This window comes from Sesamum indicum, linkage group LG12 (assembly GCF_026168435.1).
Source record: "Sesamum indicum cultivar Baizhima isolate 11 linkage group LG12, ASM2616843v1, whole genome shotgun sequence".
NCBI classification, from domain to species: domain Eukaryota; kingdom Viridiplantae; phylum Streptophyta; class Magnoliopsida; order Lamiales; family Pedaliaceae; genus Sesamum; species Sesamum indicum.
The window spans coordinates 8,622,205-8,683,152 of NC_142668.1; the positions used below are offsets into that span (position 1 = coordinate 8,622,205).

The 60,948-nt window shown below is 35.1% G+C and overlaps 5 protein-coding genes across 8 annotated transcripts; 3 read left to right on the forward strand and 2 right to left on the reverse strand.

Moving 5' to 3' along the window:
• The first annotated feature begins 19 nt into the window (after positions 1 to 19).
• On the forward strand, positions 20 to 809 carry LOC105178524 (cysteine proteinase inhibitor 1-like). The gene has a single exon (XM_011102014.3). The coding sequence runs from the start codon at positions 315 to 317 to the stop codon at positions 693 to 695; it is 381 nt and encodes a 126-aa protein (XP_011100316.1). The 5' UTR covers positions 20 to 314; the 3' UTR covers positions 696 to 809.
• Positions 810 to 6,652: 5,843 nt separating this feature from the next.
• On the forward strand, positions 6,653 to 7,264 carry LOC105178523 (cysteine proteinase inhibitor 1-like). Its single transcript, XM_011102013.3, has one exon. It carries the CDS (start codon positions 6,780 to 6,782, stop codon positions 7,158 to 7,160), a length of 381 nt encoding a protein of 126 aa, XP_011100315.1. The 5' UTR covers positions 6,653 to 6,779; the 3' UTR covers positions 7,161 to 7,264.
• A 5,269-nt stretch (positions 7,265 to 12,533) lies between these two features.
• Positions 12,534 to 16,252, reverse strand: LOC105178521 (BTB/POZ domain-containing protein At3g22104). Of its 2 annotated transcripts, none has more exons than XM_011102012.3 (3): positions 15,619 to 16,252; positions 13,193 to 14,308; positions 12,534 to 13,077 (listed from the first exon to the last, which is right to left on the reverse strand). In XM_011102012.3, the coding sequence occupies exons 1-3, from the start codon at positions 15,682 to 15,684 to the stop codon at positions 12,667 to 12,669; spliced, it is 1,593 nt and encodes a 530-aa protein (XP_011100314.2). In that variant the 5' UTR covers positions 15,685 to 16,252; the 3' UTR covers positions 12,534 to 12,666. The 2 variants fall into 2 exon arrangements, with proteins under 2 accessions (XP_011100314.2, XP_088732102.1); XM_088875976.1 differs by lacking the exon at positions 15,619 to 16,252 and adding an exon at positions 14,472 to 15,531.
• Positions 16,253 to 22,515: 6,263 nt separating this feature from the next.
• On the reverse strand, positions 22,516 to 29,205 carry LOC148784831 (uncharacterized). The gene is made up of 2 exons (XM_088876529.1): positions 26,029 to 29,205; positions 22,516 to 22,572 (listed from the first exon to the last, which is right to left on the reverse strand). Exons 1-2 carry the CDS (start codon positions 29,203 to 29,205, stop codon positions 22,516 to 22,518), a joined length of 3,234 nt encoding a protein of 1,077 aa, XP_088732655.1.
• A 6,254-nt stretch (positions 29,206 to 35,459) lies between these two features.
• LOC105178519 (histone-lysine N-methyltransferase ATXR3) lies at positions 35,460 to 58,428 on the forward strand. Of its 3 annotated transcripts, none has more exons than XM_020699389.2 (20): positions 35,460 to 35,944; positions 43,722 to 46,105; positions 46,486 to 46,542; positions 47,625 to 48,779; positions 49,727 to 50,091; positions 50,248 to 50,760; positions 50,878 to 50,978; positions 51,482 to 52,535; positions 52,661 to 52,732; positions 53,689 to 53,799; positions 54,553 to 54,653; positions 55,482 to 55,581; positions 55,731 to 55,826; positions 55,994 to 56,161; positions 56,242 to 56,367; positions 56,490 to 56,543; positions 56,698 to 56,945; positions 57,026 to 57,134; positions 57,228 to 57,527; positions 57,985 to 58,428. In XM_020699389.2, the coding sequence occupies exons 2-20, from the start codon at positions 43,858 to 43,860 to the stop codon at positions 58,159 to 58,161; spliced, it is 7,155 nt and encodes a 2,384-aa protein (XP_020555048.2). In that variant the 5' UTR covers positions 35,460 to 35,944; positions 43,722 to 43,857; the 3' UTR covers positions 58,162 to 58,428. The 3 variants fall into 3 exon arrangements, with proteins under 3 accessions (XP_020555048.2, XP_011100310.2, XP_011100311.2); XM_011102008.3 differs by lacking the exon at positions 35,460 to 35,944 and adding an exon at positions 43,207 to 43,468; XM_011102009.3 differs by lacking the exon at positions 35,460 to 35,944 and adding an exon at positions 43,207 to 43,468 and having other exon boundaries at positions 46,486 to 46,530.
• Positions 58,429 to 60,948: the final 2,520 nt, after the last annotated feature.

Here is a 60,948-nt window from a genome sequence, read left to right on the forward strand (position 1 = left end):
TATAATAGATCATAGATTTTTCCTCATAAATTTCAATTATGGTATTTCAATAATCATCAGATATTGCATTGAAACATCCAACTCTAGTTAAGAAACAAATCATCATAATTTTATTATTGTGAATTTGTAAAATCTGTCCAAGTTGCTTCACTCCCATGAACTGCAAATCTGTAACTTACTCACATTGATACGGCGCCATAGTGATCATGAAGGCAGTTTTCCGCGTGCCGTGCGCCACCACGCTATAAATATAACGACCAACCCACCCCTCAATTCACCTGACCACTTGCTCGCTCAAGGGAAAAGAAAAGAACATGATCGCACATAAATTACGCTCGCTTCTCTGCGTATTCCTCGCAATTTTTCTGGTTTCTGAGCTCAACGAAGCCTCTCCCGTCTGGAAAAGAGAAACCATCGTCGACGGATGGAAGCCGATTGACAACCCCAAAGACCCAAAGGTGGTTGAGATCGCAAATTTTGCGGTGACGGAGCACAACAAGGAGGCTGGTACAACCTTGGCTTTTGAATCTGTGGTCAAGGGAGAAACACAGGTGGTTGCCGGCACGAATTACCGGCTGGTTATCGCCGCCAAGGACGGCAGCGCCGCCGATTCGAAGCAATATCGGGCGCTTGTTTGGGACAAGCCGTGGCTGAAATTCCGCAAACTCTTGTCCTTCGAAGAAATTAAAGGTTAATGGAGATTTTAGGGCTATGGTGGTGGCTGCTGCTTCTAAATTATATATTCACATGTATCCATGCAGTATGATGCAATATAAAAAGAGTTAAATGCAGTTATCATCCATAAAGTATCTACCTGAAGTCCTTTATTTTTTAACTTTGAAAAGTTCATTTTATCCTTATAAAATTTTCTTTGTTAAAAAAAAAATAATATAAAAATTTTTAAAAAAGCAAAATTACCATATGTCTAATTTTAGTTTCACTTGTTAATCGAGCTCGTTTAGTTTTGTAATTCTAACATACTTGTGGTTTATTTTTATTTTAGTTTTACTTATTTATCAAATCAAAATAAAATAAACTTATTACCCGATATTATAAATTATTACGACTTAAATATCATAGTAAATCAATAATATCTATCACGGTCAAAGAAAATCAATGTGAAAACTAATATTTTCATTACGGTTAATCAATATTTGCTTAATTTTAGCTATGATCAAAATATTTGTTACAGCTTTTTGCTATAATAAATATTTTGATATCGCTTGCAGAAACAATGACCAAATTGCCGTTGTGCAGGTCGTAATTAACTAATACCCATCACAATATTTTACTTCTAACCACAGTAACCACAAAAAAAATGCGGCATTTGTAATGAATTTTTTGAAAAATACACAACTTTTGTAACAGATTGGACATGTTGATGTCATTAAGAGGATAATATAAAAAAAATCTTTTGTAATGGTCAAAACCATTACAACATCCGCTACAGAATTGGTGTGTGCCTAAAATCGTTACAATTTTGTAAATTGTTACTATTTTGCTATGATTTTTGTAATGGCTAGCTATTTTTGTAACGGATAATTTTTCAGATATCAAGCAGTTACAAAGGCAGTGGCAAAAATCGTTCCAAAGTACACGAAAGGACGATGTTATAAGAACCATCACATTAGGTATGGTTTTTTTTTTTGTGAAGGTCGTTACAAAGGCCATTACAAAATAATGGCTATCTTCGGCGTTCCAAAGGCCGTTAGGAAAAAAATTATATACATTCATTTCATTTCATCTGTGGTAAAAATTCTTATACTAACCACAAACACTCTCAACACTCTAATTTCGTGCATGTACATTTGACTAGCTTGTAGATTATTACTCGAATTTTGGATCGTCAACTAGTTCTAATCATTACTTAAGTAGGTTGACCAAGTAACAGAGACTAATTTAAAATTTTATTGTGTTTAATTAAATTAATTGTAGTACGTTTACTTATTTTAGTTTTATAATTTTTATTAATCTTATATCATGTTAATTATATGTATTGTCCTAAATAATGTTATTTTAGTTTTATAATTTTTTTTAATATGTAGGTCATCCAATTTGAAAATTAATTAGATATACATTTTTATGTATGAATATAATGAATATAATGATATATATATATATATATTATCATGTTACGAGAATTGAGGAGATGAATGTATAATAAAAACCTCCCAAGGAGGGCAGGTCCAACCTGGAATTTGAAAATGGGCTTAAGACTTTCATAGATGGGCAAAAGGTCAGCATAGATATATAGATGGAGACAAAATTAGGTGTCCTTGCTTAAATGCAAAAACAAAAACTTCAGTACACCCGACGATATCAGTTATCACTTGTGTATCCGAGAATTTATGCCATAATATTATAATTGAACTTCTCATGGTGAGATTAGGGTGAAGGATTACTTTGACACTGTGACTGTCCCTCCAGTGCCTGAGGAGCAAACCCCAACTGCCCATGTCGAGGGTAATTATTCACATTGGAGTGATGAAAAACACATTGATTGCACGCAGCGGATGATTTTTTATGCAGTCAGGTAATGTTATTTTTTTTCTTCTCGTGATGTTGTGCCTGATGATGGTACGAGGTCCTACCCTATTGATGTCGGTCCTTCTTCATATTGTTATGGCAGAGGCCCCTATGATGATGTGTCAGGATTGACAGACTGTGTTTATAATGTAGTGCATGTTGCTGATCGGCCATTGTGGAATAGTTGGACCCAATTTCAATTGGCAACTGTTGCTGAGTTAGTGGATATCAAAATGGACTGTTGTATTTCTGAGCGATCATATGATTGAATATCTCAATGGGCTAATAAAATATTACCCCGGGTCACAGCCTACCAAGAGATTACTAGAACACGAAGAAATTGATAAAGAATTTGGGTTTACCCTTTGAGAATATCGATGCGCGTAAGAATAATTGCATGTTGTACTAGAAGGACACCGTCAATTTGGAGACTGCAAGTTTTGTGGGAACGCTAGGTATAAGCTGACTCAGGTATAGACCCATGTCACAAGAAGTTTCCGTATGCAGTCCTTAGGTACCTGCTGCTTACTCCCTGTTTGCAGAGGTTGGTATTCTTCGAGGGAACTGTCGAGCACGTGACGCGGCATACCGCACATCAAACAGAGGAGGAGTCAATGTGTCATCCATCCGATGCCGAGGCTTGAAAGCATTTTGACCAGATGTTGGGGTGGAAGATGAGTCGAGCCGGCTCGCGAAGGCTCGCTTTTGAGTCAATTGTGTCTGTTCACCAAGCTCGCGAGCTTTTCCTATTTTTTTTATTTTTTTATATATTTAATTTTATATTTAATATTTGATCAATTTTATAATCAAAATTGAAAATATATTAGAATTATTAATCAATATCATACATTTTATTTTGGATAATAATAAATTATGGTACTTTTATTTATACATTTAATTTTTATACAAAAATAATTTAATCAACAACTTAGTAAATTATAATATTTTTTTGTAATTAAAATTATTATTTAATATGACATATATAAACTTTATTTTATATTTTAATATATATTTGTATTACGTTATACTTTTTTTAAACTGACAAGTAATTCACTTATGATTTTTTATCTATTTTTGAGTTTTATATTTATATCAGAATACATACTATGCATTATGCAATCTATTTTATTATTTATAAACTTATGTCAAAATTTAGTGATTCTTATGAATTAATCTAAAAATAATGATAATGATAATAATAGTGATGGTTGAATAATTTTAATTATTATTTTATTATATATATAATGAGATCTTAATCAATAATTACGATATCTTAAAATTTGGGCACCCGATTCACAATAAATTTAAATATATATAAGACCGTGTCTATTAGATCATATCGGACGGTTTGATTTAAAATCACATGGCCTGATTCTACGATACACCGACTTAAATGATTATTCTTATGTTCCGATTACAATATCTTGACATCTGTATATCCAATAAGTCTAAAACTTTACCAAGTATATTTTTCTGTAAGTATGACCACATCTAACGGTCTGATCTGAATTTTGATAGTCCGATTAACCATGTTGTTTAACAATGTAAGATGATAGTTACATCAATGTAATACTAATATTTATAAATATATAAATTTACTGCAAATTATGAACATATATTAATCTCAATTATAAAATATTTTTATATATTTCAATTGTATTATTTCAGATAATTGATACTTTTCTATAACTTTAAACTGTTCAGAATGATCTTTTTTTTTTGTACATTTTACTAATTATATTACTACTAAACTAATCAGTAGTTTATTTATAATAATAAATTAGAATTTCATACTATATTTTGGTATATTTATAATATAGTATACATTATATAATCTATTTTATTACTTATAAATTTATGTAAAAAGTTGGTGATTCCCATTATTTATTCTAATAATAATAATAATATAGTATGCATTATACAATCTAATTTATTACTTATAAATTTATGTAAAAAATTGGTGATTCCCTTAATTTAATATAATAATAATAATAATAATAATAATAATAATAAACAAAAAAATATTAAAAAATTAAAAAATCAGATTGAGCTCGAGCTCGAGCTCAACATATAGGAGCCGAGCTCGAGTTCGACTCGTTGCCAGCCCTAACCAGATGTATCCCGATTTGGCAGAAGGGCCGCATAATGTTCGGTTGGACCTTTATACACACGATTTTGCACCTCATTGTCAGTACTTATTCATGTTGCTCCGTTATTATTACACCGTACAATCTTCCCCCTGGTATATGCATGTGTTCTGAGTACATGTTCCTAACAATGGTGATCCCTGACCCTTCTAATCCATAGCATTTGATTGATGTGTACTTGGAACACATTCATCGAATAGCTGCGGTAGTTGTGGCACGTGGGTGTTCGAACGTACGATAATTCCACGGACAACGCATTCATCATGCGGGGGCGTTGATGTGGACGGTGAACGACCTATTTGCTTATGGGAAAGCGTCCGGGTGGTGTACCGTTGGTGTTATGGCTTGCCCTGTTTGTATGGATTATATACGGATATTTCATCTGCAGCACATACTACTTTGACTGTCACAAACAGTTTATAAATTTGTGGTTGATTCTTCGATTGCATACCAGTAGGTTGTACGTACTTCACAAACTGAAACTGGTCAAATTGATAATGAAGAAGAGGATGATGAAGACAACTTTGAGGACTACGAGACTAACGATGATGAATACGAGGCTACATAATATATATATTTTTTAATGAAAATAATTTCTGTTGAAATGTTGTAAAAATATATATATATTTTTTAGTTTTTTTTTAAAAAAAATTATTTGGAACGGCCAATTTATTTAAAAACTATTAGAAAGGTTGTTAAAAAATAAGGTGGTCAACTTTTATCAACAGACAGGAAATGAATGCTAAATTTAAAAAAGTCGTTACAAACTAAAATTTTTTAAATCAAAATAAATAAATAGGTGGGAATTTTAATTTTGATTGGTCGTAACACAGGCCGTTACAAATGCGGTTATAATGGTAAATTATACCAATTGTTACAAAGTCAGTTACAAAAAATGAGCCATCTCACAAATTCATATCAGAATATACGATATCTTTACATCCAGACTCCAGATTGATACTAAATTTAAATATGTACAAGTATATGCCCGTTAAATTATATCAGATGGTATGATTTTAAATTACATGATCTGATTTAAAAATACACCATTTTAAAGGTGTACTATTACGTTTCAGGAACGATTTGTTCAAATCACATGGGCCTGATTTATTAACTTCCAATGAGTTGAGCCCCCTCTTTGAGTTAAGTGTAATTTTATGGTATCAGCATGAAAAGAGTGTGAAAAGCACTTATAAAATAGATTGAATCACTTTATCAAAAAATTAAGTAATTAACCATATATTATCCTAGCAACAAATTCAAAATTTAAATTTTTTAGATAGGAAGAATTAGTATAGATGCGACCAAAAAATGAGGTGTTCGGCCTGCTTGGAGCGAAAAATGATGAAATAAATGCTAGAAGATGAAAACGTATATATGTGTGAAAGTGAGAGTGTTATTGCTCGTTTTACTGCACAAAAAGAGATTATTATTGAATCAAAACTCTAAATATGAAATTACAATATTTCTTTAAGTTAAAGTGGTAGCATTAAGTGAAGAACATGTCTTTTTCCATTGGGAGACCTCCCTATTTATGTACAATCACAAATTAGTTGAACAAGATCACGTACGAATTTGAGAAAGCATAACCTCATACTTGTTGGATGATGCTAAATCCCCTTAAGATTTGGTGGATAGTCCCCTACAGTTAATTTATATAGTCTAAAATAGATGAGATTTTTGAACCAATAGAAATATTTACTAGATCATGCATTAAATAATTTGGAATTCTTATAATCCAAAATATGGGTCAAAATTAAGTGATTACCATAAAAAACCCAATTCCTATAATAGATCATAGATCTTTCCTCATAAATTTCAATTATGGTATTTCAATAATCATCAGGTATTGCATTGAAACATCCAACTCTAGTTAAGAAACAAATCATCATAATTTTATTATTGTGAATTTGTAAAATCTGTCCAAGTTGCTTCACTCCCATGAACTGCAAATCTGTAACTTACTCACATTGATACGGCGTTGTAGTAATCATGAAGGCAGTTTTCCGCGTGCCGCGCGCCACCCCGCTATAAATATAACGACCACCGCAGACCCCATCCCTCAATTCACCTACCACTTGCTCGCTCAAGGGAAAAGAAAGGAACATGATGGCACATAAATCTCGCTCGCTTCTCTGCGTATTCCTCGCAATTTTGCTGGTTTCTGAGCTCAACGAAGCCTCTCCCGTCTGGAAAAGAGAAACCATCGTCGACGGATGGAAGCCGATCGACAACCCGAAAAACCCAAAGGTGGTCGAGATAGCAAATTTTGCGGTGACGGAGCACAACAAGGAGGCTAGCACGGCCTTGGCTTTTGAATCTGTGGTCAAGGGAGAAACACAGGTGGTTGCCGGCACGAATTACCGGCTGGTTATCGCCGCCAAGGACGGCAGCGCCGCCGATTCGAAGCAATATCGGGCGCTTGTTTGGGACAAGCCGTGGCAGAAATTCCGCAAACTCTTGTCCTTCGAAGAAATTAAAGGTTAATGGAGATTTTAGGGCTATGGTGGTGGCTGCTGCTTCTAAATTATATACTCACATGTATTTATGCAATACGATGCAATATAAGAAGGATTAAATACAGTTATCATCCTAAAGTATTTATCCACATTAATTACTCCCAAAAATATTAAAACCTTCAAAGACTTGTATTTTTTAACTTTGAAAATTCCATTTTATCCTTATAAACATTGCTTTGTTAAAAAATAAATGAAGAGATTTTTAAAAAAGCAAAATTACCATTTATCTAATTTTAGTTTCACTTGTTCATCGAGCTCTTTTTGTTTTGTAATCCTAAAGTACTTGTAACTCATTTTATTTTAGTTTTACTTATTAGTTGAACCAAGATAAAATAAATTTATTATCCTATATTATAAATTATTACGATTTAAATGCTATAGTAAATCAATAATATTGATTACGGTCAGACAAAATCAATGTGAAAACTAAAATTTTAATTACGGTTAATCAACATTTTCTTGATTTAACCTATGACCAAAATATTTTTACAGCTTTTTGCTATAACAAATATTTTGACATCGCTTGCAAAAAGCCATTGTGCAGGCCGTAGTTAACTTATATCCATCATAATATTTTACTTCTAACCATGGTAACTACAAAAAAAGGCGGCACTTGAATCATCTTTTTTGGAAAAACACACGGTTTTTGTAATGGGTTTGTAATGGATTGGACATGCTGACGTCATTAAGAGGATAATATAAAAGACATCTTTTGTAACGGCCAAAATCGTTACAACACCCGCTACAGAATTGATGTGTGCCTAAAACCGTTACAATCTGTAAGCTGTTACTATTTTGCTATCGTTTTTGTAACTGCTAACTATTTTTGTAATGGATAATTTCTAGATATCAAGCACTTACAAAGCCTGAGGCAAAAATCGTTCCAAAGTACAATAAAAGACGATGTTGCAAGATCCGTCGCATTAGGTATAAGTTTTTTTTGTTTTTGCGTTCTAAAAATAAATAAAAAAACTATAGTTGGTCATTTAAATTTGTGTTTGCAATCATTTTTAGTCCCTTATTTTTTATTTTTTTATGTTAGCATTCATAAACTATAAATTTCATTTCAAACTAGTCCTTCTACCCACTTGATTTTTTAAAAAGTGCCGTATTCTTCTTTGTTTTTTTTTTAGAGGGAGTTGGGAGAAGTATTATGACTTCTCGTGCAAAATACTGGTTATTGGTGCTTATTAGTAGCTAACAACATAAGGGAAGAAATTTAAAGTGAGAAACATTTGAATGTGTGAAAATGGCTGTTATTATATTGCATGTTTTGTGGCAATTTGACAAAATTATGATGTTCTTGGTTGAATGTAAACTTTTATCCATATTTTTTACAATGAAAAATGATATATATATATATATATATATAGAGGAAAAAATCCAATTTACTTCCTTGTGATTTGAGAAATGAGCAAAAAAAAATTCTTGTGAAAAATAAAATTGCAAATTACCTCCTGTATTTTGGAAAAAGAAGCAAATTACCCCACTATCTAAACCATAAATAGGGGGGTAATTTGTTTCATTTTTCGAAACACGTGGAGGTAATTTGCTAATTCTTTTTTCATAGGGGTATTTGCTCATTTAACATATCACAGGGAATTAAATTGTATTTAATCCTATATATATATATATATATAAAGCGTCTTAGCCCATATTTTTTAACAATTATAAAACATTAATTCTGAGTTTGCATATACTCAACACAGTAATTTTGTCAAATTGCCATAAAAACAGGTAACATCAATTTCTCTCGTTTTAAATTTCTGCCAGTACGATTTTGGCCACCAAGAGAGCAACTCTTAAAGAACCGGCATTTTAGGACAGAAGTTACAGTACTTATTCCGTAAAAAATAAGGATTTAATATGATTTTTTTAGAATTTAAGGGATTTAAAGTAAAAAAATATATATCAAATTTGAATCCAAAAGTAAGGACTAATTTGGGTGGGATGCTAATGTGAGGAAATGAAGATGGACTAAAATATACATGATATATATATATATATATACACAATATATATAGAACATATATGTATTATACAAATTGTATTTTTATGATATATTTACACACATATATATATATATATATAAATATAAAATATATTTTAAAATTAATAAAATCTGGACTGTTCATTCTTAACTATTTTAGATCAATGGTTATTAAAAACTGATTAGTTCTTACGATTCTGGTGTGATCATAGAAGATCCAACAAACATTGTAATAACAATAATTTACGATATATAAGGGTATAACGAAAAATTACAAAAAAAAAAGAAAAAATAATAACGCGGTTAAATCAAACAAACAGCAAGGAGAGAGTGTGCAAAATCTGGATAAATTGCATAACACCCCACTGTGTTTTAAGAAATTGCGCGAAATTCCCCTATGTTATATTTATATATAGGCAAAAGAAACTCTGTGTTATCTAAAATACAATAAAATACCCCCTCTCCGTTAGAACGGAGAGTGAGCCACACGCGCGGTTGTGAGAGTTGTCCTTATTTTTTGCTGCTTTTGAGGTTTTTTTAAGTGGACAAATGTCCAATTTGCCCCTTTTGTGCATACGTTTTAAATTAACAAATGACAATATAAAAATTAATATACCAAAAATTCACTTTTTAAATTAAAAAATTATATGAATATAAATAAAAATCACTATTAATATTATATATTATTAATTAAAATTAAATTATTATTTACTTTAAATATATTTTAATATTTATTTATAACATATACTAATTAAATATAAAAATATTTAAAAATTATATCAATTTTTAACTTATATAAAATATTATATTATAATCTTTAATATATATTTAAATTAGATATTTTTTTACTTTTTTTAACTCCTTCTCTATTGACGACGAGTCGCCTAAGGACCGCCGCCCAAAACCTAGGAATAAGGGGCGATGTTGCCCCCACGACGAGGGTGTGACATTTAATTGTTTTTTTTTTTTTTCTATCTTCTTCTTCTCCATTGGCGCTTCTCGCCGAGGAGAAGGAGATCGGGCGACGGAGGTTACCCTTCTTCCCTGGGCGACCACAGAACCTGCGCATTAGGGGCGACATCGCCTTGTATTTGGGCGATGTCGCCCCCACGACAACGGGGCGACACGAGATCACCCCCTTTTCTGACGACATTGATGCCCAAAACAGTCTGGGTAACGTCACCGTCACTGCCATAAATGCATATATTATATATAGTGTACATATAAATATAGATAAATAAAAAAGTATATCTAAATTATTTAAAATGGGGATAGTATATTTTTTACATTTGCAAATCAATGATTGTTAAAAGAGGGGTATAATGGTCCATTCAACAAAAAATTTAATACTGTAAGGGCTTACTTAATGGATGAGAGAGTATGCAATATTTTGAAAACTATAGAGGGTTTTTTGTTTATTTTTTAACACATGAGATTTTTAATTAAATTTTAAAAATATAGAAATTTTATGCAATTTACCGGCAAAATTTTAAAAAACACAAGAAATTTTTTACTTATATTTTTAACAGAGGGGATTTTTAGTTGAATTTTCATAAGGAAAGGGGAGTTTTATGCAACTTTCGCAAACTTTAAAATACAAATTTTGAAGTCTTGAACTCGAATACAATTTCTTTTAATAAAACTTTAATATATTAATTGAAATGAATGAATGCATGAGACGATAGTATATATTTATATATCTTGTCTATTTACTATATTAAAACAAAATTACTGCTCTTAATCTCTTTCTTGATTAGATTTGACTATTAATAAAAGTTTTAAAATCACAAGTTACAAAAACATGAAGAAACAATTTCCTCATTTCAAATGTTCACATTTTTGTACTTTAATTACACTAAAAAGAATTAATTATTCACTGCCTTACATACGGCCTCAAAGTCACAATAAATTAATACTATATATCACGGTCAAATAAAATTGATACGAAAATTTAAATTTTGACCAGATTACTCAACATTCGCTGTAATTCTTACCTATAGTCAAATATTTGCCACTATTTTTAGCTGTAGCAAATGTTTCCAACTCGCTTGCAGAAACAATAATTAAAAGCAGTTAAACAATCGTAATTAGTTAGTATCAACCACAATTTTTTACTGTTAATAATGGGTATTACCCATATTTAAAAGACATATTTCTTAAATCCAAACAAGAAAAAAAAAATCTAAAAAAAGAATAGTCAAATTCCTACTGCACCTCTAATCCTTACAAGTCACTATTTGATGCAATTATCAAAAAAAACAAACAAACAAACAAAAGGGCCACTATTTGATGCAGACCATACATCATAGATTTGCCCAAACATGAGAATAATGTGGAGAGGGACATAACCTTTGCTGCAATTCTCTAACACAGTGCAGAGAATAAACAGATTTATGCAGTTATAGAGACTACAGCTCTTTGTTCCTGCTGTTAATGTACGGCTAAAGCTTCATCCTCTGTAGCACAAAGTGGCCCTCCCTCATCCTTCCACCAACACCCAAATTACAACCACTTCTATTTGGAATGATTTTTAGTTAGGTTTTTTAAAGTTTTGAATTTGGTAGTGAGAAATGTGACGAGTGATTAGATATATTATTCAGTGTAGTCTCAGATTCGGACACGACATCTACGTGCTCATAATTTCTTTAAAAATTAATAAAAATAATACGAAGTCAGGCGTGTCCGACACGTTTTGAATACATTTAGAATTTTTTCTTAAATTTAAAAAAAAAAAAAAAGAGTTCGGGACTTAATAAAAGGAAAGAGAATTAATTCACTCAACTGAAACTAAATATTTTAGGATGAAATTACTAAAAATCAAGAAATGGTCATTATAATTTTTTTTGAAATTTAATTTATTGATTTATATATTTTCTATTATATATAATTTATTATTTACACGTAAAAGACAACATACCCAAATACGGCTTATTTCTTATAATGGGTAGGATTGGTTTTAAACCGGTCAAAGCCTCTAGTATAATCAGTTTGGATTCATTTTTGGTCCGACTCGAAAACTAGCTAGAAGTGAAACCAAACAAAGGGAAGGAATGGAATTTTCTTCATTAAATTCTGTATAACTTTATAATTCCATATTCTTAATTCATGCTTCGATTATTGAATAAATATATTGATATCCCTGAAATTAAGTCAAATTACGCAAACACCCCCTATATTTTATAAAACTATAGCTAGACTCCTCAGTGCAATATGTTTTAATTTTCGAGAATGTTTGAGTAGGTTTTGTATTTTGTATAGAGAGTGCACTTGGAATTACAACTACAGCTTTAGGGGATGTAGCTGTAATTTTATAAAAAGTAAAGGATGTTTATATATTTTGGCGTAATCTCAAAAAGTATAAATGTAATTTATCCTAAATTATACACAACCACAAAAATACATTTCCCATGCTATGTACATACGCATATGTGACAATGCTGAAGGCTGGAAAAAAGCACAAAATTGAATGAATAAAGATTCATTACTATGAACAAAGCCTAGGTACAGACTTAGCAGAACTGTGGCTTGACATTCTTGATTTCATCATCTTTGTCATTTGGATTTGCATTTTACTGCAAACTTTCTCCAGCTCCAGCACTCTCCACTGCATCCCTTGCAGATGTGCTTTGAGCTTTTCGTTCTCGTCGGAAAGACTGAATTTCTTCGCGTAGAGTACAATCTGCTTAGAGCTCTCTTCTTTATTTGAGCCGCCTTCGTTTGCATCTTGGAGCAAGCTTTTCAGTTTGCGCTGCTGAGAGATGAGGGCTTGTGCAGTGGATTTTGATGGGAAGTTGGCGTTCTGAGCTAGGTGGTCGAAAGCTTCGGGCGAGAGCTTCTCATAGTTTAGGCCGAAACAGACTTTCATCTTTTGGTCGTCTGACAAGGCTGAGTGAACCTGCTCACATAAGCTTGATCATCAGCACGAAAACAAAAGCCGGAAATAGGTTTCTAGAAGGGAAAAAACAAGAACAAAAATGCTGTACTTTAAACTTATTGAATGCTATGGATACCTCTAGATACAAACTCGTAGCACGGTATACTCCATCGGAAGAGTCTCTGGCTGAGTCCGGCAGGGCCGTGATCAGGGCCAAGAACTTTGATGGTTTCAAGTGAGGATCTGGGGCGACTTCTGCCAGATATAAATCCATCAAGCTGGCAACTTTCTTCAGTCGGCTCAATGGTACGCAACAAGCTCCTTTTCCAAGAAATGATTTCAAGAATCTAAGAACCAGGTTCACGTCGTACAGGTGACTTTTCCGGGCTGGAGATGGGATGAGCAAGTTATCTAAGGTTGCTTGGTCTAATTGTGAACCGATCATGCTCTCTAAATTCTCCCGGCAGCGCTGGCTTAACTTCATGTTTAATGCAACTCTCAGCAGACCGAACAAACTCTTGTACGACACAGACCTTATGTCCAAAGAACTAAGCATCTCAACTACTGTTTCGACGACCTTAATTTTCTCTTCGGCTGAGGCGGAAGCAGCGAATCTTGATTTTTGATAGTAAAAGAGAAATCTACTAACAATTCCATGGTCAAAGTTTTTCGATTCCATCAACTTTACCATCATTTGAATCAGTTCAGTGTCCAAGACGACAAGGTCTTCGAACCACCATGTTGTCCGGAAAGAAGTGGCCTTTAAGCTCTCGGTGCTTCTCGTGTCGCACGACAATCGAAATCCCGAGCTATCCGATGAAGAAATGGACGGACATGGACTCGCTTCGCACGATGATGCGACTCTCCCAACCAGAGAATCCAAGCACTTGGCGAGTATACTGAAAGAACTAGCAACTCCTGGGAGTAGATCTTGGCACTGCTTCAGAGCTACCAAAAGCTCAGACCAAGTCCAATACTTAACCTCTTCCATTGATTTCTCTGTTCGCTCACACAAATTTTCGGTTCCAGAGGCAGACTTGTTCATTTCCATATACTGTGCAGCACAAGTAAGGTTAGAAATATTAAGAGGATTTATACTGACTCTTCCGTCGTTGTAGCAGAACCTTGTGATGAGCTCAAAATTTGCCGCTCCACCAGGGAAGTCATTGAATATCACCTTCAGACGACCATTTACACCTATTGATTTACTGAACAATTTGCTTATTCTTCCTGAGTAAGAAGATATAACTCTCTACAAGAATTATACAAAACCAGAGGTTAGACTATGTACACTTATACATGAAAAAGATGTAAATGGAAACGGCAAGAGTAGAAGCCAATCAAGAGCATCAAACAGTTTACGATGCTAGAAAGAAATGATACAAACGCAACATGAATGTGTCAATTCGTTTTACCTCCTGTGAACACACTAAGATGCACAAAAGCCCCCACCAAAACTTTTAAGAGAAGCTCACTGCCGGCCTCCTCAGGTGTCACATCGCCCCTTTTTAAAATTTTCAAAATTCAGGGGTTGTGTTACCCTTTTTCTTCTTCTCCTTCTCTTCTTTTTTCCTATCTTTTTGTTTTTTTGAGGTTTTTTTTGACAATTAGTGTTTTCACATGGGGGCCGTGTTGCATTTAACCCCAACAAGAAATAAGAGTTTTAAGACTAGTGCTTTTATCAAAAGGAAAGCAAAAGATGAATCTGGGACCAGTTGAAGTATCCATAAAGCAGCTCATTTTCTTCATTACCATAGAAACGTCGAATGCCGACAACTTTCCAATAAATTGAAGTTACTAAAAGCAAAAACAGAAACTCAACAATTCGAATCCTCTGGTCCAATTTGGCTCGTATTTCACATCACAAATGCTGATAGACACCACATGCTGATAAAGAAAGACGAGAAGTCGTTACAAGCAATAAATTCTCCGAAACGAAATCTGGTTAAGAGATGAGGCTAAACATCCCTACAAAGAAGGGAAAACAACAGTGCCAAACTTGAAAATGGGAGCACTTCTTTAGCCCCTTGAAAGAAAGAACCAAAAAAGTAAAGGTATGAACATTAAATATCCACACTAGCAACATTAAATGATATAATGCAGACAAATGCATGAGAATAGCTGAGCTACATAAAAGGTTTACACAACAAACCAGACCCCATTTTCCAGCAAAGATTAGCTTGCAGAACTTAAAGATGGCTCTGTAAGGACAGGAAAAATTAATGAACAATAATTGTGAAATGATACTTTGGAGTGAGTCATATTAAAAAAAAAAAAGAAAAAAGAAAATGAATTTCCATAAGAGCCCATGTCATAATTTAACAGGAAAAATCATTCATGATTCATAGAATTAACATAATGAAGAACATTCAAGTACAAGAAGTTGTAGATCAAGCTCAATTATGCTCAGAAAGAAGGCTAAAAGTCAAATTCCTAATACAAACAAAAACAGCCCATAAAGAAAACAGAAGCAATTAAAGCTAAAAGAGCTACAAACTTTGGACATGAAGCTAAAAATAGAAGAACAAAAAGGTAATCAAGAAAACATTGGATATCTTTTACCTTATTCACCATGAAAACCTCTTCTCCATTGACATCCACTTCAAGATCAAGAAAACAGTCTCCCATCTCCCAAAATAAGTAAAAACAAACAGAAAAACGAGGAGCCCACCTCAAATCGAGAGAAAAAACTCAACAAAAAAGAGCAGAAAAGAACAAAAGGTAGAGATTTGAGTTTGAGGAGAAGAAAATGGTTGAAATTTGGAGAAGGGAAAGACCATATTCTGAGAGGGTTGAGAAAGGACAAGCAGAAAAGGCCCGTTCTTGGTTTTGCCAAACAATGCTTAGTCAATTACCTGGTGTTGATCTAAGCTTGGGGCTGGAGAGAGACAAGAGTGTATGTGAAGCAACAGAGTTTTGTGAAGTTTCACGTTAGTATTTTCATATTATATGAGGATAAAACAAGGAGAGATCAGAGGCAGCAGAGTTTTATTGTGCCGACTGAGATATATTCTCTGACATTCTTGCAAAAAAAAATAGTAAGATTTATGTCAAGTATATATGAATGAATGGATGAACAGTTTGTGAGGATCGTCTAGTCTGAAGCTTAGGATGCAAAAAGAGGTTTTCTGCTGCAGTTGGGAGTCGCTTCTCTTGTCTCTTTATGGCTTGTTTTTGTGCGGCAAACAAGTTTCTCCAGCTTCTAGCCTGGTCCCAACCAATTATTTCGCTCCGATTCTCTTCTGTTTTACATTATTTTTCATTCCAACTGGTAAATTACAGCAGTCATCTTTCTACTATGGAAAGTCTAATTATATAAATATTTTTTATTTTTTTATGAAATTATAAGTCCAATTTATTAAAATAGTAGTTATAATTGCCTGTAATTTACTATTTTGGGATAAAATTTTATAAGTAAACTCTACGAAGTAAATTGCATTCCCTTAAGGGATGTATTTGTAATTTTATAAATAATGGAAGTTTTTGTATAATTAAATGTAATCCAAAGTGAGAAACGGATAATTACATGCATTCCTCTCATATGAGATTTGGTGTAATTACACATAAACCCATTGTAGTTTAGAAAATTACATCTAAAACTCTTGAAATTTATTTTCGTCTAACAAATAGGTCAATCTGTTAATATTAATATAAAATTATCTTTATAGATAATTAGTATTTAGCCACAATAATTCTTTATTGCCACCATGTTATCACTATATAGGTATCACTACTTGTCTATAGTAATGATTTATGCATAATATTTTGAGTAAAATACACTTTGCCCCCTGAACTATTCTTGATGTAACATTTACCCTCCTAAATTAACAAATTTAACATTTATAATTAAAATTAAATTTACGGACAATATTGCCCTTATATTATATATATGTATATTTAGTTCAAGAATTTTGTTTTTAATAATTTTACATTTTAAGTTTAATTAAAATTTTCATAATTTTAAAAAAAATATCTTTTTTAAGTATGATAAAGTAAAATATAATCAATGAATTAAATAGTCGAATTTTATTATATTTTGCAGGTTCAAAGTTAAGTAATGAACGAGTATAATAACTACACAAAAATAAATTCATAAAAAGTTTTTATTAATTTGGTTATAAAATTAAGTTATTAACTATTTATTATTTTAGATAAAAATATGTAATTGCATATTAATTTTTTAATATATTTTCTTCAAAAAAATATGATAAAATATATTTAATTACATATTGATTTTTTGAATATTTTTTAAAAAAATATGATAAAATATATTATTATTTTTTCTAAACATATTGAACTTCTGATTAAGCATATATATTTTTTAATTTGTTTTAAAAGAATATATGAGTTGTCGGTTATATTATCTTTGTTGTGTATCTACTATATATATATATTAATTTATACTCCACTTTTAATTTAAATTTTTTATTTATAAAAACTTTAACTAGAAAATAATTTCATAATAATTTAATGTATAAAATATCAAAATATATTAAAAATAATATAAGTGCCAAGGCCTGAGGGGCATTTTTGTCTAGCTAAGGGGGTAAGTGCTGTATTTATCAATTTAACGAGGTAAATGTAAAATAAAAAATAGTTTAAGGGAGTAAAGTATATTTTACCCTAATTTTTTATTACTAATTCTTATTAACAATAATTATTTTCAAACAATAGTCCCTATTTAAGATTAATTTATTCGTAATCGATCATTTTATTTTATTTTTTATTTAATTAAATTAATATAATAAAAATTTCAATTATATACACTTCTATCGCTGAAATTATTAATAATTTCACAACAAGAGTATCATAATATAAAAGGGATAATTATATTTACATCCTTGATTTATAATCTGTTTATATAAATCATTTATATCTTTTAAATAACTAGTCATTGTAGCACGTTTTTCCTACGTGCATATGATAAGTAATCTTTTATACTTTAAAATATACTATAAATAAGAGTAAAATATATAAATATAAAAATATATTAAAAAAAGGAAAGAAAGAAAAGAAAATTAAACTAATTTACCAGTTAATGTAAAGTATGAAAAGTTAAATAAGTTAGTTATCTTATCACTTGAAAAGTATTTTTGACTTAAAAAATATTGATGCGGCAGTGTTATTAACCAACATTTGTGAGTTTAGAGAACTTGTCTTTCTATATTAGTATGGATTACACATACACCCACTAAAAAGATTAACATTATTTATACTAACCATCCATATTTTTTGAAAAATTATATTTATACCCCCAAAAACGTCAAGTCAATTATACAAACTATCTCTATTTTTTATTTATTAAGAATAATTAATAAAATTATATAAAAAAACAGGAGTAGTTTCTATAAAAAAATTATAAATCATAGAATATAAATGTAATTATGGCTACAAGAAACGAGATGAAAAATCATGAAGTCGTTATAGCTGCAACTTTTAATTGTCTCTTTGCTGAAGAAAGTTGCTACCAAATGTTAAAAACAAAAGAGTCGCATTTCTTCTTCAATAGTTCAATGGTTTTGTCCCTAGGGGCATGATTGGATAGAGTAGCCGGGCATCACGTGACTCTCAACCTACAGTCACGTGTTCTCTCCTTCTGCAAAGTGTAGTCTTTTCACTTTTTTCTTTTATTAAAATTATTACTTATTATTATACAAACAAAAAAGACAGGAATTAATAGCACAACACATATTTGTTTTTTTTTTTAAACCATAAATAAATATTCTCATCCCACGTTAAAAATAAAACTAATCTCGTTTGAGGTGAGGACAAAAGAGTTAAACTCCTCACAACAAATATGACTCTCAGACTTTAAAGTTTCGTATATTTGCTCATCAGAATCCAACGCGTTTACGACTGAACCAACAACTTATTAATCATAACAACGCTTATATCAACATAATGAGTCGCACTAAAAAAGGAGAATAGATTAATGTCACAAAGAAAATTAAGTGATAATTTCAATATTATCAGTTATTACATTAATTAGGGGTAATTACACTCCCCTCCTCTGAAATTTGGTGTAATTACATGTAAACTCCATATGGTTTGAAAAATTGCATCAAGCACCCCTGATGTTTGCTTCTGTTAGTCAAAGTTCATCCAATTTGCTGATATGAACAAAAAGAATTGAAAAAGAAATATATTTGCCCCCAATTAACTTATTACTGACTTATTGCAGGTTAAATGAATTTTTTTATGATCAAACTACCCTTATACGTCTTCACACATTAATGCATATAGGAAGGTATATCTTCACAGTTATAAGGATAGTTTAGTCTGAAAAAAATATTTGATCTCCAATAAGCCAGTAATAAGTCAATCAATGGTATATCTCAATTTTCATTCAGTTTTTCTACTAATATCAACAAATTTAGTGAATTTTAACTAACGGAGCACTATTTTTTTAGACGAAACCAAATATCAAGGGTGCTAGACGTAATTTCTCAAATCATAAGGAGTCTAGGTGTAATTACACCAAACTTCAAGAGTGTAATTATCTCTATTAATTAAGTTATTAGAATTGTATCTTTCATAATATTCATTATTTTGTTAAAGTTATCATTAATAAAATTAATTGGCAAACAAATTGTGTATATGTCTATACTATTTACCATAGTTAAATAAAGTTAAAGTAAAATTATCAGTAAATTAATATTTATCGTGATTTTAACTATAATTAAAATATATGTCTTGATTTAGCTAGAACTATTTCAAGATTTTCTGAAATTGTTTTATGGATTAAGTGGATATTTTTTTTAAAAAAAATTATTCTTATCCATCCACCTTATCCAGTATTTTTACGGTGTTTTAAGTATATTTAAAAGAAAGAAAAAGATACACCAAAAACAAAGTCGATAATTTCAAAGCTCCATTAAAAATTTATATAATTTCACTAAATATCAAGAAGTACTGATAATTTTTTAAATTAATAAAAAGTATATATAATTATATCAAATTTTAAAAAAATTAAGTTGAAATACCCTAATATATATACAAATTAGGTACCATCGTTAATTTTTTTAGACAGAAATCATTAAATCATGACTATGGAAGTTGTTGGCAATGAGTGTTAGAGTGAAACTGACTGTTGTTATTTATTTTTATTTTTATTTTTTTTGTGATTTTGAGCATTTTTTTAGCTCATTTTATTTTTTTCTCCTGATATTTGTCTTTCCAACCTGTAATGACTTTCTCCCTAATTTTTCTGTGCTCAGTTATGCATTGATTACATTAGCCAAGTGATCGTATGATTATACATAGCTGGAAACAGAATAAGAAAATGCTCGAAATTACCAAAAAAAAAAAAAACGTTTCCCTCCAACACTCATTGCCAACATTTTTAACTGCTTAACAGTCATGATTTAACGGTCATGTGCAACTCACTCGTCAATTTTCATCCAAAATTTAATGACGGTGCCTAATTTGTATAATTTTCTGTTTATTATATGGTACTATTTTTGCCAAGCTGATAAAGTACGGTACCGCGACTGTAAAGTGGTCAAAAGTATGATACCAAAAGTGCAATTCTTCCTATATTTTTGGGTAGACGTGATAATTATATGGATAGATTAATATCTTAAAATATAAACCAATACACTAATATATATATATATATATATATAGAGAGAGAGAGAGAGAGAGAGAGAAAGAGATTCGTTCCACGACATTTTAGGTTATCTGATGTTTTTATTCTTTAAATTTCTTGTGCAGCATTATGATCTTACATCTTTTTAATTTTTACTATTTTAATTATTTTTCTCTCCGGAGTTCAACCTCACATGTGACAAGGGTGAATTCCTACAAGAAAAATAACTGAAATCGCAAAAATTAAAAAGTACAGAATCAAAATACAGTAAATATTGGTAACAATGAGCCGATAGGAACAATACAATCGCCAATTCTAAAAGGTCACTTGAAATGCACATTTATTTTTTCGGCGAGAAGGGTGAAGTTCTATGACAAAATGGCTAAAAAATTGAAAAAATGTAAAACAAAAATACTACTCGAAAAAATTAAAAAATAAAAACATAAAAAAACCCAAGTTATAAAACAAAAAATACATTTAATCCTTACAATAAATACACATAAAATAAAACAAATATTCATACATTTGGTTGAAATCGAAAACATATCTTCAAATTTGTTCATGAAATTTCGAACTTTTAAGAATTACACTGAGACCTCGTTGACAACGCTGGACATATTATTGCGGTAAAATGTAAAGGGTTGAAGAGGGGGTGATGAACATATGGTATCACGAGGATGACAAAGTAATGAGCAGAATGAAAGCATTTTCATGATGATGTAAAATGCGAATGATGGATGGGGTAAACAAGTGCATGGGATGCCAACTTCAATAATTACGAGAATCGTACGTCAAACATGCAAATGCACTACCTTTAATTATTTCGTTACCACAATCTAGCTATAATATATAGTATAATTGTTTCTAGGTTATTTTTTTATTTTTTGCCTATTTGTTAATAATGGAGTCAATGTTACACTATTTTGGTGAAAACGAGTGAATGATAAATTAAAGTATAAAATTTAATTAATAAAAAAAAGTTGATTAGTGATGGATTTCTCCATCGGCTGTTCCGATGGATATAAATAAGTTTCCGGCGGATATCAAACGTTAGAGTAAAGGTCTTGAGTAATCCATCGAGAAATGGATAAGTTGTTTTAAAATTTGTCGAAAAATTAAAAAATCTTATATTTTATGATGGAATGATGCATCATAAGATTAATTATTATGATCATATTCTGCTATTTGTTTTTTAAAAATATATATATATTTTTTTTATGTGCATGCATGCTCATAATTAGGTAAAATTGTTAAGATAATTTAGAAGGTAGATGTATGAAAAAATACTTGTCAGGGAATGTAGGAGTTAGGAAGGATTTTGAGGATTGCGTTCGTGATTTTGTAAATTGGACTAATGATCAACATGCATACATGGACCACAAGAAGATTAGGTGCCTGTGTCCTTAGTACAAGAATTGTTGGTTAAAAACGACTAATGAGGGTATGTTTCAACTTATGTATGAAGAGGTTTGTGGGATATTGCAATTGGATTGCTCATGGAGAGGCAATGGTGATGGAGTACTATCGTGATCTGCCACACTGGTTCCTGCACCAATTTTTGTTGCAGCTGACACGTACCAACAGATGAATTGAGACCAAGAGAATGGTTTATGATACAGCTGGGCTTTTTTGTTGTATGCCCACCTTGAACCCGAGGGTCTGAACTTATTTCCTACGGATAGCGGTATGACAGCCTAGTTCATAGTATAATGGGGGAGTTTACAACTATGATATGTTCTGATTATTGGACATATTTTTCGATGCAGTGCACACGGCCAACCAAGCTTTCTACAACAATTGTGATGAATCCCTACTGTCAGTGATTGTATGGCTAGTGAAGATCAAGGTCGAGTACTACATGTCCAAAAATGCTACGATGAGGTGTCATTGTGGACTAGTGATCTATTACCCAACAACCACATGCTTCCCTAATACAACATGAAGAAGATCATAAGGGAATTGGGTTTACCAATCTATAAATTGATGTGTGCAAAAATAATTACATATTGTATTGGAAGGACGAATAAACTTAAGTATTGCCAATTCTATGGTGGCATGAGGTACAAACAGACCATGGCACAAAAGCCCAGCACAAGAAGTCCGCTTATGATGTGCTCAGGTACTTGCTACTAACTCCCCGAGTATAATGGTTATATATTTCACTAACTATAATTTTCGTTATTGATTTTTAATTATGTATTTCAATTTTCGACCAACTTATTTTTTTTTACAATTTTTTAATTCTTTTTTATTATTAGATAAATTTTAGTTTCTCCAGACTATTTTTTGATTTTTCAATAGAGCGTGCCCAAAAGAATGTGCGAATTGATCGAAAGAAATTTATTGTTTATGCCTAATTTGTAATGTTTATTATTCAAAACTTTAAACTAGGAGTTCACTATTTTATTTGGTAACTTTTTATTAAGTCTCATAGGACAAACAAACAAGTTAGATAAAAAAATTTATTATGATATTTAAAAAAATTATGATTATGTAAATGTAAGTTTTAATTTTCAAGAATGGATAAGTTTGTTATTAAGATACCACAAAATTTGTTACTTATAAATTTCAACCTGCCCTTGTCCAAATAATAGTTATAAGAATTAGTTATACCTATATCATTGTATTTATTTAATTTGCAATGATTATATAGTAATTTCGATTTTTTTTATAAATTTATTATTTTTATTTACCAAACTAATTAATTAAGTTTTGATAAGGTCAAGCCAAGTTTCTAGCTTCGCCACTAGATGTGTGAAGTCCGAGTACATGCTCCTAATTTTGGTGACCCTTAGCCCCTCTAATTCAAAATGTAATTGTTGCTCGTGAGCTGCTTGAATTGTTCATTTGGATGTGTGGACACCCGACCACGCCATGAACCAGGAGTTCATGATGCGTGCAACGTTGATGTGAACCGTGAATAACCTCCTTGCCTATGAGATGGTATCTGGATGGAGTACCGCGGGTATTATATGGTGCCCTACTTGTATGGATGACACATGAGCATTCCATTTGTAGCACGGGACGAAGGCGTGCTATTTTCATTACCACAGATAGTTCCTCCCCTATGACCATTCGTACTAGAGGAACAAGAAACCCTTCAATAAAAATCGGCCAGAGAGGAAGATTGCAAGGCCAAGACTAATCGGGGATGAGTGTGGAGCAATATAGTACAGTGGTTGAAGATCTATTGACACCTTTGAATGTATGACGTTGAGGGCAAGTGGACGAAAAACATCATCTAGGCTCTTCCATACGGGAGACACACTTAATACGACACAACCATAATGTCATGCACTTTGAGAAAAATATGTTTGACAACATCTTCAACATGAATATCAAGGGGAAACAAAAAAAAATCTGAATGCATAAAAGGATTTGACGAACATATGTGATCATTCGAAACTTGAGGCGGACGAGCATAGATTGAACGTTATATCAAAGCCGCATATACTTTGGCCAAGGATTGAGGTTTTCTAACTAGTATACATCTAACCTTGCTAGATGTGTTGACATGTCTGAGGTGAGGTTGTACAGTATGAAGAGCCACAACTATCACGTCTTCATGCAAAAGTTGACTTGAAATTGCATTCCGTGAGATGCTTCTTGAGTTTGTGTGGAAGGTGATGATGGTGGTCAACCTTCTGTTCCAAGTCATATATTCGACCATGCTAGATGTCACGAAGGTGTAGGAGTTAGAACATAGTATGTTTCCATATGTGCAACCTTGAGAAAATTTTCCCTCGAGCTTTCTTCAACTCGATGAAGTATTTTATTATTCACCTTCCGTAAGAGGAATTTGCAATATTTAACTACTATAAGTGGATGTACCCATTTGAGAGGTACCTACTATTACATCATATAGTTAACTCACTTATATTATGCCTAGTTAAAATTTTGAAGTAATTACTATCGTTGAATTATTGTATAGATTCCTACGCGAATTGAAGAAGGGAGTTGAAGAACAAAGTACATGTTGATGCTTCGATTTGTGAGGCGTACATTATCAAAGAAAGCGGGTTGTTTACTTCTCACTATTTTAAATTTCATGTTACTTGCAAGTGACGCAGGCTAGGCAAAACGATGATCTAACTAGCAATGACCACATATGGTGGTGCTTCTAGGACAAGATGCTTAATCGATCAGGAACAACATATAATCGAGACGTATGTGTTGTGTAACTACGAGGAAGCCGTGCCATATTAGTTGTTGAATTAAAGAGTGATGAATTGAATATGACTTAATTAATGTAGAGCAAGTTAGTTGTCGAATTAAATTGTATATATGATACAAACACAGGTCTAGTTGAAGGTGGACCTATAAGGGTCACACACAAGACACTAACAGTATTGTAAAAATTAGTTGGAGGATTAATTTTGGATGAAAAATTAATTATTAAATTAATTCTAAAAGAAAGAGAGGATCAATTAAATTAATTATTTAATTGAGGTTCTATTTGATAGAATGTCCAAAGTATCGATTAATTGAACTAATTAAATATTTGAGTTTTGATATTAATTAACCTTAAGACTAAGATCAAGTACGGATTTGACGTGGACTTGAAATTATTAGTTATTAATTCAAAATCAAAGTCTATTTAATTAAAAATATGGTCAAGGCTCGTGAGAACCTCAAGGGACCACAAGGTATTACAATGTAACGAGATCCTTTAACTATGGCTTAGTTAAGACTTGACAAGGTCTCACGAGGCGCCTATCACACAGCGCGTCGTGTGGCTAGTAGTCCGCTGACTACGTCCGCCAATACCTCCGCTCGGCACAAATGCAGCGCGCCGAATATATCAGAGTCGGGAGGAACAAATCACAAAACAGTAAATTGCGCACGCGGATTCAGAAAACCAAATTGCATTGAACTGAAAATGCTTATACAATGATCAACGATGCTAGAGTAAGGGGTTCGCCTTGAGGGGGACTCCAACACGTCACTAAACCAAGCTTCTTGAACTCATTCCCCCCTATAATAGGCTTAAAAAAATAAATCCTATTGCCTACACTAGACACTAGGAAAGCTGAAATTTGCAACTCAAGAGGCGTAACGTCCCCTTGAGGAATCTAAACAACATAAAGCAAATAACAAAGCAGTAACAAAGCAATAAAAGGCCTACACCTAAGACTCTAACACAGTTGGGTGTCCGTCGTCTGTTGATGAAGGCTGAGTGGTCGGCCATGTAGAACGGTTGAGTGGCCGAAGTGCGCGTCACGGGGCCTAGTGAATGGGCAGCCCGTGACATTCTCCCCCACTTGAGATAGCGACGTCCCCGGCGCTACGGAAGCATGGTACGCTTCGACAAGAGGTAGAAACGCCTTTAGGTTTGTCACTCGCTCCCAAGTGTTCTCCTCGCTGCTGCATCCCCTCCATTTCACCAAGTACTCTGTGTGGTCTTTCTTCGCGGTACTCGTCACTCGGTGATCTAGGATTACTTCAGCCACCTTCTCCTTCGTCTTCTTCAATTCGAGTTGTGGGCGGCTGGGTTGATTGCGGGTATCGTCTTCCTTGTCTGCTGAATACTTTTTCAATTGGCTGACATGGAAAACGTTGTGGATCTTCCACCACGGCGGCAACTCCACCTTGTACGCCACCGTCCCAATACGCCTAAGGACAAGCAAAGGACCAACATATTTCTGCATCAACCGAGGATCTCTCCACCTTGATGACTTTGACAATTTCGGTTTCGGGACCTTCACCAGCACCAGGTCTCCCGCATTGAACTCAATGAAGCGGCGATTCTGATCTGCATACGTCTTCATCCGCTTCTGAGCTGTCTCCAGGCAACTTCTAACGATATCAACATTCTTCTTCCACTCCTGGGAGAAACTTCGAGTAAGAGGGGATCTCACACTTTGTGGGATGTCAAGAGTGTGAGGAAGGAGCGGCTGCTGCCCAGTAACGATTTCAAAAGCGCTCTTGTTGGTGGTGGAAGAGCTCTTTTGAACATTGAAATATAGCTGAGCGACATCCAAGAGCTTCACCCAATCCTTCTGCGTACCTCGCACAAAGTGCCGAAGGTAGTCCTCCAACATAGAATTAAAGCGTTCTGTCTGACCATCGGACTGTAGATGATAGCTCGAGCTCATGGAAGGTGTGGACCCGAGAAGTTTGAACAACTCGGTCCGGAAGACGCCAGTAAATCGGGAGTCACGATCACTGACAATATCTTTTGGCAGTCCCCAATGCTTGACGATGTGCTTGGAAAAGAGATGAGCTGTCCCTTCTGCTGTGACATGTTTGGGTGCTGCGATGAATATAGCATATTTTGAAAAATGATCTACCACGACGATGATAGAGCCTAAGTTCTCGACCTTAGGCAATCCAGAGATGTAATCCATGGAGACGCTCTCCCATGGACGCTTTGGGATGGGAAGTGGTTGCAGCAGACCGGCCTTCTTCTGATGGTCTGCCTTGTCCTGCTGACAAATCAAACAGGTGCGGACATGCGTCTCGACATCGTCCCGCATCTGTGGCCAATGATAGGCCCTCCGCACCGAAGCAAACGTGCGCTCCTGTCCTTGGTGTTCCGCCCAAAGTGTGTCGTGGCATTCGGAAAGAAGTGATTTCCGTAGGTCCCCGCCTCTCGAAACGTATACGCGGTTTCCCTTGGTCATCAGCAATCCATCCTCGATCCAAAAGTGTCGAGCCTTGCCCTGCCCGACAAGCCGAATCAGGCGTCGCGCCGCGGGATCTCTCGGTAGTAACTCCCGCACCTGATCCTTCGTAGAGATAGCAGCCGCGCTAGAAGAGAGCGCTGCTATCGACTCCAAGTTCGCCAAGTCCGCCCTGCGGCTCAAGGCATCTGCTGACTGCTTCCTAAGCTCCACAAGCTTAGGTTGCGGTATTCTGTACGGTGCCCTAGCGGGCGGTCTCGTGCCAGGCACCAATTCGATCTCGTGATCCACTGCCCTCTTCGGTGGTAGCTTCCGAGGCAGCTCGTCTGGCATCACGTCTTTAGACTCCCCCAACAGTTCCTTACTACCGCCCGGGGTGGGCCCTGACACCTCTTCCATCTCTTCAAAACAAAGGGTACCCAAGTAGGAGATCTCATCCTGCTTGTGCCCCTTCCCAAACTGCATGGCCGACAAGTTCTTCTCTCCAGTACGTCCGGCCAAGGTAGGAATGACACACGGCTTCGCCCCCAACATCATCAGCGAATCGGCATGAGGTAAGACAGCAGTGCGTGTATCCCGTAGAAATTCAAGCCCAAGGATAAGCTTGAAGTCGTCCATTGCCACAACAGAAAGATTGGTCTTGCCCTCATAAGCACCAACCTTAATCAGCACAGACTTGGCTACACCGGCAATGGGTTGTGCAGCCGAGTTGATCGCCTTCACACGCCCAACTCCCTTCTCCAGCACGAGCCCGAGTCTCGCCACTTCGGCGCTCGCAAGGTAGTTATGAGAGGCTCCAGTGTCGATCATGGCTCGAATCGGCTTGCCATGAATCTTCACATCAACGAACATCAACCCTTTCTTCCTAGGAATCCGGGGCTGAACTTCTTCCTCTTTTCCCGGCTGCTCCACAGTAAGCGCCGGGATGGTCCTTTTCGCAAGGGGTGGCGCAACTCTCTTTGCCGCCACCGTAGAGAATGTGTTGCACCATTGGTTTACGGCCCCCAAGTTGTCCTCATACTCCTCCGTGTCATTCTCACCACCTGCCTCTGCTTGTAGCTCCACACTCTTTGAGGACGACGCCTTGTCGGTAAAGGTCGTTGCCAATGCATTCAACACCTGTCTCTTCGGGCAATCCCGATACATATGCGGACCATCGCAGATCAAACACCCTCTCCTCCTCTCGGGTGCTCCCTGCCTGTTCTCCTGGGGCCTGTTCCTGTCCGAACCGCCCTGTGAACCATTCTGAGCATGGGGCCTCTGGTCTCCCCCACCTCTGTTGAAGTTATTCCTGAACCATCTCGTCCCATTCGACTTCTCCCGCTCAGGACTAGGCGTCGCCTGCCTATCCTTTTGAGTCTCTAGGTTGAAATCGGCCAGGCGTTCGGCCGCGATGATAGCCGAACTCAAATCAGTCACTCGTTGCCTCTGCAACTCGTTTCTCGCCCACTGTTTCAAGCCCTCCATGAAAGTGAACAGCTTGTCTACCTCCGACATGTCTCGGATGTTCAGCATCAGCGCTGAGAAAGCTTTGACATATTCCCGCACGGAACCTGTATGTTCAAGCTTTCGCAATGCCCTCCTGGCATTGTACTCCACATTCTCGGGGAAGAACTGCTCTCTGATCGCCTCCCGTAGAAGAGCCCACGTGTCGAGCTGTATTTGATGAGCCTGGATTTCCGCAAACTTGGTCCGCCACCACAGCTTTGCGTCACCAGTCAGGTACATGGTCGCAGTCGCAACATTCCTTGCCTCGTCCCGCACGTCTGCCGCAAGGAAGTACTGTTCCATGTCGAAGAGGAAGTTCTCGACCTCCTTCGCATCACGCTCACCGCTATAGGCCTTCGGTTCTGGTATTCGAAGCCTAGCACCGAGGTCGTGAGCAACCATAGGCGTGCTACCCACTGCACGCTGGAGCAGTCCAATCTGAATGGACATCTACTCCATGTCACGCCGCATATCGGCAATGCTGTCGTTTCCGAATACGCCAGCCATCTCCTGAATCACGTGCCGACACTCGTCCAACTCCGAATTCAGCACCGTGATCTCAGATTCTAGAGAAGAGACCTTCGTCTCCAATTCCACCAACCGGGAGTGTCCGTCCTCCGGGTTCTCAGCTCTCTCGCTGGTTGAAGCTGCGGCATGTCGCGGGCTTTCCGGATCTTGCCCCGATGCCCTCGCAGCAGTAGCGGTCCGCCTCGGCCCCATCGTGGCACGAGGCTCTGATACCACCTCTCACGAGGCGCCTATCACACAGCGCGTCGTGTGGCTAGTAGTCCGCTGACTACGTCCGCCAATACCTCCGCTCGGCACAAATGCAGCGCGCCGAATATATCAGAGTCGGGAGGAACAAATCACAAAATAGTAAATTGCGCACGCGGATTCAGAAAACCAAATTGCATTGAACTGAAAATGCTTATACAATGATCAACGATGCTAGAGCAAGGGGTTCGCCTTGAGGGGGACTCCAACACGTCACTAAACCAAGCTTCTTGAACTCATTCCCCCCCTATAATAGGCTTAAAAAAATAAATCCTATTGCCTACACTAGACACTAGGAAAGCTGAAATTTGCAACTCAAGAGGCGTAACGTCCCCTTGAGGAATCTAAACAACATAAAGCAAATAACAAAGCAGTAACAAAGCAATAAAAGGCCTACACCTAAGACTCTAACACAGTTGGGTGTCCGTCGTCTGTTGATGAAGGCTGAGTGGTCGGCCATGTAGAACGGTTGAGTGGCCGAAGTGCGCGTCACGGGGCCTAGTGAATGGGCAGCCCGTGACACAAGGGCTTAGCTAAGCCCTTGACTTGGAGGAAACTACTCCCTTTTATTTAAGAGGGAGTGGCCAAGCATGAAAGGCTTTTTAGCTCTCTTGATTTCTTGTCTTTATATCTCTCTCCCTCTCTTCTTGCTTGCCAGCATTAAGTGATATTTTCTCTCTTCCACTCCAAACTAAACAACTTGAAATTGATTCGAGTTTCTTTTGAGTTTATCTAAAACACTTTATATTTTCATAGATATTTTGTTTTTTATAGAGTTGGTGATCAGAAAGTCAATTGAATTGACAACTATTCGTCAATTTTTATTAAAATAATATTGTCTAAAGGAATAGAGTAAGTATTCATATATGACATGTATTTTATGCTTACTGCTCATGTTAAACGCCGTTTTAACAACATAATAATGCCCATAGGTTGAGTGGTTAAACTTGTGGAGTTGGGTTGTGCATAAGTTGGCAGCTATAAAACCAACATTCAGGGATCGATTTGATACATTCCAAGTTGAGGGTCTCAAGACAGGGCATCAGGAGTTCTGTAGAGAATTGCACTAAGTATTGTAGTGATGTGTTTCATTGGTGGAGACATAGGTTGTCTATATAATTTTAGTGAGTTAGTTGGGAAGATAATCAACTAGCCAAACTGACTCGCGAGAATCGTCATATAGAAGCCTCGAATGTGGCATGACTAAAGTTTTTGATCAAATAATATGGGATTAGTCTTCGGACTTGAGAAATCATATCAGTCGCATGCATATGAAAACTGTATTTTAGATCTGACAAGAAATGACCCTACATTTTGATATGGTAATTACAAACCATGTCCAGAGTAGTGGAAATATCTATGAAAACGATAAATTTCAAGAGAGATTTTGTTCACTGTCAGCATTTGACAGAATATCTCCTATAAAATAGATATACCCCAAATTCGTACAGATATTATGCACCCACAATCCAAATTATGCTGATGTAGATAAAACATGGATTTAAATTTATAGTAAAATTTTTATCTAATTCATAATTATAATATTTTATTATTTTATTTATTTTTTCTAGAAAAACATTGTAGCTAATTTGTTGTGTACGTAAGCAATAAATTCCTAATGTACACTACAAATATTTGTGGTTATTTTGTCGCCCACGTACCGTATTTGTTTTTGGATAATTTTAATACATAGTTTGCTCAAGAATATTCATTGTTAGCTCATCTCATTAGCTACAAAATTAATTTCATTATAATATTATTGGCAGTATATGCCAGCCAGTGGGAATTGAACCTACATTTCCATAAGTAGAAAAATCTAGTTTTGAGAAAAGTAATTATTAAAGGCTAACAATTCATAGGTATATTTGATATCATAAACATATATATAACTTGCTAGGGAAAAAAAAAAATTGGTCCATTAACTTTATCTGCAATTAATTTTAGTACACTAACTTTTATTGTTATCACATTTTGACCAATAATTTACAGAAATAGGTCAATTAAGCACGGTGGCGAACGAAAATTAGATTTTTTGCCGGAAAATGCACATGCTCTTTAATTTGGGGATTTTTAATCTCATGTGGCACTATAGTGTTACATGGCACTTGATGTGGCAATATTTGAAGGGAAAAATGTTAGTATTTCCTCCCAAAGCCAATTACCAACTAATAAAAAGGGAAAAATAATCTCCATTGAGGATGAGTTTCTCATCATCACCATTTTAGTAGCAAACATTTTAGATTTCACACAATAATAGAGTGAATCGTAAAAGAGGGGAGAGAAATTAGGCTGAAGAATTTGGGGAGTTCTGCTTTTGAAGAATTTAACAAGATGTACACGTCATTGTCTACGTGGAAATACACGTGGCTATACTGGCTGTTTTTTCACCATGGCCTTGCCAAGTTAGCCAATTTCGATGGAAATATTTAAATTAGCCGAAAAATTGACAATAAAATCCTAATTTGTATTTAATTGACCCATTTCTGTAAATTATTGGTCAAAATGTGATACAACGAAAGTTAGTGTACTAAAATTAACCGTGGACAAAGTCAATGGACCAAAATTTTTTTTTTCCCTAACTTGCTATCAAAAAATTTGATCATAGTTCAAAATTCTATCACACACAAAAAGAATTATCTCATTTCAAGAAACATAACATTTAATCATGATAATTGTCATGGTTAATAGTAAATAGCAGTAGTAAATAGTTATTGACTACAACCATATAATGGTTGTTGGTCGTGGTTTTTGTGAAGGTACCATGATAAATATTTTTACCATGGCTCTTAACTGTAGCATATAATTTTTTTATGGTGGAAAAATTAGTTCTTTTACTTTTTTTTTATTTAACTATGGTCAATAATAATAATTTATCGTGATTTTTAATCATAGTTATTAATATTATAGTTAATAGTAATTTTTTTTTCTCGTATCTTATTATACTGAATCCAACCATATTCAAACCAACAAAGATTTTCATATTTGACCCATAGATTTGAACCCGTTTTGGATCCGACTATATGAACTCGATCCATACATTCATTTGTCATAATAATAATAATAATAATTTATATATATATATATATATATATAAAATATCAATATTTTACTTTGTGAAATTATCTATTCTGATTTGACAGTTTTAAGTTGCTATGTACACTATGCACTACAATATTATAGAAATTAACCAAAACTTGACTAACTCTTGAAATTCTATCCACCACCTAGAAAATGTATTTGAATTTTATACTTCAATATTTCTGGTCAAAAATTTTCATAAGATGTCAAAATCGAATTGAAATTTCATAAAAATCGGGTATAAGATCAGATTTTCGGATTTAATTTTTATATGTAACAATTTTTTAATTTCAATTTGTTTCGATGAGTTCGAGATAAAACTCAGCAATAATGTATTCGATTTTGATAATTAGGTTTAACTAAGTTTTACCATTTGAATTATGATGGTTCTTACACTTTGGTATTTATATATATTTTTTTTGTCAATTTATCATTTCAACTTTACGAAATTTTGTACTTTACCATTTATAACTGTTTTTCTATCAAGTTTTTCGTCAAAAATTACAGCACATGTGATATATAAGGGTTATATGACGATCAACAAAAAAATAATCATATATGATGAAATACAAATTTCACAAAGTTAAGATGATAAGTTGACACAAAAAAAATTTAGATGCTAAAGTGTAAAATGAATATAGTTTGGATGACAATATATAATTTACCCTGATAATTATTATCAAACTTTTCTTGACATTCATCCAAATCTCTGTTGAAAAATTAAAATAAAAAGGGTAAATACTATAAAGTCAATAGTGTACTTTTTATTTAAGCTTCATTTTAGTAAGATAAAACCAAATTAAAGAATATTATAAATATATTGATCCCTAATAAGTTGGGAAAATCTCATTTTTTGTCTTATAATTTAGATTTTATTTATTTTTTATCCTAATAATTATGAGAATGTCACTTTAAGAATAACATCTTACATTTTATTTTATTTTTAAATTCGTTGTTAAATAATTGATGGAAATGACCAGGTCAGACTCATATGGCTTTTAAGTGGGCATTTTGAAGGGAAAAAAAAAAAGCATGTGCCCTCGCATAGGAAAATCTCATTTTTTTGTCCCATAACATACACTCTTGTCCACCTTTGGTCCCAACAAATTATGAAATTTTTAGTTTAAGAACAATAACTTATGATTTTTCTTATTTTTCATCCTATCTTTAAATACTTGATGGAAGTGATTACATGGTACTCATGTGGCCATTAAGTGGGGGCGTGTTGGAGACTATTCTTGCACGTGAGAGACATGTTCGTTTTTGGAGGGATTATGATTGCAACTTTTGGCAAGAAACGGTTTAAGGCTGACACCATTTGGGTCCTTTCAAACTTGCAATAATTGAGCTTATCAGGCTGAAATACGGCTTTAACAAGTTGTTCAACTGCTGCAAAATCAAATATCATGTTTTACGGCGGTTAAAAAATATGGAAAAAGTTAAAATTCTGAAAAATGAGATCCTCACTTTAAATTGGTCCTTATTTAAGGTAAAATTATAACATTAATTAGTCTTATAAATTAGGGGGCACGAAAGTTTGTCCTGTAAGCAATGGACTAAACAATATTAGTCCTACAATTTATAATTTTGTGGTAATTTTAATCCTTCACACGTAAATCAATTAAAAAATCAGAGGAGCAATTGGGGATTTTAGGAAAATTGTGATTCTTTTGCCAGCTGGAAGCTAATTCTGGACGTGGCAACTTTCGTGGCATTAGGCCTAATGTTTTGAAGGAAATTAACACCGCTTTTGTACTATGTATAACGCAATAGAATGACAAAAAAAAAATCAGTGATTATATGTAAAATAATGAAAATTTCCCTCCAAAATATCTAGATCTAGTGCCACATAAAATGCCACGTTGGCAACCGATTGCCACGAAAGAATAGAGATTGATTATGAGAATATCATTTTTGGTACTCACGTGGCCATTAAATAATTAATAGAATTGGCCAAGTGATACTCACGTGGCGATTAAGTGGGCATTTTGAAGGAAAATCCTGATCTTTCTCGTTATGGATAACTCTTCTTTCATTTTATCCAACTTGTGAAAGAACCCAAGCATCACTTTTTTCGCCCTTGTGTAAATTTGCGGGTCTTCCCACGTGAAAACTCAAACCGAATTGCGATATTGTCATGACCATAGACTTCCCCGACTCGATCTCATATACAAGGTTTTGATACATGCTTTCTTACTGTGATAACACATAATATTTGATTTTGCAACATTTGAATCTCTTGTTGAAGCCATATATATAGTCTGAGAAGTTCAATTCTTGCCAGTTTCGAAGGATTCAAATGGTGTAAACCCTAATTCATTTCTTACAATTATAATCCCATAAAAAAACAGAACATGCGCCTCTCACATGCAGGAATTCCCTCCAACACCCCCCAACTTAATGACCACATGAATACCATGTGGCCGTTTCCATAAAATATTTAACGACAAGACGGAAAGTGAGAAAAATCATTAGTTATTATCCTTAAAATGAGAATCTCGTAATCACCAGCACCAAAAACATTGAACAAAGCCCAAGTTATAAGACCAAAAATGAGATTTTTCTATAAAAGACACATACCTCTTTTTCCTCCAAAACGCTTATTAACACGTGAGTCTCAGATTATCATTTCCATCAATTATTTAGCAATGGGACTAAAGATGACACAAATATAAAATTTCGTCAATAAATAAAATTCCTATAATTATTGGAACCAAAATTAATTAGAACCTAATTATGGGACACAAAAATAATATCTTTTCACAATAATTACGATGTGATGAATAATTTTGGATGGACAGAATATTGGTTTATGGATATGATCAATCCGTCGGCAACTACGGCCCACCAAAACCTCAGCCGACAACAGAAAACTACAACCCAACACCCCTTTAACTATATAATATATATTTAGATCAGATGGCCGCAGCGTAATATCTCTATACTTATAAAATCCCTGCGGTGTTGCTCTTTCACTATGCTATACATTACTAACATTTATGCTACATCAGACGTGAAATTCCCTGCCATATTTGCTATCGTGTTGGGGGCGGCGGAGCCACCGTGAGTCCCTCGCCGGAAGCCAGGCGGCAGAGGACGGAGGGAGAAAGTGAAAGACCAGTGAAAGTCATCAAGTCCAGGAATAAGACAGCGTGTTGGGAGCCAAAGCTTCAGGGAATCGATGAGGACGGCCCGACGCCAGAGGTTGAAAGCGGTGGCGTTATCCGAAGGACAACCGGAAGTTATATCAAGAAACGGCGGAGAATTGTCGGTAATAATCCATGGTAAAGGCTGCGACGCTGTCGCCGTCGCCGCGGTGTCCTCAGGATGACTTTCGGTATGTATCTCTGTCTTCTCTCATTTGTTTGTTTTTCTCCTTTTGGTCGTGAGGTGGAAGCGGAGGCAGGGAAGACAGTGATGTGGTTCTTTATTTCTTTTTTAAATTTTATAAATGTTAATACATGAATTAAATTAATTATTTTTTATATTTAAATATAATAATATTAAAAAATTAAATTTTATTTAATGTAATTTATATAATTAATATACCTTCAAAATATATTCAACACAACCAAATTAACTAATAATATTTAGAAACATATAAAATCATGTATTGTGATTTTAAAAACTTATAAATATTAAAATAATCCAAAAAATTGATATTTTCATATGTATCATAATTTAATTTTGATGTAATAATATTATTTACATATAAATATTTGATGAATACTAATTATTTAGTATTTGTAATATTTTCTTAGTAAAATATGTAAAGGTAAAGAATAGATCAAAATAGTATCCCACATCTCTAGCGCGTGTAGGCAACTCTTCATTTTTTTTAACAGGAATGATTTGTTTTGTAGTGTTATAATCATAGAGGGCCTTTTTGGACTATTTAATTAATACATGTAATTTATTTGAGATGCTTCATTAATAATAACATCTTTAATTAATTGCTCACTAATAAAAACTTGAACACAAATAAACTCATTTAAGACTGTTTAGAGCCCACAAATCTATTTATATTTAATTAAACACAACTGAAATTGAACTCAAGTTAAAACATCGTAAATTCAAAAATAAATTGTATTGACATTTCATAAAATTAGGTCTAATCACGTGATTTTCATTTCCTTTTATGAAATTACAAGACCACCCCTACAGAGGTGGCGAAGTAATTTACCTCAATGAGTCTGCTTGTAAATTTTTGTATTATGGAGTCGCTATATAATTAACCTAATTTCAGAGGTGTTATGTAATTTAACCTATACTCGACTCAACTCAAGTTTAGGTGGATTGGGTTGGAACCATAAATTTCAAATCGGCTAAAATACAATTAACTCATTTATCCTGTCTTAGTTAATTAATTATATCACCAACTTTAGTTCTTTGTGCGTTGAAAAATTTTTAGGGTTAACTACATCTACATTCACTAACCTATGATCTATTTACACAAACAGTTTTTATCTTTTTTAAAAAAAAAATTACACATGCAACCCCATAAATATCAATATCACTGACACAAATAATTTTTATTTTTTAAAAAATTGAATATACACTCTCGGAAATATCAATAACATTATAACCACAGCGGCTATGTGCCACTGTGCTGATGGCTTTGTGCCGATCTTTTATTCATTTGAATTCTCCGTTGCAGCGTATAAATACAGCTAACCTTCTCTTCCCAAACTGCCCTTCAAGACTCCAGAAATTCACTGCGCTCTCACTCCCAGCTCCATTCTCTTCACTATCATCGTCATCCATGGATAGCCCACCAGAAGGTTACAGAAGAAATGTGGGAATTTGTCTTATTAACCCCTCTAAGAAGATCTTTGCTGCTTCAACCCCCTTAAAAATATTCACAAATTTAGAGATGACAATTGATAAAATTCGAAATACCATCAAAATTTGAGATCAATAGTCGAAGTTTTAATGGACAATGCCACCCCAAAATTAAGAAAAAATATCTTTAGAAGTTTCAAACTATGTCGCAAACAAGAATTAGTTATACTAACCAAATTCTGACGGAAAAAATGGTAGGGATGAAAAGGGAGGATAAGGGATTGCAATAGACAAGGGAAAAGTGACTATATCAGTTTAATAATCATGCTTTCCAGATTCTCGAGAAACGTCCATGTTAGGCAAGTTAGGGTTATGATCAAAAGAGAAATATGGCGGGCTGGTCGTTAGCAGTAGTGGGGGTTCTAACGGAGGCATCCGCATCCCAAGTTTGCACTGAGGGATGTGCACTGATATCTACTTCACCCTTACAATCACATCCCATACTACACGACGAGCCTGCTAGGATTTTTGCACCTACGGTTCCCGATATGCAAGTCAAGGGGGATATAGAAGTTCATAACAAACCACTTTAACAACCTGGAAGGCAGGGATGCGAGGACACAACTCCCATCAAGCCTCAAATATTTGTTGGTGCTGTAAAACTTGATATGCACCATGCACCTTGTATGGATCCCATTGCGGAAGGTTTTACAAAGTCCACCTGAAAAGAACTACGATCCCTCTATGGAAGCAGAATAGTGAAGTTATCATAACGCCTATAGTACAGTTGATGGAAGAAGGTGAGCGGAACAAGAATAACATGGTTGTGGCTATTTTTTGGGGGAAGAAACCCTAGTTTCCCCATATGGAAGCCTATGCGAAAGCAAATGGGATTCGGCTATAAAGTGTGGTAGCATCTAATAATGGCTTCTTCTTCTTTAGATTCAAAACCCTCATGGAAATGGAAGAACTTATAGAAGGTGGCCCCTGCTTGTTTCAAGGACAAATCATCCGACAATGTTCGGAACCAAGCATCATGCTAATGAAGAAGCACCATTGTACTATTCCCATAAGGATAAAGCTCTATCAATGGAAATTTGGATGGTAGAAGGACTCGACTTGGTAACTAGTAGGACTGGGAAGCCCTTGTATCAGGATAGTATCACAAAAGCCTACTCCAAAATAGACTATGCAAGGGTATGTGTGCTTACTGACATTCAGTAATCAAGGACCAAACACGTAGTGATCATGCTACCGTCTCTTAATAGTGGTACGGCCATCCTATGCAAAGTGGAAATGGAGTATGAATGGCTACCATACCAATGTGAACGGTACAAGACGATAGGCCACACGAATGACCCTATATTACTACAATTGATTTTGTGACGTCTGTATAATTTTTCACGTAATTGGGAGACTAATTGGTAATTATTAGAAATTTAAATTTAATTAGTAAATAAATTATAGATTGAATTTGGGATATAATAAAACTTGAATGAGTTAAATTGAAATTCGTTATAATATTTGAAGGCAAATTATATTAATTAAGAAAATTAATAAAGACGTGATTGGTATTTTGAAAAAAATTTAATTAAATATATAAAATAATATTACAATTGAGGGGAGAGAGAGAGTGTAGAATGAGGCGGTGGGGCCTCTCTTGTTCATATTAATATGCACACATACAGCACACACATACACATAATACAAACTCACACACACACACCTTAAACACACACAGACGCACACACACATTGTCGAAGATAGAGGTACGGATTTTATTATTTTAATTTATATTAATTTATATAATTATATTATTTAATGATAGGATCTCATTTTGTGCTTATTTTATATAATATTTTAGCCTATTTTGTGACCAAATGCTCCTAATTAAATATTATTTTACAGCATTAGGACAAAAGAAATGGAACATGAAGAAAAGCACCAAACTAGAAATTTAAACAAGACTCAAACTCAATTTTTGGCAAGAGTTTGGAGCTGCTTGGGCTACCTCTGATGAAGGAAGAATTTAACTAGGATTAGGATTTTATCTGTATAAGTCTTTTAGTTCAATTAGGAATCTACTTCTAATCCTAGTAGAACTAGGTATCTAGCTATTATAAATAGGTGATGTAATTCACTTTAAGAGGCAACTTTTGAACTCTTTTATTTCTCTACGTTTTTATATTATTTTGCTTTTCATTCGTTCGTCCATGAGCATGTCTAGCTAAATTTCTCATTCCGGTTGAAGACTTGGTGAACGCTTAAATCCAACGGGTTGTGAGATCTAATTTATGCTTTCTACTTTTATTCATATTGGTATTTGTGTTGTTCTCTGTGCTTTTATTACAAATAATCTGATTTATTGTCAAGAATATTTGGCCAATTGAACTTTCAAATCCGTAATTGTTTGTTTAGTTCTATAACTAGTGGTAACACAACATAATTGATTATGTAGAAGTTTTCGATTATGTTGTGGGGAATGCACAATCTAACTTAAATAAATCCTCGTAGGAATTTATTGGTTAGAATTGGGCCTTTCTAGTTCTTAATGCTGTCGGTAAATTAAATCTTGAGGACGTTCCCAAGGTTGTTTACTAATTAGGAATTTAGTCAACGGACGTTCCTTGACTATCCACAAAGTAAGGAAAGGTGAGGTCGTTAGGTCGTACCAATTGCCATAACCAATTTATCTATCATGAATAATTGTTATCTTTGCATCTATGATCAACGGTGGAATTAAGTGTGATCCTATTTTTAACTGGAATACTCTTCTCTTATATTTATCTTTTTTAATTTTATTAGCTTTTTAGTTTTATTCTTCTTCCAATCAAAACTCCCCCTAATTATTTTTGTTTTTGAAGGAATTAATTTAAAACCAATCTCTGTGGATTCGACCCTATTCACACATCTACAAAAGTGTTCGTAGGAATTATTTTTGGTGGATTCGACACCCATCATTTAATTAGTTCTTTTATTAAATATAGTTTATATTGAGCGGTGCACTATTTAATCGGAGGATTTTATACTTTTGGCTATTTAAATTGATGTTGAATTAAATATCACATTTGCTATAAAAATGATATAATTGGGTAATTAAATTATTTGATTTGTCAGATTTAATTATTACTGTAGCTAATTTACACAATTCCATCGGAATGATTAACCAAATATGTAATTCTATGTATTACTGCTTAATTAAATTGTATAGCAACGATAAATTAACAGAAAATTCATAGAAATATTTCGAAAAGTTATATTCAAGAAATATTATGTTATTAAAGAGGGAAAATGAGGTTTTCAGTGGTAATATAATTTGCGAATGTTATTAAAAAATGATAGTTATAAATATATATGGGGTTTGATTAAATGAATTCTTATGAATTAGTTGATAAATTAAATATATGTTTGAGAAGCTTAGAAAATGTAGTTATTTGAAAGAAATGGAATAGGGGTTTGGATTTTAATATAAGTGGAATACTAAGAGATTGGTAGGAAATGAACGAACATTATATAATATTTTATTTAGAGTTATAATATTCTAAACATATTAATTATACCTATAATATTCTATTATAGGACGTGACGACAAAATAGAGGGTTGAGCAGTCCCTCGTGCAATCAAAGCATTTTGGGAATTTAAGGTAAGTATAGCTAATTGGATTTATATATATATCTATATGTGTAGTATTGTATATATTATATATATTGGTTTCTTGGATGCAATCGTGGACTTGGCTTTATATTATTATACGTGGCTTTCGTATATTGATTGCTTATATAATTAGTTGTGGATTATTTGTTAGATTACCCTAATATCGATGGAATTGTTATTATGTGTCATATGTGTTTGTAATGGCTGGACGTGAGGGTGGCATGATTACGTGATCATATAATCGATTGTTGTATGAAACCAAATTGGGAGTACTTATTATAAAGAAGAGAATGATGATCGTGAATTGAGATAAAAGATGATGCTTACCTAGTTGGGAACACAGTCAATGGTTTATGATAATGTGATTGATGATGATGTGATATGAAAAATATGTGAATTAAGTTAGGTACCATAGCGCGTAGGGTACCGGGGTATTCCGGGCAGCGGGAAATATCCTGTGCTGTTAACTACACACTAGAGTGGTGTGGGGGTACCATATTTGTTGTGCTGTCCTGTGCTGATATTGCTACACAGCTGAAGTAAAAGAGTGTGGGGATATCACACAATGGGTATCTTGTGCTGTATATGATATGATGATGGCCGGCGAAACCATTGACTGACGTACTACAATTGGAGTAAGTAGGGCCCTTAACTAATAAACGATAATGTCGAATATTGTGTCATTGATTGATTTATAGTTGTGAGTATGTATTACTGCTTATATATGATGTTGTTATATGACTAATGGCTGTTAGTAAATGTGACTGCATGTACGTGAATTGTTGCCTGTGTATATGTATAAACTAATTGGCTATACTTATTGAGTAGGCAGCTCATTCCTTGCCACATACTTTTCAGGAGATATGTCACACTAATTAGCCACATTGGACATTGAGCGATGCCGTTGCCTTTATTAGGTGGGTCAGCCGTGACATATGAAGCCAGAGTTTTTGATTGTTGGGTTGTCAAATATTCTGGTCTTTTATCGGGATTTATGTTTTAAGCTGTGGTATGATATTACTTGAGGATTATGTACATGAAGACATCTAGTGAGGGTGAATATAAACTTTCGGAGGTATCTATTACCTTTTGTGGTATATATATATTATACTGATAAATTAGAATTTATTTTACGAGTTGAAAGAGAATTACTTATAGAATGAGTTCTGATTAAAGAAAGGATGAAATAGTAATAATTAGATATAGCGGGTAGGGGGTGCTACAGATTCACAAGTCACAAGCATCGATTAAGGTTTATGTGCCAGTAGCGCGCAATAGACAACAACAAAAACAAGGAAAAACACAGACTATATGTAAACCCTAATTCATTTCCTACAATTATAATCCCATAGAAAACAGAGCATGCGCCTCTCACATGCAGGAATTTCCTCCAACACGCCCCAACTTAATGACCACTCTTGATTTTTCAAGGTTCATCATTTGAGCCGATGCAAGCACATAATATGTTGTATTCAATTATATAACATTAGTGTTTTTAGAATTACTTACGGAAGGTTATAAGCAATTTATAAAATATCTCATATATTATTGAATATATATGTATATAAATTATTTATTTACGTAATAAATAATTTATTGTCTCGTTAAACATATAGATAATATTTTCCTGCCAAAATAAATAAAAATGATTCGAACAATCAAATGGACTAATGTATTTAATTGGTGCATCTATTATTATTTATTCAATACTCAGTAATTTTTTTTTTGAATTAATAAAATAATTAAATATCACTTTTTTCTTATCATACATATAATATTATTTCTTAATACTAGATACAAAAATTACTCAAATTTGATAACAATCAAAACTAAATATTAAATTAATATAAGAAACACAAGGAAAAAAAAAACTTTCATTTTTTAGATGTTGGGAATAGCTAATACGGTAAAAGAAACGACTAATCCCCTGTATAAAAAAATAAGAATTTTCTATAAAAATAAATATTTTCAAATAACAATCAAAATGTAGAATTTGACTTTGAATTGTTATATATCAATTACACTCTTAAATTAACTGTTGGAACTTAACGGCGTCAATTGCAAACAATATGAACAAAAGGCATTGCAAACACCGTAGACTTAAAACTCCCAACATAAATTTGCCTTGTACTATTTGTTTCTCGGACCAAAGCCCAAGCGCTAAACTCCTTTGTAACAAACGAGTTAGAATATAAAAACGGAGAGAAGAAAGGAAAAAAGGAGGGGAAATACAATTTACAGAGATTCGTCTTCAGCTATTCTTTCTCTCATCAACCGATCCGGCGTCTGCTCTGCTGCGCTCCCTGCTCTATCTATTAACTCCTCTCTGTAAATCCTCTGAACTATCTTCATCCCTGATTCTAATCACTCGACTCAAACTCCTTCTCCGATCCTACGCCGACTCTGCTTCCGCAATTCCAACTCGTAAGTCTTCAGATTCAAAACCCTAGAGCCAACCCAATTTTTTTTCGACGAGTCTTGACCTTGTTCGGTTCTTTCTTAACCATTGTTGATTATTCGTTAACCCAATTCGGGGAATTGTTACTTTTTCTTTTTTCTTTTTTCCTTTTTCGAAATTAAATGGCGTACTACATTTCCTTCACAATTTTGTGGTTTTGTTTTTGTTTGGGTTCGTTAATTTTGTGTTGTTTACATTGTTTTTTTGTTTCTTTTGCAGCTGGGTTTTAAGGAAGGAGGATTGGGAGGCTCTAGTACGAGGAAGAACAGCATGAGCATAGATAGCCCGGGAGAAGAGGATTAGGGTTTGGTTACGGGTGTTTTCACTAGGGAAAAGATTCATTTTGGGGCCTTCCATGGGCGATGGCGGTGTTGCATGCGTGCCTTCACAGCATATTATGGAGAAGTTCTCAATTTGCGGGGGCAAGACCAATGGCAACACAAAGCACAGTTCCTCTTCAAACTCTTCCACCAGGTTGGCAAAAGTAAGTCCAAATATGAAGCCAAAAAAGGATAAGGGAAGTGAATTGGGCTCGAAGGATTTTGGCATTTTAAATAAAGAAGTTGCTGGGACGAATTGCAACGGTGATGCTTCTAATGACAACAATAAAGAGGAAGTGGAGGAGGGTGAATTGGGGACTCTGCCTTTCGAGAATGGGGAGTTTGTCCCTGAAAAACCGGTAAGAAGATATGAAATTAAGAGTGAGATTGAAAAGGGTGAATTTGTCCCTGGGAAGTGGCGAAAGAGCTGTGTTGAAGTGGAGAAAAATGATTGGAAGTCATCAAAAGATGAGTTGGAGAAAGGGGAATTTGTTCCGGACAGGTGGTGCAGAAGTGATGCTGCAAACAGGACTCATGAATATGGCTACTCGAAGTCACGAAGGTATGACACTCCTAAGGAAAAACGACGGAAAAGTGAGCGGGAATGGACTTCACCTTCTGCTAAGGAAAGGGGATGGAAAGGTGACCGTGACACTGAACCGGCCCCACTTTCTGGTAGAGGAAAAGGTTGGAAAGCTGATCGCGAGTGGTCGCCGCCTTCTGGTAAAGAGAAAGGATGGAGGGGTGATCGTGAGCGTGAGTGGACACCACCTTCAACAGGTAAGTATTCGAGTGAGAAAGAACTTGGCAGAAGTGTTGGGAGCAGTCAGCATTCGAGGAAGTCCTCTTCCAGATATGAAACTGAGAAGACTCAGAAGACCAGTTCCAAATTAGTGGGGAATGAAGGCTCTTTGAAGAATGAGGTGACAAATAGTAAGAGCCATGCAAGAGAACATTCTTTCAGTAATCGGTTAAAGCGGCCTGGTAACGATTCCAATAGCAGTGACAGGAAGTTTCGAGTTGACTATGATGAATACTCTACTTCAAAAAACCGGAAAATTTCTAATGATGGCAGTCGTTCTGGGTTCTCATCAGATCACTATTCTGGTAGGACTACAGACAGGCAGTATAAAACTGCTTCTTCTTCATCAAGGAGCACTCCTTCTGAAAGGTACTCTTCTAAATATCTGGAGTCATCTAGAGCAGTTCATGACAGGCATAACAGCAGTCCACATCAACCTGAGCGGTCCCCCCGCAACTGGGCTTTCTACCATGATTACCGGGATCGCAGCCCGTCCCGCCGTGGCACACCTTCGCATGACCAGGGACAAAAGTATGATCGCAGTAGGTCTCCCTATGATCATAATCATCATCACGATAACAGGTATCAGAGTCCTAGTTATGTGGAAAGGTCTCCCCGTGATCATGACCAAAACTCTGATATTAGGGATCGGACTCCAACTTCCCTGGAGAGGTCACCACATGATCGAGGTACGTACTGTGATCATCGGGAAACAAATCGAAAAGCTGGAGTGGGAGAGAAACCACCAAGTCATTATGCAAGCAAAGGGCAAGAAGGAAAGATTAATCTGATGACAGAATCTGGTGGAAGGGAAGCGCAGTTTTTAGCTAAAGAATCACCAGATACTGGAAATCTGAATAATAAAAATGTTTCCACTGAAAAAACTGCTAACAATCTGTGTCATCATGGAGAGCTTTCACTGAGCCCTGCACTTAAAAGTATAGCATCTTCTCAGGAAAATGGGGTTCCGGAAGAGCCAGCATCCATGGAAGAAGACATGGACATATGTGACACTCCACCACATGCCCCTCTGGTGGAAAATGCAGTTGCAGGAAAGTGGTATTACCTGGATCACTTTGGTATCGAGCGTGGGCCTTCCAAATTGTCTGATCTAAAGACACTTCTCAAGGAGGGATATCTTGTTTCAGATCACTTGATCAGACACCTGGACAGTGACAGGTGGGTAACTGTTGAAAAAGCGGTTTCTCCATTGGTTACTGCAAACTTCCATTCAATTGTTCCCGACACAGTTACTCAACTTGTCTGTCCTCCCGAGGCTCCTGGCAATCTACTGGGAGATAATGGGAATGGAGTATCTGGTAATGAGGAAATATTGGGCCCTTCTGCACATGCAATATTCTGCCCCAAGGAGAATTCAGCTGTTTCTGAACCTGAAGAAGAATTACGTATTGATGACAGAGTTGGAGCACTCTTAGAGGATGTCAAATTAATTCCCGGCAAGGAAGTTGAGATGCTTGCTGGTATGCACATCTTGTTATATTGTTTATCTTCAGAAATTGGTTTCTTCTCTCATTCTGGAAATAAGACTCGTGGTAATTACCAAACCAAAAAAGAAAAAGAAAAAGAAATAAACCCATAATATGCCAGGTGGTGATATATGAGATGAAGGCCTTTATTTTATTTTTGCCACCTGGCAACATTTAGTCAATGGCATGAATTAAATAAAACATTTTCTAGAGCAGATAGAAAATCTAAATTTTGAATTGAAGGTTTATTAATATTTTTCTACATTAAAATTATAAAAAGTTCAAGTCCTGTCTTCCTGAAAGTTAAAAGTTTCAATTTTCTTTATTAGTTGTATTCATAGTAGATTAATCTGTCTTTTGTATATTTCTTGCAGAAGTGCTGCAAATTACATCTGAGCATGGGGAGTTACAAAGATGGGGTAAGATGGAAGGTACTTATTTTTAATTTGTTGTTATATCCTAGTCTTTAACAGTCTTCTTTATGTGGCCTGATATGGTTACTCATAGCTGTTCCGTTAACTAATACTTTTGGGGTGGCGCAAGGATTTATGTTATATGGTTGCTTATGAACTGCATTCATGAGATTATGCTCTATAACCTTCTATCTTTTTCAGAGCTTTGCATGTTCATCTCTACTCTGTTGCTTTCTGGTGCTTTCTTATTCATGCTACAATAAATTCAAAGTGGTTGTTGCTAACAGTAACGCGTTCATATGTAGTTTGACTTATTTTGACATTCTGTGTACTGTTGATAGTTTTAGATGTATCAGGATTTGTTTCCCAGAAAATGTTTTGTGCCATTGTTGCACTCATTTCCATTGACTTCCAATGGTTCTAAAAAACCTAGTTTCATGTGAACAATAATAAGTAGTAATTCTGGACTCTTGATAATGGTATCCCATAGATGGAACCTGGAAATTGGAAAAATCAAGTGCTATTGCGTAGCTTTATATCAATTTAAAATCCCGAGTTGGAGATGAGCAACTATAGATGATATTTTGGTATTAGCTCGAGACCTAAGAAAGAAACCAATAAATTGGAGAGAGCAAAAAAGAGGGAGACTTGGGAGATAGAAAAAATGAGAGGAGTAGCACTCATTTCAAATATGAAGAGGCTGTCAAGTGACAGATCATCCAGACCAACATTTGTCTATTCAGTTTTATAATAAATTCATATAATATAGATAATGAGGTCAGTTATTTTACTTCTGTCACTCTGATGATGAATTTTGTTTGGATTTTGGTGTTAATAGTGTCATGCTTGCATTGGGAGTATTTCTTAAGCTGTTTCAAAACCATGCACATTGCATCATTGTCTATGTGGATTTATTGAGATGACTACCATCTCTTACATCATTTGGTACTTCAGCTCTCTTGAAGAAGATGATTCCAATTTACGTGTTATTTTTGCTCCTCTTCAGTTGACTGTAGCTATTATATAGTCTTTGGCTAAAGTATTCAATTGTCTACACTCAAATGCTGCTTATTTAAGCAAGTTCTTGCGGGCATTCGCAGGTTATACTAGGCATCAACAGGACTCGGATGAGCATTCAGAGGAGAGAGGTGTTGAGAGTTGGCGAAGTGGTTCAGAACATAATGGTAAAGACATTGCAGAATCAAGGCCCATTGCCTCCTCTGAGAAGGATAATGCACTTACATGTAGCGACACTGGTGCAAGTTTTTCTGGCGAATGGGCATGCAAGGGATGTGATTGGAAGAGGAATGATGAAGCTACTCAAGACAGACCTTGGAGGAGGAAGCTTGTTCTCAATGATGGCTATCCCCTGTGTCAGATGCCCAAATCTGGGTATGAAGATCCTCGGTGGGAGCAAAAGGATGAACTGTACTACCCTTCTCAGAGCAAAAGGCTTGACCTGCCACTATGGGCTTTTACCTCTACTGATGAGTTGAATGATTCCAGCTGTATGAGCAGGTCAAGCCAAACTAGAGCTACTTTTGTCAGGGGGGTTAGAGGAATGATGCTTCCAGTGATTAGGATAAATGCATGTGTGGTGAAGGACCATGGTTCATTTGTGTCTGAACCCCGTGTAAAGGTTAGAGGAAAAGAAAGATTTTCTTCAAGGTCTTCCCGGCCATATTCTGCAACTGTTGATACAAAGAGGTCATCAGAAGATGTTCAGTCAAAGGGTGCTCATGAAGAGTGCTCACAGGATTCTAGAAAGAAGAGTTCATACTTCAGTATACCCAGGGATCGTATTTGCAAAGTAGAAGAGCTGAAGTTGCATTTGGGTGAGTGGTACTTCCTCGATGGTGCTGGGCATGAGCGAGGACCTCTATCATTTTCAGAACTGCAAGTAATGGCAGATCAAGGTGTCATTCAGAAACACAGCAGTGTTTTCAGAAAACAAGATAAAATTTGGGTTCCAGTTACTCTTCCCTGTGAGCCGTCTAGAATTTCTGACCATGAGAACAATGCAGCTTCCTGTAATAAAGCAAGTGCTGCTGAATCGAGCGAAATGCAGAGAATCTCCAGTAGTTTCCATGGCCTACATCCACAGTTTATTGGATATACTCGGGGAAAGCTTCACGAATTGGTAATGAAGTCATACAAGAGTCGGGAATTTGCTGCTGCTATAAATGAAGTCCTTGATCCTTGGATCAATGCCAGACAGCCAAAGAAAGAGATTGAGAAACACATTTACCATTCAGGTATGAGTCTTCTCGTTAATTTTACATTCAACTTTCTGTTCTCTTCCGATATACCTTCTATCACGTCCCTGCCTTGTGCCACCTTATGAAACATAATTTTAAAAAATAAATGAAAGCTCGGGAAAAGAAAAATGGCAAAGTTGTTGGCTTGTTCTCTTACTTCTTTATGTTTTAGATTTTGTAAGTTGTACTTGTGAAACGATATGTGGTGTTTGCCCCTGTAGTTGTAAATGGCGTGCAAAGGCCTGTGAGGCGCTAGGGTTCCGAGCAGCATGGCGGCTTTTTGGTTCTCCCTGTTTATTTTTGTTCTCTCTGTTCCTTTTTTGTTTTAAACCAGGAAAGGAAGAAAAAAGGAAATATTTATCTATATACTTCTATAGGAGCTGCTGAGATACCATTTTGAGAAAGAAATAATATGCTCTTGAGGAAAAAATAATATGTTTTATATATATTATTGAATAACCCAACCTTAATATATATTAGATGAGATTTTTGAGATAACTACAGAAAATAACCTATTTGTCCCTAAGAAATAAAGAAGATATACACAAATAATCCATAAGTCTTAACTTATACAATGATTAAAATAATTTCTAGTATTTATATTTAATTATGCATTGTTGATGTAAAAAGAATTATATTTATAAATATATATATTGTTTTTATAATTATGTGCTTTCCTTTAAAAAGGCGCGTGACGCTCTCTAGGGGACCTTTGCGCCACGCCGCCCCATGCGCCTTTAAGAACTATGTTTGCACCTCCTGGCAGGTTTTGTAGTTTTATACTTACATAATGTGTGGGTTCTGGAATGGAGGATTTTTTCTTTGCTACTTATAAAATATCTGAGGGATTGGAAGATATCCTTAAATTTATTTGTTGTGTTATACATGATACATATTATATTTGCCATTGCATTTTACTTGAGTTTCCACAAACAATTTTGCAGATCACTTCCGCCCTAGCAAAAGAGCTAGGATAAATGGGACTGAAGAGGAGTATGAGATGGAAGAGGATGTGCTGTCTTTTCAGAATGATGAGTGTGAGTTCGACGATTTGTGTGGTGATGTTACCTTCAGAAAAGGAGATGCAGTGGATTCTGAAGTTGAGAGGGGAAGCTGGGATCTGCTTGATGGCCATGTTCTGGCACGAGTATTTCACTTTCTTAGAGCTGATATTAAGTCACTTTCTTATGCGGCCTTGACTTGCAAGCACTGGCAATCAGTAGTCAAATTTTACAAAGATGTCTCTCGACAGGTTGACTTTGGTGCCATTGCACCTACTTGCTCCGACTCTGTGGTCTTGAAAATAATGGTAAGTTATGCTTCTACTACTCTTTTACATTTTTGGTCTTGAGTTTTCTTTCTTTCAATTATTTGCCTTTTGTATTGTTGGTTGGGAGCAAGAATTACATTTTCCTAGGCTTGTTATCACTTTGTACATTTATCTGACTTATATTGTAATCTGCAGAATGGTTACAAGAAAGAAAAGATTACTTCCTTATTATTACGTGGTTGTACTGGCATTACTTCTGGCATGCTTGAGGAACTTCTTCAGTCATTCCCTTTTTTGTCATCTATAGATGTCAGAGGTTGCCCGCAGCTTGAAGATTTGGTTTGCAAGTTCCCTAATATTAATTGGGTCAAGAATCGTGTTCCTCATGTAAAAATTCGAAGCCTGAATCACTTAAGTGATAGGAGTTCTTCAGCTTCTAACCAGATGGATGACTCCAGTGGACTGAAAGAATATTTAGAAAGCTCAGATAAAAGGGACTCTGCTAATCAGTTATTTCGTCGGAGCTTGTACAAACGGTCCAAGCTCTTTGATGCTCGAAAGTCTTCGTCCATTCTATCTAGAGATGCTCAATTGAGGCGTTTGGCTATTAAGAAGACTGGAAATGGGTACAAGAGAATGGAGGGATATATTGCTACATGTCTACGGGACATCATGAGTGAAAATACCTTTGACTTTTTTGAGTCTAAGGTATTGCTAACACTATTTGATTTGGTTATCTTTCTATTTATCTATGTTTATCTTTTGGCAATGTTCTCCTCCAACATGTTTTGATAGCTATACATCCGTATTTTCTTTGTTCATCAGGTTGCAGAGATTGACGAAAGAATGAGAAATGGATATTATGTTATTCGCGGCTTGGACTCTATCAAAGAGGATATCAGTCGCATGTGTCGGGATGCAATTAAGTAAGTCTTGTGTGTAACTTTCAGTTGTTAACTGTAGCTTTGAAAGGCGTGGGTTAGGTCTAAGAATATCCCACTGCAGTTGCAGCTGTTTATTTCAGTTATTGTTTCTGTCCTACATAAAGTATTTCCTTTATACAGCACTTCCTATTGAATTCTTGTAGTTTTTGAGCATCACTTTATTTCTCTTTCATACTTCTCAGTAATGACTTAGCTGGCCATTTTGTTTATTTCCAGGGCCTTTTGGTTTAAGTTTCTTTTTAGGAACTCAAATAACTGGACCATCATATTTTCTGGCTGAAAAAACTTAACAATTTTTACTAACTTCCTTTTGACAAGTTTTTGTCCTTGTCTGCCTTGATTGATTCATGATCAGGCATAGCCATAGTCACATATAGGGAAAAGTAGTTGCATAGTTGATGTAAATTAAACAGAAATGTCATGCTCCTATTTTCTGGATCAATGGAAAAAGTGGCTTATGTTGAAATTATATATGATGATCTCAGGATTAAAAATCGGGGTGATGCGCGAGACATGAATCGCATTGTTACATTATTTATTCGACTAGCTACAAGCTTGGATAAAGCTCCAAAGTTAGCTTATGCAAGAGACATGATGAAATCTTGGAAAGATGAATCACCTCCTGGATTTTCGTCTTCTTCCTCAAAGTATAAGAAGAGCCTTGTTAAAGTTTCTGAAAGGAAGCAGTCATACAGGGGCAATGGCCCTCCATTCACGAATGGACATTTTGATTCTGGAGATTATGCTTCTGATCGAGAAATTAGAAGGCGATTATCCAAATTGAACAAAAAGTTCTTGCATTCAGGAAGTGACACATCTGATGACTTTGACAAATCTTCTGATGGAAGCACGGCAGACAGCATCAGCACTGCTTCAGAAACAGAAAGCGACTTGGGATACACTTCAGAAGGTGCCATTGGGGAGTCTAGAGGGGAGACATACTTTGCACCTGATGACGGGTTTGATTCATTGGCTGATGAGCGAGAATGGGGTGCTCGCATGACGAAGGCAGGCCTTGTCCCTCCTGTCACAAGAAAGTATGAAGTTATTGATCACTACATCATTGTAGCAGATGAGGAGGAAGTTAGAAGAAAAATGCAGGTGTCTTTGCCAGAAGATTATGCTGAGAAACTCAATGCACAAAGAAATGGCACTGAGGAATCAGACATGGAAATTCCTGAGGTTAAGGATTATAAACCGAGAAAATTCCTGGGAGATGAGGTGATTGAACAAGAAGTTTATGGCATAGATCCATACACTCATAATCTTCTTCTTGATTCCATGCCAGAGGAATCAGATTGGTCGCTTGTTGACAAGCATATTTTCATTGAAGAAGTGCTCCTTCGCACTCTCAACAAGCAAGTCAGGAACTTTACTGGTTCTGGGAACACTCCGATGATTTATCCTTTGAAGCCTGTATTTGAAGAGATACTAGACAATGCTGAGAAAAATAGTGACAGAAGAACCATGCGTCTCTGTCAGTTTATACTGAAGGCCATTGATAGTCGTCCTGAGGACAATTATGTTGCTTATAGAAAGGTTAACTTTATTATTTTGCAGTTGTATTATTATTATTATTATTATCAATTTCTTATGTTGTTGAAACACCATGTGAATGAGTTCATTCTGTTAGTTCATGCTCTCTGACATGTTGTTCTAATCAGGGGCTTGGAGTTGTTTGCAACAAAGAAGGTGGTTTCAGTGAAGATGATTTTATTGTTGAGTTTCTGGGAGAGGTAATGCTCCAGTATTATTACCTTTTACACCCAATCCAGATGTAAAATGATCTTGACCTTCTCATTGAAACTGTTCTTAATGGTTCTAATTACAATGATTGGTATCCAAGAACTAGGGGTCAGAGTTAAGCTTAAGTGATTCTAGACGAAGTTAGCGAAAACGATGGTGTACCTAACTTATGATAATATCTTTTCTGGCAATTCTTCATGTCAACTTGCTGTTTCACTTTTTCTCACATATGCTTTTCTATACATTCTTAGACCTTATGGTTGTTTTTGTTAATTTAGAATTTGATTTTTCATTCTATTTATTCTGTTCTTTGTTGCTTTTCTTTGTTTGGTAGAGGGGTGGGGCGGGGAGGGATGTTAAGTATATTTCCAGTGTGGAGGAGGAATAAGAGCTAGTCATCAGCTGAGAAATTGTTAATGGTGCAGATCATCATCCTACATTTGGAAACTTCCATAGTCTTGTTGGATCTGCTGTTGTATACATTGCAAGGAATATGCCAAACTTCGCTGTTTGGTTTAGTTTGGTGTCTGATGTGTATGTTCCACTAGATATTAGCTTAACAAAGTCAATGTATTTTCTATCTGGACATTGTATAATGCATATTTCCCTGTTTATCCAAATTTCCTTGGGGGTCAAGGAGCGTTTGTGAAGTTTCAAGGTTAGGCAAGGTCTTCTGGAGCTGCTCTAACTAGAAGATTGCTCTAACTGAGAGATGCTGTTACATTTGTCTCTTCCTTGCTACTTAATTCTGTAATTCCAATCTGGCATATCAGTGTTTAGTTGTACTTCCAAGTGATATTCATATGTTCTTTGCCTTTTGGTATTTAACTGGGGGTTATAACCTTTTTCTTTCCTTGTTATATGTTTACCTGTATGTACGCATTGATCCTTGCTCCTGTAGATAAATGCTTTAAAATTTCCCGACCTTTCTTTTTTGTGGTCACAGGTTTATCCTACGTGGAAATGGTTTGAGAAACAAGATGGCATCCGTGCTTTACAAAAGAACAATAATGATCCAGCACCAGAGTTCTACAACATATATCTGGAGAGGCCCAAGGTACCTTACATTTGATTACATGAATCAATTCATTAAATTTTGTACATCACGATTGATGGTGTTGTTGTCTCTGGTGAAGTAGACAGCAGATGTGTGTAAAATAATAGGTATTCCAACTTGTTCTTGATATTACATCACTTGCTTGCTAATTGTTACGATTGAGAAGGGTTCTTAAGGATAGAAATTGAAAGTTTGGAATGAAGATGCTGGTTATTGGCTTCTGATGTGTGCTTCATATACAATAACTTGTGATAATAAAAGTGCACAATTTCTTGTCTAGAAGAAAGCAGGTTCTATTGTCTGATTATGGTTTCTTGCAAAAGTTTAAGAACAAATTGAAATTGAAGGGATGAAGGACTAAAGACCATATATTAAATGTAGAGCCTCCTATAACCCTTTTGGCATTATATCGAAAGGATGGATTCATTGCTCTGGATAAACTTGAAGTCCTAATATGCCTGCTGTTAGGTTCTTGCATTTGTATAACAGAAATAGCCCGCAATATAAATTCCCAAATCCCCTAGAGTGTTTTTTCAGTAAGTTAATAAACACCTACATAATCCTAAAATTGGAAAGAATAAGTGCGCAAGCCCTGAGATGTTTTAATCCTCTAAGTCATGCCTAATCAAAGCTTGAGCAGTGGAAGTGTCTTTGCTTCAGCTTTTATAAATCTAAAAATTTGCTGCCGTTTGTCTTTATCTTTCACCCCCATGGCGTCTGTGATGTCGGGCTAATTTAAATCTTTGGACACAGGGTGATGCTGATGGCTATGATCTGGTTGTTGTTGATGCAATGCACAAGGCAAACTATGCAAGTCGGATTTGTCACTCCTGTAGACCTAATTGTGAGGCAAAGTAAGTACAAGATGGTTTTATTTTATGTGCTACTCTTGATTTCCTTTTGAAAGTTTTATGGTGTTGGTTTGAGTGGTTAGGGGACCTTTCTGATAAATGACAACATTGATTATCAATAATGTTGCATTTGTACTTGCTGTAGTTGCTGACTTCTCTTAGCTATTTAATAAATCGCACCATCATGTTGCTCAACATGCTCTTAGTCTTCATGTGTGAGCCATTATTGCATATTATCTGTAGATTCCTTATGAATGCTCCTGCAAAATGTTATTGTCACATGAACTAGTAAAGTGAGTACTCTGTGCCAAGTACTATGTGGCGGATTTAGTTTACACATTCTGAGGTATCACTGTATCTCCTCTTGGGGAATAACACTGACAATATTGGTCCTAGGGATTTGTATGTGTATGAAATTAGTTTATAAATAATAAGAGTACGCTGGTTTATCCAGAGTTCATAAGCTTTTCACGCCGTTTCTCTTTTCCAGTTTTGATATTCTTTGTGTGTTGTTTTTATTTATAACTAAGGGGACATTTGTTTTTAAAACCTTAACTATCATTAAAAACTTGTCTTCCTACAAAATGCTGTGAGTTTTATGCTAAATTTTCTTTTGTAGCTAGAGTAGACAACACAAGGAAATGGGGAGAAGTTTTCTACCTTCAATTTTTAGCCTTAGAATTGCAGGAAAATGGAGTTGTAAAATTCAAGGATTATCCTTGTATGCCAAACCATGATCTCTTTGACTTTATATATGTCGGTTTAGTGCAATAGGAATGATTATAATGTATCTAGCAACATTATCCATTTCTTTCTCCTTTCTGATAACAGGGTCACTGCTGTTGATGGTCAGTACCAGATTGGGATCTATTCTGTAAGACCGATTTCTTACGGTGAAGAAATCACCTTTGACTACAATTCTGTTACTGAGGTCAGTGGCATGTGCCACTTTTAAGTTTGGGATTTTCTTTGTTTAGTTTGTAATTGTTGAGTGCCTGCAGAGAAAGGAGAGCAGAGCATGAATCTTCTGTTTGTTTATTTGAGGGTTCTTTTTCCGTTTTACTTATTGATTGCCTGCAGAGTAAGGAAGAGTACGAAGCTTCTGTTTGTTTATGCGGCAACCAGGTTTGCCGTGGGAGTTACCTAAATCTAACAGGTGAAGGGGCATTCCAGAAGGTAAAGGATTTGAATGAATATCATTATGTTGTTAGCATTACAGATTCAGGAGTTTGATGTTCTTTGCTGAACTCTATTTGCCTTATGCATTAAGTTTTTAAGTTCTGGGGAACGACATTTCTTGGTTTTGGCTGCATAAATTGATATTTGATTATTGTGGATGCTAGGTGCTGAAAGAGCACCATGGATTACTTGATCGGCATTGTTTGCTACTAGAGGCTTGCGAACTGAATTCAGTATCTGAAGAAGATTATATTGAATTGGGCAAAGCCGGACTTGGCAGTTGTTTGCTTGGGGGATTGCCTGATTGGCTGATTGCCTATACTGCTCGTTTGGTAATCATTCTTCTCTATAGTTTTTTGCTTTGGAATCAAAAGTTCAGGACGTTTCCTGATATTCGGATTTCTGTTGTTAGGTGAGGTTTATAAATTTTGAGAGGACGAAACTCCCTAATGAGATTCTTAGGCATAATATAGAGGAAAAAAAGAGATACTTTGCTGAAATACACATGGAGGTTGAGAAGAGTGATGCTGAAATTCAGGTTAATGTCCCTCTCTTTGCATCTCTGGCTTACTCGCTCGCTCTCTCTCCATGTTTATATGCATGGGTATGCACATGCAATTTGTTAAATGCGTTATTGCAACTTTCTTTTAACTGGTACAGGCGGAGGGTGTGTACAATCAAAGGCTTCAGAATTTGGCTCTTACAATTGACAAGGTAGCTGATTTTCTTCTCTTAGCATACTTCCTGCATTTACTCAATTCCCAAGAGACCCTTAAGAAATAATTAAGATTTATGATAAGCCATCAAAGTTGGAATAGATAAAAGACTCAGCTTATAAAATTTCTAAATTTCCAAGTACCCCCTGTAGGTGAGGTATGTTATGAGATGTGTTTTTGGTGACCCGAAGAAAGCCCCACCTCCACTGCAAAGGCTTAGCCCTGAAGAAGCAGTTTCTTATCTCTGGAAAGGAGAAGGGTCATTGGTGGAGGAACTTATCCATTGCATGGCTCCTCATATGGAGGATGCCACGTTGAGGGACCTCAAGGCCAAGATTCATGCCCATGATCCCTCTGGTTATGATGACACAGAGATGAAGCTACGGAAATCTTTATTGTGGTAATTTACGTGAACTGAGCTTAAGCATCTTAATCTTAGAATATATTCCTTTTACTATAAAATTTGTTCATATTATTCAGGTTGAGGGACGAGGTGCGGAACCTTCCTTGTACATATAAAAGTCGGCATGATGCTGCTGCTGATTTGATACACATGTATGCTTACACGAAATGCTTTTTCAGCATAAGAGTGAGTGCTTTTAATTGTGCTGAACTTGAAGTCAAGATGCTTTTTCAGTTGATGGCTCGTTTTCTTTCTTTTGATTCAAGTTACATCTTGCAGGAATACAAATCAGTAACTTCTCCACCTGTTTACATCACTCCACTTGACCTTGGTCCAAAGTATGCTGATAAGTTGGGTTCAGGTGTTCATGAATATTGCAAGACGTACAATGAGACATATTGTTTAGGACAGCTGATATTTTGGCATAACCAAAACGCTGAACCTGATGCTACCCTGGCTAAAGCAAGTAGGGGTTGCTTATCTTTGCCTGATGTTGGTTCCTTCTATGCCAAAGTCCAAAAACCATCACGTCAGCGTGTTTATGGTCCTAGGACGGTGAAGTTTATGCTTGCAAGGATGGTGAGCTCTGCTTGTACTCTCTTGTTTTGCTGTTCGTGTGTTTGGCATAAGGGGTACCCCCCGATAACTTGACTCTGAACTAGGGGCTGACAACAAATTGAGCTTTGAGCAGAAACCAAACCTAACTCAGGCCAGCCCATGGATTAGAAAGATTCAGCTTTATATTTTTGAAGTATTAAATCTTTCAAAAACAATTTTGGAAAAAGTAGTATTGAGATGACTTTCTAAAAATGAGAAAGATAATGTTGCTAGTGAAAAATAATTACTACAAATTCATTTTTTTTCTTTTAGTTTCTCAGACATTAAAAGTTTCAACTCATATACGTTAAAAGTAAAAACTAAATGTAATTCTTTTTGTATATTTTTACTTTAAATAGCATTGTCTTTTGTTTTATATGCAAGTATATAAATGTCAAACAAACATACATCTGCAATACTTTTTTGTTTGCTTCGCCAGGAGAAGCAGCCCCAGAGGCCGTGGCCGAAGGATCGGATCTGGTCATTCAAGAGCTCTATGAAAGTCGTTGGCAGTCCCATGTTAGATGCTGTTTTACACAAGGCTACAATCGACAAAGAAATGGTACACTGGTTGAAGCATAGACCTGCCATCTACCAGGCCATGTGGGACAGCTGAAATTTTTGCAGGCATATTAGGGAAGTCCCTTCAGGATTCTTATAATACTTAGACTGTCTCCAATGTTAGCTGGTCATGAGTCTGAGGTATCATAATTTGTTTAGCACATTAATTCTTGTGTACAGTTACATTGCCTTTTCATTCTTTTTAGGTTTTCTAATTTGTATTCATTCTTAGGTAATAGTGCAGTGTTTACTGTTCTACCTCTCTACTTTTGTTTCAAAGTTAATGGAAAATGCAAAAGAAAAAGAAAATTTGCTGTGGAAATGAAGCACCACGAATCCTTGATATCTACTGTAGTCTTATATTGGAGGAGAGTGCTCCTTTTGCTTGCGTCTCTGTTTGAAGACGTTCTTGTGACCATTTAGAGCAGGTCTGTCCTATCTTTTGATCTGTGGCCCTGTTTTCTTTGATGGATGTTTCCCTTAACTGCAGTAAATTGGAGGCGTATTTTAGATTCTCACTTCTTTTCTTCATTCTTGGAGTTGTGTTTACTAGGAAATGTTAATGGGGCAGGGGCAGGGGCAGGGGCAGGGAATGATGCTGGTTGTGGGGTAAGACAGGTCGGAGAAGAAAGAAAGAAAGACTGATTTTGGATTTAGTTTTGCAGCATGGTTTATTGCAGCACATATCATGTGCAGAAAGCAGGATCTCAATTGAAGACCGATTACAGTGAACCAAATCAACAATTCCCCCCATAACCAGACCACTGCTGTCCAGCTCCAATGTAGTCTCCGAAATGGTGTAAAATATCTACTTCAAAACCTTCTCATGGCCTTCAGAGAAATTTCAACTATATGTTCGCAGACATGTGGATTTATCTTATTCGAAAAATACCCATTACCATTTTATTTATACGTTATTCTTACCATACCCAATGAAATACCCATTGCAGTTTAACAAGAAAAATCGGATAGGCTCTGGGTCTTATCTGTTACTTCTTGTGTTGTGTTCTTTATTTTAATTGATTTTGAAAAACTTCTATTTCATGTATTATTTGAGTTTAACAATTCTAAATTTCGTCAAGCTAATTTTTATTTACTTTATCAGAATGTTAATTTAGAGTTATTGTGAGAGTGAAGATGAAAAACTTTGACAAATTGGTTTAACTATTAATGCATAGAAACTATAAATATTACATATTAAAAAGAAAAATTTAATAATTTTTATATATTAATTAAGATAACATAGTTGATTGATTTAATAAGAATTGACAAAATTCAATTATTTTATTAATGTGGGTGAATAGAGTCTGGGTGGCGGATGGTCCTGGATTGTAGTGGTTTGGATTCAAAATTCACCGTATTAAAAATTTAAAATATTTTGTATATTACATATATATATATATATATAATATATTTGTACATGTATAAAAAAGTGTATAATTTATTTATATTTACATATAATATGTAAACTTAATATTTTTACAAATTAAAGTAATGAATAATTTATAAATATTTTAATGTATATATAAGTGACACACATCCTAAAATTTTGAATATTTCAATACCTAAACATGCACATATAGATTTATCAAAAAAATGAACCAATCGATAATTTTACTGTCTCGTTTATAAAGTTATGGTAATACTACTTTGAAAAATATATTTTTTAAAATATTTTAGAAAATATTGACTGTTCTATCATATTCAATCCAATTGATATAGGGTCTGAGACAAAATAGGTGTTGGGTCCAGGAGTTTTTGGCAGGTCAAGTCTGGGTTTTGGCAAACTCACCGTAGACCCCATCTACTGTCATCCCTAATCAATATCATTGGTATTTTAGGGTATTTAAATCATACTCATACCCATAGATATATTAAGGTTTAAGATTCTACCTATATTCACTCACCACTTATTTAATTTCATTGGGTCTAGGGTAGGAAAGGATCCTCTACTCGTTGACTAGGGTAAAGTATGACTATGAAATTTTTTCTGAGTATGGATAGAGTATTATGGTATTATTTATTCACTAACAGTCCTAGTTTACATACTAAAAAGAGACCTTCCTACACCCTTGACATCCAATCAACTCCAGAATAGGTTTGCAACACTACATGTAGCAAGCTAAATTAGTTGATCATACCAACCCTTCCATTCTTGATGATCAAACCATGAGAATCCTTAGTTGAAAGTACAGAGGAGCAACTTGAGCCGAGTTTCACTACCGCAACAAACATGATACAACATTCCATGCATTATATTTGATACTACCTCTCATGGGTCGTCTTTCGATAGCGTGGAAATAGGCACCATAGGGCTAGTAGTCCAACAATGATTATTTTCATGCGAAAGCAACACAATGATAATCGCACAGTTGCAACGCAGTAAGCAACACAACAAAGAAAGCAGTAAAGCAGGTACAAATTCAAAAAGTTGATTGCATTGATTAATGAAGAACATGGACGCAATTTTGCTTATTCAATGACTACCTTTCCTAGCCTCCATTTATTCGGTTACTGTAGGATGCATTTAGGTACCCTGGAAATTAGAAGACATATCCATCATATAGTAACAAATTTCTTTCAAAACTAAGCACCTAGAGATAAAAAATCATAGGATATGACAATCTTTCATTAAGACAAATTACCTAGTCCTCCCTTTAACACTAGCTATAGGCCGATTCAAATCAATTTTTCGATTTGCATGCATATGAAAAATGAGTAGTTCTAGAGGATTTTCATAAGATTTAGCCTCCCAATGAAAAATAAAAGGGACTTCAATTGTAAGTAAAGTTAAACAGTTTAAAAAATATGTTGGTTATTGTAATCCTTTTTTGTTTAAGTT

Bases quoted from the DNA above. Each gene is read 5' to 3' on its own strand.
- LOC105178524 (XM_011102014.3), top strand. From the start codon at position 315: ATGATCGCACATAAATTACGCTCGCTTCTCTGCGTATTCCTCGCAATT.
- LOC105178519 (XM_020699389.2), top strand. From the start codon at position 43,858: ATGGGCGATGGCGGTGTTGCATGCGTGCCTTCACAGCATATTATGGAG. The intron at 56,368-56,489 runs GTTAATGTCCCT...TAACTGGTACAG, and splicing joins AGAGTGATGCTGAAATTCAG to GCGGAGGGTGTGTACAATCA. The intron at 57,135-57,227 runs GTGAGTGCTTTT...TACATCTTGCAG, and splicing joins AATGCTTTTTCAGCATAAGA to GAATACAAATCAGTAACTTC.
- LOC148784831 (XM_088876529.1), bottom strand. From the start codon at position 29,205: ATGTCCATTCAGATTGGACTGCTCCAGCGTGCAGTGGGTAGCACGCCT. The intron at 22,573-26,028 runs GTGAAATGGAGG...ATGTTGTATTAG, and splicing joins AAGACCACACAGAGTACTTG to GGAAGCATGTGGTTGTTGGG.
- LOC105178523 (XM_011102013.3), top strand. From the start codon at position 6,780: ATGATGGCACATAAATCTCGCTCGCTTCTCTGCGTATTCCTCGCAATT.
- LOC105178521 (XM_011102012.3), bottom strand. From the start codon at position 15,684: ATGGGAGACTGTTTTCTTGATCTTGAAGTGGATGTCAATGGAGAAGAG. The intron at 14,309-15,618 runs GTAAAAGATATC...TAATTCTTGTAG, and splicing joins AGGTTTTCATGGTGAATAAG to AGAGTTATATCTTCTTACTC. The intron at 13,078-13,192 runs GTATCCATAGCA...TTATGTGAGCAG, and splicing joins CTACGAGTTTGTATCTAGAG to GTTCACTCAGCCTTGTCAGA.